At 42.3% G+C, this 60,948-nt stretch overlaps 1 protein-coding gene across 3 annotated transcripts; it reads left to right on the plus strand.

Annotated features, from left to right (window-relative positions):
* Positions 1–15,952: 15,952 nt before the first annotated feature.
* On the plus strand, positions 15,953–59,408 carry HECA (hdc homolog, cell cycle regulator). 3 transcript variants are annotated; one of them, XM_066247843.1, is made up of 5 exons: positions 15,953–16,537; positions 45,831–46,871; positions 52,871–53,025; positions 55,885–56,065; positions 56,416–59,408. In XM_066247843.1, the coding sequence occupies exons 1-4, from the start codon at positions 16,267–16,269 to the stop codon at positions 56,047–56,049; spliced, it is 1,632 nt and encodes a 543-aa protein (XP_066103940.1). In that variant the 5' UTR covers positions 15,953–16,266; the 3' UTR covers positions 56,050–56,065; positions 56,416–59,408. The 3 variants fall into 3 exon arrangements, with proteins under 3 accessions (XP_066103940.1, XP_066103941.1, XP_066103939.1); XM_066247844.1 differs by having other exon boundaries at positions 59,173–59,408; XM_066247842.1 differs by having other exon boundaries at positions 55,885–59,408.
* Positions 59,409–60,948: the final 1,540 nt, after the last annotated feature.

Below are 60,948 nucleotides of genomic sequence, written 5' to 3' on the forward strand. Positions count from 1 at the left end.
ATCTGGCATTTTGAGCAATGCTTGTTTTCATTTCTGTAGTAAGACTGTGAATCAAATCATCACCTACGGACAAGAAGGCAGAATATATTCTTATGAGAGTCAAGGATGAATAGATGGACTAAATAAAAAGTCCTTCTTTTCTACCTGTTGATGCCATGGCCATGACATTTGTGGCTTATAAACCAAGAAATGTCTAGCACATCTTATATCTCAGACTTGATCCTAAAAGTATCTGGGGAAATCTTTGAATTTAGGATTGTTAACTTAATCCAGAGTTGGTACAAAAGACATCTGGCTCACTGGGCAATGTCTTTCAATGACAAAGTGCCCCATTTCACCTAGAACTTTCATGTCTTGACTAATAGCAAATTAATTTTGTTCTTTAAAAGTAAGCAAATCAACATAGGAAATAGTGCATTCTTTTTACTCTTAAGGACTTTTCTAGAATAGATGAGATAGCTTAGTTGTGGCTATTGAAATTCATGGTAGTCATCTAAATGGAATAAGATGTTGGTGTGCCTTTCTTTAAAATCATACTTGTCTGTGGGTTTTATGATTTCTTTGCCTCAAAAACCTTTAAAATCAAAGGTTTTTGTCTTTTGGTCCGATGATTTCTTCTTTCATAACAGCTACCATATACACACATCCTTTCCTTTTGGTTCTCCTGTTAACCACTTAGTCCCAAACTCTCCTGATCTTACCCTACCAATGATAAAATCGAATTTCAGCTGGCTTCCCTGTCACCGATTTTTCTAGCAAATCAGTTCTGAATTTAACTGTCGGACTATTCTTCCAAAAATACTATTTTTATTACATCATTTAAAAAATTAGTAATGCACAATAACTTCTTATATCCACACAACTCAACTCAACTCTTGGGCAAAGCATTGCTTCTCATCATCTTCTCCCATCCTGGCTTCCCGCTGTGTACACCAGAGTGCGCTCTGTTGCAATCTTAGCATCCTGTGTGGGCTCCTGGTTTTGACTGTCCCTTTAAGGTACCCGTATTTGCATGCAACAGGAAGTAGGGTGTGGTTTGTTCATGGAGGAGATGAAAGTTGTGTCCTGAAAACAGTTTATCCTTGACCTAGAACTAGCGTTACTTTTAGAAAAAAAAATCTTGTTTACAGTTAAAAGGAGGAAAGTTAAATAGCAAGAGTGATAAACTTTATATGTCTCCAGTAGTGATAATAGGTGCTATTTATTGAGAGCTTACTATGTGTTAAGCACTATGAAAATATTACCTACCTTAACTATGAAATAAATATTACTACTATACTTATTTCACAAATATGTTGCCCAAGGTCACATAGCTAGTAAGCCAAGACTGAAACCGAGGAAGCTGGCTTCATGCAGACTCCTAACCACAAAACTATAATAAGTCTTAATAAAACCTAAATCTAGTGTCCCCTTGGAAACCTGACAAATGGCTGCTCTAGGAAATAACAAAGAATGTTTTGGACTTAGGTGCTTGAAGACATTCCCTCAATCTAGAAGGAAAAAACATGTTTTCTGAACCAAAGCATGCTCTAGCATGAACCGAAACCTGGCATAGATGGACTCCCCTCACCACCCCTGCTTTCACTTTTGCCTAGCTCCTCCAGTTATTGTTCGGTTGTTTTGTTTCACAAAGAAAACCAACAGTTCAGTGAAGGCAATGCTTTTTCTTTTTCTTTTTCTTTTTTTGTATTTTTCTGAAGCTGGAAACGGGGAGAGACAGTCAGACAGACTCCTGCATGCGCCCGACCGGGATCCACTCGGCATGCCCACCAGGGGCCATGCTCTGCCCACCAGGGGGCGATGCTCTGCCCCTCCGGGGCATCGCTCTGCTGCGACCAGAGCCACTCTAGCGCCTGGGGCAGAGGCCAAGGAGCCATCCCCAGCGCCCGGGCCATCTTTGCTCCAATGGAGCCTTGGCTGTGGGAGGGGAAGAGAGAGACAGAGAGGAAGGGGGCGGGGGTGGAGAAGCAAATGGGCGCCTCTCCTATGTGCCCTGGCCGGGAATCGAACCCGGGACTTCTGCACGCCAGGCCGACACTCTACCGCTGAGCCAACCGGCCGGCCAGGGCCTGAAGGCAATGTTTTATCCCCAGTCAGACCATTTGTCTCAGTACTAAAATTTGAGAGGGTTGTGAGTGTTGTGGGATTAGTCCAAGGGGAGTCCATGCTGTGATCCTCTGTGGGAGCCTCTTAACTAAACCCAATTTGACAATTTTAATGTTTCAAAAATAGCACAATGCAGAAAGACAGTAGCCTCAATGTCTCATTTAAAGAGAACCTTCCAACAGCAATGTGACCATATATACACAAAGTAGAGTACCCTGACTAGGCAGTCAACTGAACACAGGGAAGGCCCATGCCTAGAATTCAGACTTAAAAAGGTGCTGAACACAGGATATTGCCTCAGTTGCCTACTGCAGTGTAACCTCTACTGGCTCACAGAGCCAATTGTGCATGCTTCTTTCCAGTCTTGAGTTCAGGTCTTATGCTGGTAGCCTAAAACTGACTGTGTTAGGAGTATTTATACAATGGGCAAATGCAAACACTACAAATCAGAGTTCCCTCCCTTGCCTCTCCTCGGGGGTTTAACAATAGCAGACCATTGAATCTACTCCAAAAGATGCTTAAAATAGCAGCTATGTATTATTTCTCAGAATTCTATGGCTTGGTTGGGCTCATCTGGGCAATCTGCTCCATCTGGTGAAGCTATGGTGACTCATATGGCTGCAATCAGCTAGAAAAGGATTTCTCAACCTTGGCACTGCATTTGGTGTTGGATAATACATTGTTGTGGAGGCTGTCCTGTACATTTTATGATTTTAGCAACAGCTCTTGCCTTAATTTATTAGACGCTAGTAGTGGCAACCAAAAATGACCCCGGGGGCAAAACTGCCCAAGCTGAAAATCACTGAGCTAGGAGCCTGGCTGAGACCAGAACATCAAAGATGGCTTCTCATCTTCCAGATGTTTAGAATCCTTTGTCAAAACAATTTTATTCATGACACTTGTTAAAGATACCAAGGTAGATTTTATTTAGGAAACGATTATAATGGGGTTTGTAATAGGGGAGAGAGATCGGGTTCAACTCTAAATCAACAAGGAAAAGTGGGAATTTTGTAGTCAGGGAGCAGGGTGGGGGTCAGTGGATGAATAATTACCAAGAGAAAACATCAGGGTTTGAAAGATTTTGATTAAACTGACTTGACAGGATTTCTTGCTAAAGGCAGACAAGGGTGGTTAAGACATCAAGGGTAATCTGATACCAAAAGTGGGTATTTCTGATAAACTGACTTAGAATTCTCACTAAAATGGGATTAAGCAGGCCAAGGACAGAGCCCAAAGTGAGCGCCTCATCAGAAAGAGAACTGAGAGGAGCCTCACTCAAGTTTGATCAGAGAGAGAAACTTTGTCACCTATGGTCTCTCATCCTTCCTTAGTCTAGTTCAAGTTCCTTCACAGCATGGCAGCTGGCTTTATGGAACTAAGAGCAAAAGCAAGGATGGGAACAGGAGCAACATCACTTTTGCTGCATTTCTAATTGGTTAAAGCAAATTACAAAGCCAGGTCGGATTCAAGGGAGGGGGAAAACTCCACCTCTTGAAGTGAGGCATAACAAGTTTGTGGCCATCTCTAATCCATACTGTACCGTTTATGTATGCAAGGACTCAGGATTAATATTTTGCGGAAGGAAAGAAAACCTTGAGAGACAATTCTATTCCAGATTAACTCCAGAAGTTAACCAAAATCAACTCCAGAAAGACATAAGGTCTGTCCTTCCTAAAGGTCGTATTAAGATGGTACAATGCAATATATTTCTCAATTCCATAGTATTTATTATTTCAAAGGGTCTTAACAAGAGTTGGAAGTTGCTTCTAGTTATAATATTGGTAAAGATGTCTTCGCATTTTAAAAGAAGTTTTTCTCACTAGGTTGCTGATACTAATTTTTGTTCTTTAATGGAACAATGATAGCATAATTGATGTTTCTGAAACTGGAAGCAGTGTTGTGAATGTTCAACTGTTTTACATTATTTAGAATGAATATTTAATGCATTTATATCATTATAACAGCTGTAGCTTATAGAGTTTTAAAGATTTTTCCTAAGGCATTTTTGAAAGAACTGGTAACGGGTTGTTTACCAGAGGGATCCAGTGTCTGCCTTTTCACTTGAATATTCACCATTGCATGAACTCACTTGAATGTTAATGCTAGAAGTAGGTATTTTTTTTTTGCATGAAGGCACTGTTTCCCCCCAAAAAAGTATTTAGCAGAAATCTAGTTTCATGGAAGTTAATTTTTTTTTTTTTTTCTGAAGTTGGAAACGGGGAGGCAGTCAGACAGACTCCCGCATGCACCCGACCGGGATCCACCTGGCATGCCCACCAGGGGGCGATGCTCTGCCCATCTGGGGCATCGCTCTGTTGCAACCAGAGCCATTCTAGAGCCTGAGGCAGAGGCCACAGAGCCATCCTTAGCGCCCGGGTCAACTTTGCTCCAATGGAGCCTTGGCTGCAGGAGGGGAAGAGAGAGAAAGAGAGGAAGGAGAGGGGGAGGGGTAGAGAAGCAGATGGGCGCTTCTCCTGTGTGACCTGGCTGGGAATCAAACCCGGGACTCCTGCATGCCAGGCCTACGCTCTACCACTGAGCCAACTGGCCAGGGCTCATAGAAGTTAATTGATTTACATGTGAAGGAATTGTATAAAGTTGGAAAATTCTAAATTGAGAGTAAGCAGGTTTCTTGACTGCTGGACTTCTTGGTGTCTTTACTATACTAATGTACATTATGACTCATAACAAATACAGTGTCTTCTAGACTTCTTTAACCACAAAAATAGAGGCATGTCTTATATAACAAGTGCTCCTCAGGATACTCTTGGTAGAAATTGTTCTAAGTGGAAATAAAGGAGAAGGAGGAATCTTGAGAGAGAATTCTATTCAAGATCAATCAAAATTAACTCCAGAAACGCACAGAGCAGTACCTTCAGCACTAAAAAAACCCTTTAGCTTGAACCAGGTCTTTAGATCTGATAGTGTTCTATACTGTTGTGTTTCTTATAAATATCAATAGTGTTTTGACTAGAGAGGACTGAAACAATTTAAATAAAAATAATTTTGTAAAAATTACATTAAGCTCATAAAATGTAATTAGCCAACATCACCAAAAATTGGTCAGTTAAAACAGTAACTTAGGAAGGAAGAACCAGAATTGGTTCATACCTTTTCTCACTCTTCTTGTCTTATTGCTAAATAAAAATTGTATATATTTATAGTGTATAAAGGTGAATGTTTTGATATATGTATACATGGTGAAATGATTACCACAATCCACCCTTCTTGTCATATAAACTAAACTTGAAGCCTTTACGAATTAGAATTTGGATTGCAAGCAATACATTATAACATACTTGTGGTAGGCAGCTCCTAAGATGGTTTCAATAATTCCTATCCCCTATTATTCATGCCCTTGCATAAACCTCTCCCCTTGAGGATGGGCTGACCCTAGTGACTTGCTTCTAAGGAATAAAGCGCAGCAAAAGTGGTGGATGTTACTTCTGAGACTGTTACAAAAAAGGCTGGTTTCTGCCTTGCTTACTCCCACCCTCTCCTCTCTCAGGTGCTCACTTGGATGAAGCCAGCTGCCTCATGCAGAGGCTTACATGAAGAGGACTCAGGCCAGCAGCCCTAAGGATTTGAATCCTGCCAATAAGAGTGAGTTTAGAAATGGATCCTCCCTCAGTTGGGCTTTGACATATGACTCCAGCCTGTGAGAGATCTGGGGCCTGAGGACCCAGTTAAGTCCTGCCCGGATTCCTGACACAGAAACTGTGAGATAATATGTTTGTGGTTCTGAGCCACTAAATTGTGGAGTAATTTGTTAGGCAGCAATAGATAAGTAGTACAGTATTAAAAGAGGTATTTAGAGAAGGCTAATGCTCTATTATCTAAATCACACCTTGCAGAGAGCCAAGGGAAAGACTAAAGCATAGTGGTTAAATCGTACTTTCGAATGGCAGCATAGAAAAACACTGATTTAATTGAGAAGAAACACAGAAAATTGTAAGGATGAAGTCGAGGTGATAATAATCTTTTAATTTACAGTGTCACTCCAAGAGGAGTTATCAGAAATATAAGGTAGAAAATTGATAATTGCATGGCTACTGCAATTGCTGAAGAAGATATTGCTGTCACATGTCTCCTTGTTATAAAGAACTAGCCTAGCCTCTAACACAGCTACCCCTTTTGGTTTAAATACTATGTTAGCTACTGGGGAAGAATGTTATGTCTACCAAGAACATAGTAATGTGGTTTCAGAAGGCTTCTTTTCCTTCTGGTCCTGTTTGGATTAGTTCTTTTAGATGTTTTTCTATACCTTTTTTTATTCCAGAAATATGTATTGAACATGTACTATATATTAGGAGCTGTTTCAAAGCACTGATGATTCAACAGAGAAATCTTCATCCTTTTGAAACTTACATCCTCATAAGGAAAGACAAACACTAAACAAAGTGAATAAACAAAAAAAATCATATAATAATAAAAAATAAAAAGTACATAGTATAGTAATTCTGTACTATTGGAGAAAAGAAAGCAAGGAAGGGAGAGAGGGAGGGTGAGTCCTAGCTTCCTTACCAGTTATCAAGGTCTGGACTGTGTGTCCACTAATGCTTTGGTATCATCAATTTGACTGAACTCTACCCAACAAACACCAGAGTTCTTACGGCTTCCTCTCTCCCCTCTGCATGTTCCATACTTATTCTGGCTTTTATGCCTTTTTAAAAGACTTGTCTTCAAGGCTGTCTCATCAAGCCTTCTTTGACAGTTCAAGCCTCCACTAACTCCTCTATTTTCCGGAGATCTGAGTGGACCACTCTACCTACAAAACAACAGGTAATGAAATAAAACAAAATGCAACCTATGCATCTTTTTGTTGTTGTTTTCTTGAAAATTTCAGGTTAACAGTTGACTGATTTTAATTTGTTTCATATTTATTTGTTATTTTGTTGCCCCTCCCGCTGCCATTAGAATTTCAGGTCTTTGAGTTTGGTTTGTTTTTGCATATATGTGGAACTTGCAAGCAAAGTACTCTTGATGGTAGGTTCATTGGAAGAAATATAAAAGATGAAAGATGCTTGGCTTTGGAGAATTTAAAATATACTTGAAGAGATAAACTACTCTCCCCAAGGTGAACAGACCACAGAAATAAATTGAATACTGCATGGTATGGTATAGTGTGACTTTTTGATTTTTTAAAAATTTGCACCACAGTAAGTAATAGACCTCATGGTCTTGGCCTGTTAGCTCAGTGGATAGAGTATCGGCCTGGTGTATGGACATCCTGGGTTTGATTCCCAGTCAGGGCACACAAGAGAATCAACCATCAGCTTCTCTCTCCCTTCCTCTCCCCCTCTTGCTCTCTTCCTCTCTTGCAGCCAATGGCTCCAATGGTTTGAGTGTCAGCCACGGGCGTCAAAAATAACTTGGTTGATTTGAGCATCGGCCCCAGACAGGGTTGCTGGTTAGATCCAGGGCATATACAGGAGTCTGTCTCACTATCTCCTCTCCTCTCAGTTAAAAAAGAAAAAGAAAAAAAAAAAGAGAAAAACAGGCCTGGCCGGTTGGCTCAGCGGTAGAGCATCGGCCTAGCGTGCGGAGGACCCAGGTTCGATTCCCGGCCAGGGCACACAGGAGAAGCGCCCATTTGCTTCTCCACCCCTCCGCCGCGCTTTCCTCCCTGTCTCTCTCTTCCCCTCCCGCAGCCAAGGCTCCATTGGAGCAAAGATGGCCCGGGCGCTGGGGATGGCTCTGTGGCCTCTGCCCCAGGCGCTAGAGTGGCTCTGGTCGCAACATGGCGTCGCCCAGGATGGGCAGAGCATCGCCCCCTGGTGGGCAGAGCGTCGCCCCTGGTGGGCGTGCCGGGTGGATCCCAGTCGGGCGCATGCGGGAGTCTGTCTGACTGTCTCTCCCTGTTTCCAGCTTCAGAAAAAAAAAAAAAAAAGAAAAAAAAGAAAAGAAAAAAAAAAAAAGAGAAAAACAGAAACGGACTTCACATCATCAATCAATGTTTGTGTATGTGTGTGTGTGTATAATACAGTATATATATATATATACATTACACATGTACAGATACACATCTTATGTGTATAGATGTATATACATTTATGTGTGAGCCAAATTTTATAAAATAACATTTCACAAAACAATATTTAATTTTTATATGCAATGCATTCTGATATTTTCTATTCTGTTCTAGTTTATAAAAAATGTTAAGAGAAATCCTCTGAATTGATTTTACAACCTGCCAAGAGAATATGACCCAGAGTTTGGAAAACATTGGTGTAGCCAGGTGGTGAGCACATGAAGGTGTGAAGTAGAAGAGAGAGTATGGAGTGGAATGAATGCGGGAAATCTGTCCTTGGCAAGATTATACTTGATCCATCTCTTGAAAGGAATGTCTGGTTTAGATTATTGATGTCCATGACTGTGTTGATGCTGAGTGGGATGACAGTATTAGCAAAGAAGGCATTGAGGTCAGAGTAAGCAACAAGTTCAGGGGTCACTGAGAACAGAATTCTGATATTTTTTACATGATTACTTTTTGTAGATTATAAAAATAATGCAAAAGTCAAACTAAAGGCCTGAAATAAAGATTCTGAGGGTACATATTTGAGAAAAATACACTGCTCACAAAAATTAGGGAATCAGGGAACGTGCAGAGACTCCAGTCCTTTCAGCCTTTTGTGTAGTGCAGTGGTCCCCAACCTTTTTTGGGCCACGGACCGGTTTAATGTCAGAAAATATTTTCACGGACCGGCCTTTAGGGTGAGACGGATAAATGCACAAAATATAATTATGCGACTGGCATAAAAACTGTGGTATTTTTAAATATAATTGTTGAACTTACGAAAGAAGTGTCAAGAGTGAGTCTTAGACAGATGTAACAGAGGGAATCTGGTCATTTTAAAAAAATAAAACATTGTTCAGACTTAAATATACATAAAACAGAAATAATGTAAGTTATTTATTCTTTCTCTGTGGACTGGTACCAAATGGCCCACGGACCAGTACTGGTCCGCGGCCTGGGGGTTGGGGACCACTGGTGTAGTGCATTTTCACCAATAAAATAAAAGTTGGTTTTGCATCTTATTTGCATAATTGAACAACTTTCTTTGACTTGTCGTTTGCTTTTCTGATGTTCTTGTTTAATAAAAAAAAAGCAAATGCTTCTTCTCTTTATCACTTTATATTCATTTTGAAATATTCCTGAATTTTTGCAAGCAGTATATTAATACTGCTAATTGGGAATAGTTGAATGGCAGAGCAGATCTGTGGCATTTAATAACCCACATTATTATTATTTGCATTAGTATTCCATTTTTTGTCAAAGTTATTTATAATGACAACTATTACTATTTTTCAAAGTAACCCATGGGCATAGGAGAGGCTATTTCCAGAGGAAAAAACCGCAGCATAGAGATAACATACACTGTTCGATGTATATTTACTTGAAGTGACTTAAGCAGATCAGGCTAACTCTAGTCCAAATGACTTAGTTGACCCCCAAGAGTTCAAAAATTAGGCACAAATATGAAGCAAAAAACCAAACAGAACAAGAATACTGAAACAATGACCACTTATTCTGATCCATACCTGGAGATTAGCTTGTCCTTTTACTCAATGATATAAATGATTTACCTTTGATGACCTTTATTTGTTGCTGTGTTTTATTTAATTTTGCAAAGATCTGGGTGATGGAGTAGGAGATAAAGTTTGGGGGAAGAAAACCTTGGATAGAGGGACAATTTCTTAGAAACACATTTCAGAGCACATGAGTTGATCAGGGCAAGTATAGAAAGGCAAACCGAGTGAGGCCATGCAGAGCATACTGGCTTCCTTGGGTTCCTACAGCTCATCATATTTTTCTTCTGGAAGCATCTGGGGAGAGGGCTTTCTATCACCACTTGCCATCTTTTCTCTTTAGATAGGTTATCTCTCTCTCTCTCTTTCCTATTTTTTCCTCTTTAGAGATTGTGGGGACAAGGGAAGTATAAAAGGGTTAAAGCAGCAGTATTACTATGAAATTCCACATGTATGGAAGTAGGAAGTAGAATCCTTTAACCCCACCTAAATTTGGTTTTTAATATCTTGATTTTAATACACTATTTTTGTGACAATAAATTAGAACTTTTGACTAAGGCTAAAAACAGATTAGCAAGGTTCAGCACGGAAGAAGTGTCCCAGCTTCTCCTCTTCATTTTGTTTCTGTTTGAATGAGAAGGGGGTGGCTTACACAATGAACAAGAACAGCAACTGGCTGGCTGGCTGGGAGCTTTGAGCCAATTATGATGTTTTTGTGGGAAAGTTTCCAACTCTTTAAGTCTCCTTATGTAGAGGTGGGAGGCAGCTGGTGTGAATTTCTGCAGGGTACATGCACAATTACTCTGATCCAATATGGTATGACAGCAATGCACTTAGTCAAGAAAATAATTATCTCAATTTTCTTAACCTAAGCTTCTTTATCCTCACCACTTAAAAAAAAGACACAAATAAAACCAAAGAAGAAGGCCAAAGCCAAAGTCACCAAAGGATTTTGAGATCTCTCAGCTACCTCTAGTGAGCGACACCAGTAATGAAGTTAAGCTCTGTCTGAATGGGCCACTTCAACACATCATCTTTGTCCCCAGCTCCTACTGTCTTCCCCCCAAAGTCTCCACTTCATTAACAACCATCATCAATTCCTCCAGTTTTCAGAATTTCTTGACTTCACTCTCTCCTTCATTTATAATATTTGAGTGACCACAAAATCCAGCTGCAATTACCACCAAAGCATTGGTCATTCATTTATTCATGTATTTGTCATGAATTTATTAAATACCTACTGTGTACCATGCACTGTGCTAGGTACTAAGGATACAGACAGTTTCTGCTGTCACAGAGCTTACAGTCTAGTGGGAGCCCAGACAAGAGACAAGTAAATAGGCAATTTCAATCCTATGTGTACAAACTGGTGGGGAAGGTTCAGGGAGTACAGGGGCACCCAGGTGGCATTGGGCTGTCAGAGAAGACTTCCTAGAGAATTGATGAGTTAGCTGAGAATTTAAGGTTCAGAAAAATGTAGCCAGAAGAAAAATGCTTCAGGCATCCTCCATTAAACAAAATTTTATTGAGCACATACTGTGGGTCAGGCTTTACTCTAGACTCCTCAGTTAGTTAGAAAGATAGACACAATCGTGGTCTTCCTAGTGCTTAGAGGATATCAGGTAGGGGGAAAATAGACACGGAAATATAGGCACAACGCATATAACCAGCAATTGCTCCCATGTATTCAGCGCTCCTCCCTGCAGCTCCAGGCTCTGTTACAGACTCTGCAATGAATACGTCGAGTTCTCTATTAGAATCCCCTTCTTCTGTGAGCATGGGTACTCTTTCCAGTACTTCCCTGCCTGTCTCTATACGCCATGCAACACAGACACAGAGCCTTTACTGAAGAGCTGGGTTAATTGAAGATCATGCTGGCCTGACCTGTGGTGGTGCAGTGGATCAAGTGTTGACCTGGAATGCTGAGGTCTCCAGTTCCAAACCCTGGTCTTGCCTGGTCAAGGCACATATGGGAGTTGATGCTTCATGCTCTGCCTCTCTTTTCTCTCTGCCTCTGCCCCTTAAAAATGAATTAAAAAAAAAAAAAGATCAGGCCCTGGCCAGTTGGCTCAGTGGTAGAGCGTCGGCCTGGCGTGTAGGAGTCCCGGGTTCGATTCCCAACCAGGGCACACAGGAGAAGCGCCCATCTGCTTCTCCACTCCTCTCCCTCTCCTTCCTCTCTGTCTCTCTCTTCCCCTCCCACAGCCAATGCTCCATTGGAGCAAAGTTTGCCCGGGCGCTGAGGATGGCTCTGTTGCCTCTGCCTCAGGTGCTAGAATGGCTCTGATTGCGGCAGAGCTATGCCCATATGGGCAGAGCATCGTCCCCTGGTGGGCATGCTGGGTGGATCCCAGTTGGGTGCATGCGGGAGTCTGTCTGACTGCCTCCCCGTTTCCAGCTTTGGAAAAATACAAAAAAAAAAAAAGTCTAACAAAAAAAAAGATCATACTATAAGGCAGGGGTCGGGAACCTTTTGGGCTGAGAGAGCCATGAACACCACATATTTTAAAATGTAATTCTGTGACAGCCAAACAATATGTTTTACACTAAATACAAGTAAATGTGTGCATTTTATGTAAGACCAACACTTTTAAAGTACAATAGTCTCTAAATTCTTTTTAATAACGTTGTTATGCTGTTGCTAACCAATGATGAATAAAGTGCTTCTTATCATTAATGCGACTTCTGGTGCTGCATGGTTTTGCTGATGGCTTTGGAGTCTGGTTGATACGTGGTGAGGTTAAGCTTCATGCAGGCATTGAGACTTCCATCTGTTAAATGTGATTGTAGGTTGGTCTTAATATTCTTTAGATATGAGAAAGACTGCTCAGATGCATACGTAGAGTCAAACATTGTCAGTACAGCAATACTCACACGCAATCAGTTGGTCCGCGGGTTGAAGTTTTTTCATTTCTCCCCACTTGTGTTTGCTCGCCAACTCTGCTTGCTGTCGTGCAAGTCTTTCCAAATCTTCATTCAGTGACTTGAACTTATTCACCCACATGTCTGAGGCCTTCAGGTCAGCAGCTTGTAGCTCAAAATCTCTGATGGAGACACCGGGATGTAACTCAGGTCGGCGCTGTCCACTTCACACTTGTGTGGATAGGTGATGAACTTAAAATGACGAGTGTGCTCACGAAATTCTCCAAAGCACGCTTTGAATGACTGCTAGCTGATGGAGGTCAAGATGTTGAGCAGGGTCACTTGCTGTGCATGCATCTTTAAACTCTCCCAGTTTTTCAAAGTGTAGTAAATGACCTGTTTCAATGTCCGAGATAAAGAGTTCCAGCTTGTTTTCAAATGCAAACACTGCTTGTTGAAGGGATAAGACTGTATTTCCAAAGCCTTGCATTTTCACATTGAGCTGGTTCAGATGTTTAGTCATGTCCACGAGATAGTAGAACTTCAGGAGCCACTCAGTGTTAGCTAACTCAGGATGCTCGACATTTTTCATTTAAAGAGGCCCTGGCCGGTTGGCTCAGCGGTAGAGCGTCGGCCTAGCGTGCGGAGGACCCAGGTTCGATTCCCGGCCAGGGCACACAGGAGAAGTGCCTATTTGCTTCTCCACCCCTCCGCCGCGCCTTCCTCTCTGTCTCTCTCTTCCCCTCCCGCAGCCAAGGCTCCATTGGAGCAAAGATGGCCCGGGCGCTGGGGATGGCTCCTTGGCCTCTGCCCCAGGCGCTAGAGTGGCTCAGGTCGCAACATGGCGATGCCCAGGATGGGCAGAGCATCGCCCCCTGGTGGGCAGAGCTTCGCCCCTGGTGGGCGTGCCGGGAGGATCCTGGTCGGGCGCATGCGGGAGTCTGTCTGTCTCTCCCTGTTTCCAGCTTCAGAAAAATAAATAAATAAATAAAAATAAAAATAAATAAAGAAAGAAAAGTCCAGATTTCACTCAGACAAGCTGTGAAATGGCTGAACACCTTCCCTCTTCACAACCAACGCACATTGTTGTGCAGAAGCAGACCAGGATAATTATTCCCAACTTCATTCAGTAGTGTTTTAAACTGGTGATCATTTAAAGCTCGGGCAACAATAAAGTTCACCACTCAAATGACCAGCGACATCACCTCATCAAGCTGCTCGCCACACATCTGAGCATTAAACGCCTCCTGAGGTGGGATGCAGTGAAAACTTAGGATGGGTCTCTTTTCATGTTCACGAAGAAGCACTATGAATCCTCTGTTTTTCCCTACCATGCATGGGGCACCATCAGTACACACCGAAATAAGTTTATTCATTGGTAGATTTTTTTCTTTAGCGAACTCAGTGAAAGACTTGAATAAATCCTCCCCTCGTGTTGTCTCTTTCATAAGCAAAACAACAAGACTTTCCTCACATAGTGTGTCATCAACAGCAAACCTTGCAATCACGCTGAACTGGGATAAATGGCTTACGTCTGTTGACTCATCCAAAGCGAGAGAAAAGAATGGTGCTGCATTTATGTCCTTCACTTGTGTTGCCTCAATTTGATTTGCTATCATGATGGTACGATCGTGAACAGTTCTTGCTGACAGAGGCATGTCTTTTATTCGTTTGATTATCTTGTCTTTATCCAAAAAGTTGTCAAAAAGTTCATTAGCAACATTAAGCATGAATGTTTTGGCATACTCCCTATCTGTGAATGGCTTTCTATTTCTCACAATTGCTGAAGCACCAGCAAAGCTAGCCGACTTCCAGTCAACTTGTTGGGTCCAAACACAAAGTTGCTGCTGACTAGCTTGCACTCTGCACAGTAGCTCTTGACATATTTCTTCCTGCTGTCTCCCGCTGGATATTTCGATGCAAATGTAGTATGGCATGTGTCGAAATGCTGCTTTATATTTGACCGTTTCATCGATGCAATTTTATCATTGCATATTAGACACACTGCAGAACCTGTTCTCTCCACAAAGGCAAATTCCTCTGTCCATTCCTGCTGAAAAGTACGATACTTCTCAACTTTTTTTTCTTTTAGTCATCTTCGTCAAAAAGGTTTCTGCAATTAGCTAGCTGACTACTTGATTAAAAGGAGGGAAGTTTAATTCCTGCCCTCACAATGACCCATGTACGTTACACATTATCCAATAAAAATTTGGTGTTGTCCCGGAGGACAGCTGTGGCTCTAGCCACCTACAACCATGAACATGAGCGGTAGGAAATGAATGGATTGTAATACATGAGAATGTTTTATATTTTTAATGTTATTTTTTTTTATCAAAGATTTGTCTGAGAGCCAGATGCAGCCGTCAAAAGAGACACATCTGGCTTGCGAGCCATAGGTTCCCGACCCCTGCTATAAGAGGAGAAAAATGTAAACTGTCAGCAAACATAGGTTTTCCTCCATGGTTCATGGGAAAAGAAGTTAACTTATACATTCAACAAATACATGCTAGCTGTTCCTTGATGTGCCCAAGACAGAAAAAAATCTACCCTATGGAGCTTTCATTTGAGTGAGAAGGAGATATAAAATAAGATATATATTGACAAAATAATTAGCGATAGATGAGGGAAATAAACAAGGTGACACTTTTGATAGCTCTTCCCAGAAGGTGACTCAGTCATTCTGAAGGAAGTGAGGTGCTGAGCTGGGACCTGGGGATGTCAAGGAGTTGACATGCCAAAAGGCAGAAGAAAGTTGTAGAAAAAGCTCATGTGTAACTCTTCCCAGGAGTTCCCTGCCCTCAGGTTACTGCCTCTTATAACAGGTGTCATCTTCAAATCTCCTCCTGCTTACTAACTACATGGCCACCTATCTTTCAGGACAACTCAGTTCTATCCACAAGGATGGCTGGATTTCCCCCCAGGTTGAGGCCTTCTTCTAGGTCACCAGCAACACTTAGTTACATCCCTGGATAGTGAGTTCTGTTTGAGTGAACCCTTTCAACCACTAGATTGCAGTTCACTCTCATTGTCTAGAACGCAACCCCATTTGTGCAATTATTGAGTGTTCCTGAACGGCAATTCTCTTCAGTGGATTATAAATTCGAAATCCGAAATGCTTTGTTTTCCATTCCTGTTCTATTGACCTGCCTATTTTTCTGGACCATAGTGTGCTAAACCTCAATTACATGAAGATCAGGAGGCCACCAAACAACTTCAGATGCCATCCGCTGGGCTGGAGTTCTGGGCCATTTCAGGAAGGGCGGTTCCCAGATGCCCCCGAGCTAGGAGGCCCACGTTAGGGCGCCAGGATGACGTCATTCTAAGGTGGCCGACCCAGCGCGGGGCGTGACGTCACGTGGCGGGCCAGTCTGCCGTGAGGTCACCTGGTGGGCGCGGCCAGGCCGAATCCCCAGTGTCGTCACGGCGAGGGCGGGGCCAGAGCGTGTCAGCGAAGCCGAATCAAAACAAGCCCGGGACCCGCCTTTTCCCTCCTGCCCGAGAGCGTCTTGCTCGCGCTCCGAGCCCGCGGCGCCCGCGCGGCTGCGAGCCTCGGTGGCCGCGCGCCGGCTCCAAGAAGCCGGGCAGGGCGCGGCGGCGGGGATGGCGCGGCGCGGGCCGCGCGGCTAGACGGGCGCCGGAGCAGCCGCCGGCCCGCGCCCTCCATTCTCTGCGTCCCGGAGCCGGCAGCGCGCGGGGTCCCGAACGGCCGTGCCGCGCCGCGCCGCGGGAGCCGCCTTCGCTGACGCCGGGCACCTGGACGCTCCCGAGATGCCCAACCCCAAAAATAGTAAAGGCGGCCGCAAAAACAAGCGCGCCAACAGCAGCGGGGACGAGCAGGAAAATGGAGCCGGGGCCCTGGCAGCGGCGGGCGCGGCGGGCGCGGCGGCCGGGGGGGCCCTGGCGGCGGCAGCGGGCTGCGGAGCGGCGGCGGCGGGCGCGCCGGGCACCGGGGGAGCGGCGGGCACCGGAGGCGCGGGGACGGGCGCCGCCAACACCGCGGCTGCCGCGGGGGCTGCCGCCGCGGGCGACGCCAAGAACGGTAAGACGGGGCTGACGGGGCGAGCGCCGACTTCCTCCCCGACGGGGACGACGCGGTGGCAGGGCCCGGGGTGGCGCGGGCGATGCGTGGACAATGCGAGAGTCAGGAAGTGCTCACCCCGCCCCTCCGCCCCGCCGCGGCTGCCCTTTCCTGGTCCCCACGCCTGACGGCGACAGTTGATCTGCGGCCCCTGCCCTGGGTCCGCGCCGCCACTGGCCGCGCGCCCTGGGCCGCCTGCGCCCCGCACTGCGAGGGGCGCCCGGGTGCCCGTTTGCGGCCGCGCTACCCTGGGGCCCTGCCCGTGGTGCCCGGGCTGGCAAAGCCGAGTGTGTGCGCAGGGCCCGGAGGGAGGGAAGGAGGAAGGAAAGAGCTGCCCAAGTTGAGAAGAATGATTCGATTGAAAACTTAGGCACCAGTTCATTCTTCCCTGTGCACCCCTCACCCACCAGCCTCCCTCCCCCCAGCCCCCCTCGAGTGAAGAGCCTTAAATCCCAGCAAATCCGGGCTGGCTGTGTCGATTGCCACAGGTGAAGAGCCTCAGAGACATTTTTTCTTTCTCTTTCTTTCTTTCTTTCTTTCTTTCTTTCTTTCTTTCTTCTTTATTTTATGTTTTACTGTAGGGCGTGTATGAATATGTGTGGGTGTGGTGGGGGTGCTCTTTAATTCTGTTGCTCGCTTGAGGAAGGAAGAGAATCTGAACTTGACTTCCGTTCTCAGCCTGGTTTTTAAAAAAAATCTTCTGTTTAATTCTGCTTCACATTTTTTTAGAGTTGAAGCCTAATAATCTTAGGTAGTGCCTGAATGCACCTTTTGAGGAGCACTTAACCAAATAGTGAAGATGTGGTAGGATTGCTGATGTCACTAGAGAGACAAGATTTTTCTTGGAAGGTGCAAGCACTTTACTTACTTGGACAGTTCCTTTGAATTCCTCTGGTCAGCCAGTTTTTCAGGAAAGGGAATATAGATAGTTTATAATGGAAGGAGATTAAGATCTTTATTTCTGGCTTTTAACTTGTAGCTTTCAGCTTTTGAATCCATTCTTTATGGAGATCAGTCACTTTTTAAAAACAGGGCACCTGCACTTAGAGGAACCCCATGGTGAAGTGTTGCCTGTTAGAAACAGAACAGGAGGCCCCATTGGTTGTGTCTCTGCAATATGGAAATGGGAAGTTTCCCAGATTTATCACATATGTGAACATTTGACACTACAACATTTAGCCAGACTACCTTCTTCATGTTCTTTTGTTTTCCTAACCTTAAATTTCATTTTGGTTTTGATGTGACAGAGGGGAAGGAAGACAGACTTTGGCTCAGCCATTTAGAATTTTGTCATAAGTGATGAACAATGATAACAATCAAGCATTCATTCAAAAAATATTAAGCACTTGCAGTGTAACAAGTACCATGGTAAGTATCAAGAATACAGTGATGGTTGAGAGTGCACGTGTCTTGGTCCTCATGGAGCGTTTTTACATTCCTGTCTGGGGCGATAGAGGCCTACCCTGCTATTTTGGCCTGTCTGGAAGCTTCAAATTGGCTGTTTCCTTTTCTTCTTTGTCCAGAAGATTAGAACACTTTAGTGTAGTGTGAGGAAATTTTTTTCTTAGGCTGATGGCATCTCCTCGTTTGTAAACATTGATCTGGTTGTGGTGTCCCTAGTCGAACTCGCCTCTGAAGTGATGGACTCAGGTATAGTTAGCAGTTCTGTCTGTGTCTATGTGAAGTTGTGTATTTTTGATTTGGAGCTTGTTTTATTAACTGAGTAGGGGGAAAAGGGAAGAAATGGGCCAAAGATTGCCATAATCAGGATTAGAGAAGTTACAAATCTTAGAGCAGTGAGCTGAAGTTTACAAATTCTTGATGCTGATGTGGTGTGAAGTCGCAGTGAGTGAACCACCTTAATTAATTCGAAGAACTCTTACTGCAGTTGATAACTTGGATGCTGAAGCCTCTGGTGTGTCAAATGGATAAATAAGGAAATTGTAAATGCTTTTTGTTTTACCGTTTAAAGCTGCGAGTTACAGTGTAGAGGTGGGAGAAGGGGCAGACGTGAATTTTTTAAGGAAGGGGCAACAGATATGTGCTATCTCTCAGAATCAAATGATAAGGCCCAAATATTTAGTATTTTAAAATGACAGTAATGGGATTTCTAAGTATATTTCAATTTAACTGTGATACTAGATTTTGTGATTATGAATATTACAAGTAAAATAATTCTTCCAAGGATGTAGTAGCACTACATGCTCTTAAACTTCAGAAGGTTCATTCTCACTGTTTGAGTCAGTTGTGATCTATATTGCAAGCATACTCGCTTAATGCCTTCACTTAAAGTTAATAGTGTGTATTTGTAGTTTGATGGTTACAGAATGATTTTATGTCTTGTAAGGTCTTGGGCAGTGTGGCCAAGGTAATATTAGTACTTAGTTCACTTTTTGTCAGTAGGTATAAATAACTACTTATTCTATAAAAGCAGATTACTAGCTAGGGAAAGATTGGGGAAGGTTGGTCTGGTATAGTTGAAGAAGTTGAACCATTTGCAGTTGTGCATCTTGGGTAAGTTGAATATTAACGGTAAGGACTTTGTACCCTAATAAGAAATTTATTAGTACATTTTTAGATAACATTTATGTATGTTTCTGAAGTTTTTAGCAGTGATTGAAGGAAAAGATTTGAAAGCATTATCCTTCTACATGGTAAACATCTGTCTGCACATATTGTAGCATTTTGATTATAGGTGGACAAATTTGCCAATCATTACTTTTAGGATGTAGTAATCATGCAGTTGATTATAACTGTGTTGTTTCATTCTGGAATTCTAGTTCCATTAGATCTCCAATTTTTTTTTCCTTTTTTGCTTCAGGCTTTAAAATATATGAACCCTTGATTTTAGTATCTGGTTTTCAATGAGCCTAGATCCCAAATCCTTTTATAAATTCCCATTTTCTGGATGACCATGGTTTATCACTCCATTCCTGACTGCCACCGGAACCCCTGGGCTGCTGAGTCTGCCTTAACTCATTCAACAACTCCTCCTAGGACCTAGGAGATGGAGCTAGTTTACACAGTGATTGGCTTTGCATTGGGTAGACCTAGATTCACACCCTGGCTCCTCAAATTACTTATCATATGATCTAATACAAGTCACTTGATTTCTCTGACCCTCAATTTCTGCCATTTAAACTGGGATTATAGTACCTACCATACATATATAGTAAGATATCTATCTCTACTTACCTATTATGTAGTAGCATATATAACATACATATTACATATGTGTATATATATAGTGTGTCCATAAAGTCATGGTGCACTTTTGATCGGTCACAGGAAAGCAACAAAAGACTATAGAAATGTGAAATCTGCACCAAATAAAAGGAAAACCCTCCCAGTTTCTGTAGGATGATGTGGCAGCATGTGCGCATGCGCAGATGATGACGTAACACCGTGTATACAGTGGAGCAGCCCACAGCCATGCCATTCGAGATGTGGACGGTACAGAGGAAAGTTCAGTGTGTTCTGTGGCTCGCTAAATTTGAATCCGTGACTAAAGTGCAACATGAATATTGGTGCGTTTATAACGAAGCGCCACCACATAGGAATAACATTACTTGGTGGGATAAGCAGTTGAAGGAAACTAGCAGTTTGGTGGAGAAACCCCGTTCTGGTAGGCCATCAGTCAGTGATGAGTCTGTAGAGGCTATATGGGATAGCTACCTAAGGAGCCCTAAAAAATCTGTGCGTGAGCCCACATCAAACTGCACTGAATAGGTATGAAACTGGGAGAGTTTTCCTTTTATTTGGTGCAGATTTCACATTTCTTTCGTCTTTTGTTGCTTTCCTGTGACCGGTCAAAAGTGCACCATGACTTTACGGACACACTGTGTATATCTAGCTAAGTATGTATTTGTGTATGTTTGTGTGTGTGTGTAGGACTTACACACACATATAAACAGTTCCGGAGTTAGAAAATGAGCTTACTCAGTGTTAGCGTTTGTCTTAGATTCTGGAAATAGTCTCTGAGATGGCGATTTATGTGCAGGAGGTTTACTGGGGCTGCTTTTAGCATCATTACTGGTGGTGGAGTGAGGGAAGCAGGCTTGGGCAGGGGGAGGAGTTGAACTTGATGCATTTATAATGGAGCTCTGGAGATGGTATGGCCCTGCAAAGTTCTCTAACCTGGAGACATGGGGCAGGGCCTTTAAACCTTCCCTCCCCTACTGCCTGGTTATTTGTACCTGGGCTGCCCCTGGAGAGAGGGTATGAGCTGGAGAGGTCTCTTAGCTGGGGAGCCTCTGTGGAAAAGGACTGAGTGGAGAGCCTTTGGTTCCTAGTGAAGGAGAGCTTCTCTTACTCTCCTAGATTTTTTATGGGTTTCTTCAGACCACTTGTGCCGTTCACCTGAAATACAGGGGTCGGACAGTTCTCACTAAATAGGCTTAACGGACCAGGCTGGGAGTTAATCACTACCATAACATAGTTTTGATGAAAATTTATATTCTGAGTTCCATACATCTGTTACAAATAGATATTTGGAGCCACCCCCTGTTCCGTACAAACAAGATCTATATTTTTGGCATACTTAGGACACCAAATATACCTTTCATAACCCTAGGTTTATAGTATATTTTAAGTTTTCTCATTTTAGGTGTTTATTTGAATTCTTACTACATTTAAATTACCTATATTGATTGAAAGGAAAATGAAGAGTGTTTGCCTGCTGTTTATTTTATTTATTTATTTATTTATTTATTATTATTATTATTATTTTTTTAAGTGAGAGTTGGGGAAACAGAGACAGACTTCTGCATGCACCTCATGAATCCACCCAGCAAGCCCCCTACAGGAGATGCTTTGCCCATCTAAGGCTGTTGCTTGGCAACCAAGCTATTTTAAGCTCCTGAAGGGAGGCATCACCCAGCCATCCTCAGCACCTGGGCCAACTCGCTGGTACTAATGGAGCCATGGCTGTGGGAGGGGAGGATAGGACAGAGAGAGGAGACAGAGAGAGCGAGAGAGGGAGAGAGAGAAATGGCTCAGGAGGTGGGATGGAGAAGCAGATGGTCATTTCCCCTGTGTGCCCTGACTGGGAATCAAACCCAGGACATCCACTCACTGGCAGATGTTCTACCACTGAACTAACCGGCCAAGGCCTGTTTATTTTCTAATCAAGGAATATTTGAGGGTCTAAGGTAGACATTTTTTTGCCTTTATCTAGAGATTACTTTTGCCAGGTCTTTAAAAATATTTGCTACTTTTGGATCTTGTCTTTTGAGATGGGCATTGATAGAAAATGTTACCTCATCCTTCAAAGATTCATCTTGTGTACTTCGTTTAAGACTTATTCTGTGCTCTGCTAATGGTGGTTTAGGCACAGCCCTTAACTCTTTCTCTCTTTACTTGTTGTGGGACCTGAGCTTAAATTCTGAAACTAAACCTTCGATGTTTGCTTCCTTCAGGTCCGAGAATATAGCATTCTGTAAAAATTAAAAACGAGATAAAACTGGGAACTCTCTGTGCCTTAATCCTCCTGTGAACAATTTAAAGAACTTGAAGGTATCAAAAGGAATACTTTAGGGGAAAAAAAAGTCCTGATTCATTTTGATCATCAGCTTTTTGTTTGGTATTTTTAAGAGATTGATTTAATTAAAACTATTTTGTCATTTCATTATTTTACCAGTCATAAAATGGGTATTATGGAATAAAATAAAGAAAACAAAGAAGATAGGCAAAATTCTTTTTGACTTTCTAGTCAAACACATAATCCCAGCGTTGTTAACATTTTGATGTATATTTTTGTAGACTTTAAATTTTTTTTCTTACAGTTTTTGAAAGAAAAGGATCATATATTTTACAATCTACTTTCTACATGTACAATAGTTTGTGGGCATTTTAGCAGAGCAGTAAATTTACACATGCATCACCACTTTTAATGAGTGTATAATATGCCATGATATGTCTGCATCATGGATAATTTGATCACTCTGCTATTGTTTGATCATTAGGTTCTTATTCTTACATCTCTGGGCATTATCTAATTACATCCTTAGGATAAATTCTTACCTGTAGACTTGTTATGTCAAAGGATATACACATTATTATGACTTTTAATACGTGCTGATACATTGCCCTATAGAAAGGTTGTACCAGTTTGACCCTGCTGTGGTCAAACTGTTCATTCTTTGTGACCCCAGTAAACCTTGGTTCTTATGGTTTTAAAGGCAGCAGGAGAATTGCTTACACCCCAAAATGTGTCAGAAATAGGAGGGCCTTATTTGGATCAATAGCTTGGAGCAGATGTTGCTACACTTAAGGGGACTTTCCAGGGCTGCATTTATTTCTGCTTGGGACTTCTGTGCTCTTTAGTGGTTTGGTGGCTAATAGATTCAACAAAATATCTAATGTGAATGATATTTTATCAGTTACTAATAGTGAAGATAAAAGCATAGGCTTTTGAAATTGTTTGTATCATTATTCTAATCTTCAGAAGTAAGACCTAATATTTTTCAAGTTGTAGTCAAAGAGCATGCGGCTTGAGCTGACCTGGTATAAACCTAGGTGCCACAACTTCCTAGCAAAGTGACCTTGGGGCAAGTTATTTAACCTATTTGTTAATACTGTTATGCTGTTGAGAATGAGGCACTGAGAGATAATAAGGTGGTCGTGAAGGGTCTGTGAAAATTATTATAGAAAATGACTGGTATATACAAGTTTTGATTCAAGCACTGATTTAACTATAATGATCTTTATTCTTTCCTTATTATCTCTCTCTGATCATAGTTACCCTGGAAAAATCAGTTGATTAGTTAAAAAAAAAAAAGTAAAAAGCAAAGTGTGAAAATGGTTATATTTTCATTTCTTCATTCATTCATACCTATCTCGTGTATATTGTGTCTGCTGTTTGTCAGGTACTATGTTAGGCTCTGGGGTCACAAGGGCAAAAGAATTGTGTTCAGAGGTTTTTGGTCTAGGTGGGAGCCTTTATAGAAACAAGTGCAAGTAGGTAATTATATGTACTATGGAACGGCAGCTACTTAATAAAGCGCAGGCTCTCCTGAGGTGGTAAAATACTGGATTAAGTATGGGGATTGAATTTGAAGATGCAGAGAAGTGAAATGAGATTGTGGAGTTGAAAAGGAGCTGAAAGGAGTTGAGCCCAGTGTGTCCTTTAGGGATCAGCCAGGACTTAATATGGCTGAGAATTAAACAAATACCCTCCTCTCCAGGCAACAATTAGAAAACTCGTTCATTAGTTCACTTGTTCATTTGTTTACTAATCCATTGTTTTTTTTTCATCTGTGTACCCATCCATTTACTAAACATTTATTGTGTGCTTGCTATCATCAGTGACTGGAAGTATAATGTTGAATTGAACTTGTAGGTCAGGGGTCGGGAACCTATGGCTCGTGAGCCAGATGTGGCTCTTTTGATGGCTGCATCTGGCTCGCAGACAAATCTTTAATAAAAAAAATAATAACAAAAATATAAAACATCCTCATGTATTACAATCCATTCATTTCCTACTGCTCATGTTCATGGTTGTGGGTGGCTGGAGCCAATCATAGCTGTCCTCTGGGACAACACCAAATTTTTATTGGATAATGCATAGCATTCACGGGTTACTGTATGGCTCTTACGGAATTACATTTTAAAATATGTGGCATTCAGGGCTCTCTCAGCCAAAAAGGTTCCCGACCCCTGTTGTAGGTATAAGAATCCACACCCCTGTGGGCACATGGTGAAGCTGGGGTAGAGGCGCCGATGTAAACACCAGGAGCTATGATAATGTGCTGTGGGTGCTCAGTGGAAAAAACAACTCGTCTCCTGGAGGAGGGACAGTTGAGCCAAGTCTTGCAGGAAGACAAGCAGTTAGCTCTGAAAACAGAGGAAGGATGTTTCAAACATAGAGAGGTGGGAAAGAGCCTTGAGTTCTGGTTGCTGCCAAGAGTTTGCGGCTGGCTTGAGGTGCAGCAGTAGGATGGGAGGCTGGAAAGGGTGGGGGCAGGCAGTCAAATCTAGATGCTCTGTAGCCAGTGCAGAGCTATCCCTGAGGTTTGTCAGCAGGGACAAGGTCAGCTGAACCTGCAGAAGGGAATAAACACAGGTTGTTGACAATCTTGTGAAGTTACTGTGCATTTTAACAGACTCCCTATCTTGGCAGTTTTTCTTTTGATACAGCCAGCCAAGGATTGGCAGTTCAGCCTGCCAGGGACCCTTGACTGTGATTTTTCAGTAAACCAGTAAGCAGACTGCACACCCTGCTGTCTCTGCACAGCGAGATGGTGGTGTCGCAGCTCCCAACGCTGCTGTGTCTTAATTGTGGGCACCAGCATCCCTGTGCTTCTTAGCCATGGGAGGTTAGCTAATTGAGGTTAACTTCAGAACCACATGCCAAGGGAGGGGTTGGGGCCGTCTGAGCAGAAAGGCCAGGCTTTTCTCTGGGGGAATGGGGTGGGGAGGTATGTCCCTGTGGTTTGTTTTTCATACTTTGGCACAAAGTGTATATCTCTGTGCCAGGTTGGACTAATTATCTTGGTTTGCCATTTTATTTTTATCATCATCAAATCAGTTTTAAAACAATAATTTGGTGAGGGGGATATCATTGTTTTGTGCAGAGTGACTGCATGTGTGGTTTAATTCTGTGTGTTTGAGAGAGCTCCCAGTTCGCAATGGTTGGTGAAATAGTACCTTGCTTTATTTAATCAACACGGCGTTTTGATTGCTTGTACTGAGAGGTTTTTATAAACTGGCAAAAAGCGAGAAGTATTTCTAATACTCAGCAATTATGTGTTCTGGTTTATCAGTGGTAGAAAGGGAAAACGAATGATTTGTGCTAAGTTATACTTTAAGTGTGATACTTAAAAACAGTTACAGAAATTAAAGTTAGGAACAAGAAATATTAAGAGGAAGTTTAAAGAAAAGTGAGGAAAGAGGAAGACTATAAAAGAGGAAGTGTTAAAGGTTAATTATATAATTTAGACTAATTAATAATGAATTTAGTTTGGTTCTTTATATATTCATAATACAATATACTTTGTATTTCATAGATTTAAATTGTTAGCAGAAAAACTTTTCCTCTTAGGTTTAGTATTTGGGGGCCTGCAAATTAAACTGACAAAAGATAGAATAGAGACAGAAAACTCAGATTTAGTGGCAGAAACAATGTGAGTCAGAGGAAGTAGGGGTTAGAATCTGTGGCTTATATACCATCTTAATGGAAGGGGAGGGGAGAACGGCACTTGCAGGAAAACAAATGGCTTCGTAATTGAAGGGGAGGGAAAGAAAGGACACCTATAGGAAAACAAATAACTTTTTGGAAAGATAAACGGGTTCTTAGAGAATAGATGGGTAGTTTTGTGACAGTGTCTGTTTCAGGGTGGTATCTCTGGTGATAAGAGTCAGTCTTCCCTGGCTGCTTCTAGGGAGGGGACTTAGGACAATTGAATTCTTTTGAGAGGCTCTGCTTTTTAGGCTGATAGGAGATTTGAGGAACTCAGATGCCTTCCCTCAAAATCACTTTTAGGCTGTAGTGGCATATTCTGGACCCCTTCAAAATAGATTGCTGCTCAAATCACAGGACCCCTTAATAGCAATCAGAGAGAGAGAGAGCAAAAACAGTATCATAGTTCAGAATTTTTATTTTTCCTTTTATTGGAGATTTATTAGAAATAGACAGCCTTAAGGCAATTGACTTTATAAAGCTGATAAAGAGGATGAATTTAGGCAAAAGTTGCAGGATATCAGAGTGCTCAGATAAGTAAGGGAGATATTGGCTGAATTTAAAATGTATATTTACCCCTAAGGGTAAGCCTAAATTTGTTGATGCTTTAGATCATGTCTCTTCAAGTTAAAACACTCAGGATAATCTTTCGACATTAATGTTGAAACTGAATCACAAACTACTTTAGGTTTCTAAGTCAGCACTCCTGAATGTGATGATTATTTCGGTATAATATTTAGTAGAACTCTGTTATAATACAATTTCTTTAAGTTAAAGTGACACCCTCCTTGTTATGCCTGACAAAACTCAGTGTCTGGGCAGAAATGGAAACTGGGGAATGTGCAGAAGCAAATTCTGGCTATTTTTGATTGGCAGCAGGTGCAGTCTGTAATCTGAGAGACTGAGTCTGGGGTGGTTGGTGAGGGCTGTCAGGGAGCAGACACAGAACTGCCAGAAACCGGGAAAACGGCCTGATGTTGAGAATGGGAAGTGTCCTCCAGTGGTAGAGGCAGAACCATGCTCATGTAACAAGAGGCAACTCAGAATTCTTGCAAATGGTTTCCAGCTCCTCAGATCTCTTCTTTACTGGGCAGTACTTTTCTGCAGTAACATTAGCCCTGTAGTGATGTGGTCGGACTCTATTAGGTCTTCATTTAGAGGCTCAGATGATGTTTTGCAGTACGAAAGCAAAAGGTTAGCTCCCTGAGTGGTATGTGTTTGTGCTGCAAAACCCATAGAATCAAAAGAAAGGAGAAGTGCCTGTTCCCAGCGATAGCAATGACTGCCACTGCCCTTGATTGATAATTTACTAAGCCCAGGTGCGACACCCAGCAATCCACAGTCTTACTTTTGAGGACAAGAACGCTAAGCTCAAGAGAGGGACTCTTCTTTTGCAGGAAAGGCATGCATGGATCAGGGAGGGGGCCCAACCCGATGCCACAGGTGGATCCTATTTGGTGTTGGATTCATCTGGGCTGACACACATATGTGCATAAAGTGTGAACATCAAAGAAACAATAGAGCCATTTAAATTACTTTTAAGAGGCCTTCTGCTTGTCATTCTGGCACTTGAACTGAAATTAAATTAGTAAAACAAGAAAACACTTGAGCAAGGAAGTACTTTGCCTACACCTTGTACACTCATGTTGATCTGATTCCTTCTCATGATAGGACTTCCTGCTCTTGTAATTGTGGAGATAGTGAACATTTGAACTAACACTTTCTGTTCTGAATGGGTCACAGTTCATAACTAAGACCTAATTATTTTGGTAAAATCGTCAGTCACAAAGCTTGTGGTTGTTCAGGTTGTTTTTTTGTTTTTTGTTTGTTTTTATGAGACTGGCGGACTGCCTGCTGTGCTGAGGACGGCTTGTTTTGTTTTAGTGGGAGACAGAGAAACAGACAGACAGGGACAGACAGGGAGGGAGAGAGATGAGAAGCATCATTTCTTCGTTGTGGCATCTTAGTTGTTCATTGATTGCTTTCTCATATGTGCCTTGACCAGGGGACCCCAGCAGAGCGAGTGACCCCTTGCTCAAGCCAGCAACCTTGGGCTTCAGGCCAGCGACCATGGGGTCATGTCTATGATCCCATGCTCAAGCTGGGAACCCCACGCACAAGCTGGTGAGCCCGTACTCAGGACATTGACCTTGGAGTTTTGAACCTGGGTCCTCAGCATCCCAGGCCGATGCTCTCTGCACTTCACCACTGCCTGGTCAGGCAATTGTTCAGGTTTACACGCATGTTGCCAAACCATTCTCCAGAAGGGCCTACCTGACCCTGTGTGCCCACACTGGCCCTGCACAGAGTGCTCCTTTCATTACACTCCTCAATGGAGATTTTTTTTTTTTGTATTTTTCCGAAGCCAGAAACAGGGAGGCAGTCAGACAGACTCCCGCATGTGCCCGACTGGGATCCACCCGGCACGCCCACCAGGGGGTGATGCTCTGCCCATCCGGGGCATTGCTCTGTTGCGACCAGAGCCACTCTAGGGCCTGAGGCAGAGGCCACAGAGCCATCCTCAGCACCCGGGCCAACTTTGCTCCAATGGAGCCTCGGCTGCGGGAGGGGAGGAGAGAGACAGAGAGGAAGGAGAGGGGGAGGGGTGGAGAAGCAGATGGGTGCTTCTCCTGTGTGCCCTGGCCGGGAATCGAACCCGGGACTCCTGCACACCAGGCTGACGCTCTGCCACTGAGCCAACCGGCCAGGGCCTCTCAATGTGGATTTTGATAACCATTTTCAGATAGGCGAAAGAAATCCACATCCCATTGTTATTTTTATTTGCATTTGTTGGATTATATGTATACTGCTCATTTGCATTTTTCCTATTGAGCTTTTTGTCCATTTTACTAATAGGGTATTTGGGTTTTTATTGATTTGTACAAAGGCTATATATTCAGGATACTTTTTGATGTATATTTCCCCCTGGTTTATGCTTTGTCTTCTTGTTGGTTAGGATGTCCTCGTTAGTTAGAAATATTCCAGTTCTGTGTGATCACAGAACATTCATACAGAGGTGACCCTCAGGAGGCAGTTAGGGAAGAGGGAGGCAGCTGCTTGTGGAATTGGCTGTAGGAGAAGTGGGTGAGCATGTCAGTGACTGGCTCCATTTGGCTATCAGTGCACAGGAGTGCTGCTACACTTGTGAGGTTCTGTTTCTTTTTCCTATTTAATTTTAGGTGCTTTTGCACGAAGTGGGTTCCAGCTCTTGCCACCCTGCCTGCCCTCCCAGACCCTCAGCCTCCCCGAGCACTGTCCTCCGTGGAGAGGCGAGCTGCAGTGCTCAGCCCCTGTCACGTTTTGTACATTTCTAAAATCCCTTGCAGTTTTTATCCCAGTCACTTCCAAGGACTTGAAACTTGTAGATAAAGGCCCATTATTTTCTTATCGCCTCTTCTCAAGAACCTAGCTGCAGAAGGAGGCCTCTTGTAGGCTAAATTGTCCACAACCTCCTTGTGATAGCAAACTTAAATGCTGAGTCATAAGAAAGTTCTCATTTTTCACATTTTGGCACTTGGGTTGAAATTACATTTGTATGTTAATAAAATGAGAACATAGCACTCAATTGAAACAGAGTTTATTTGCACCCCATATATCATGCTGATTCAGTCAGCCCTGGTGCCTTCTCAAATGTCTGTGATTTGGAAAAGGTGCCCAACTGATTGCTTGTTCTGAGGCCTGTGAAATTTGAGATTTGGTTATAGCTTGAGTTCTGCCATTTTGCAAGGTCAACGAACCTTTTTGCGCATAAATGTTCTTTTTTCCCCTTTTCTTATTTATTTATTTATTTATAAGAACGAGCAAGGAGCTGACATTTTTTCCCCTTAGTTGGCAGAGAATAAAAATGTTAACAATTGTGAGTAAATGCATTGGGAATAGCAGCACCCTCAATTTTAAAGTTTTTAAAGTTGAATTTATTGGGGTGACATTGGTTCATAAAACCATTCGGATTTCAAGAATACATCTCAACAAAGCATCATCTGCACACTGCATTGTGCATCCATCGCCCAAAGCAAAGTCTCTTTCTGCCCCCATTTGTCCCCTTTGCCTACCCCCACCAGTCCCTGCCCCCTTTCCCTGTGTCTGTGTCTGTGTGTCGTAAGTATCTTATCTTTAGAAAGTGAGGATAGCTTGATTGTGTTAGTGACTAAATCTTTGGAAACTGTAGAGCTGTTTGAAAAGCAAATAGTTGTGTCAAGATTTGGGGTCTTAGTGTTTTCCCGTTGGGTGTTTGGGTTGTGGTTTGTCCTGTGGTAGTGTGGCGCTTCCCAGCTAGGGGTGGCATGCACACTCCTCCCGTTAGTTGGGAAGAACCCAAGCAGACCGTTGTTTTCCCAGTGGAGCTCGCAGGAATGCTTTCCTAAGATCCTTCTTCTGCCTCCTTGGGGAGCCTTGAGTATCTCTTTAAGTTCAGATCTAGGAGCTCTTGCTGTGTAGGCTTTCCCAGAGTCTCTGCGGCGCTTGCCTGCTGATCTCAGGGCAAGCTCAGTTCCTTGAGTGGGTTGGATTCGGAGCTTCTGCAGAAGACCTCTCTGCTCCTAGAGTAGGGAGGGACGGTGGCAGCTGAAGCTTTGGGGAGGGTTCTTTTACCAGGGTAAGTTTAGCTGACTTGGGGATTGTTTTGTTTTGATCTGAATCATCCTGTCCCCAGGTTTCGTTGTAACAGCAGATTTCTCTGCGATTTTAACCATTTGATCAACAGAGCCTTGTTTTTAGACTATTGTACAGTGGAATTTATGACTAGGTGCCTGTATTTGTAATTATGCCTCTCACATAGTTTGTATCTTGATCCACTTCAGACCTTTCTGCTCTCCGCCCTTTACCTGCCTCTAGGGTCCTATGGAGTGAGAATGTAAGTGTTGAAAAAGCATTGAAATGCTTACATATGACTTTTATTTCCTTACCTCCCTTTCAGATTTTGCATTTTAAATTAGGTTAAAGAAAAACAAAAAACCAAATAAAGAAGAAATAAAACAAAACAAAAAACTGATAGAGGCCCACAACAGATTGGTGGTTACCAGAGAAGAAGGGGGGAGGGAGAACAACATGAGTAACAGGGTCAGTTGTACGGTGACGGATGGACACTGGACTTGGTGGTGAGCATGGTGCAGTACATGTGGGTGTGATTATAATGCTACACGCCAGAAACGTGTGAAATGTTGTAAACCAATGCTTACCTTAAAGAAATGAAAAGAATTGTGAATATACCAAACTGTCTTGTTGAGTTTTACAAAGTAATTTCTGTAGGCATATGGTACTTGGTATGCATGTGTATTAGTGTATATATGTAAATGTATCAATATTTATATTGAATTGTTGTTTTTCTTGCCATTTGGTTGATTAAAAAAAATTTGTAAGCTTCATCTTTGAAATATTCAAATTTGAAAATTTTGACTTTGGAATAAATCAGTTTTTCTTATAACTTAATTTTTAACATTCTATGAGATACGTAATCTAAAGATTACTTGGAAGAATTTTTAAAGAATTAATTTGAAATTTTTTCTTGACAGATTTGGAAACACTATTTATAATTCACTTAATATAATCATATACATTTGTATATATTTACATGTTTTGATAGAATTTTATATGACAAATTCTCTGTGGAAAAATTTCTAAATATTTTTTGGTAACTTTTATAAATGAAATATTATTTTTTCTTTAATTTACATATGAAGAATTTTAAGTCTTTGAGAATGGTCATACAGTAAAATTGTATCTGTGTTCCACAAGAGTTAGTAATTGGCAAAGGAATGAATGTCAAATTAAAATGACATCACTGACGTAATAATAGATCAGTGGGGTCTAAATTTTGAGTTGATTTTGCAATAGGAATATTAGGAGATACTCTCCTGAAAACAAGTCACAGTATAAAGCTGTGTTGATGTACTTAGGTGGGGCACTGCGGGGCGAGGACATGGATGTGACTGGCTCTTGAGTCTCATTTTCACTTTTACTGAGGTATGTATAAGACTTCGACACACCTTCTCCTCGGACAAGTCTTTCCTTGTTGCAACAGATTCTCTAACTTGCTTGTTGGTTACTGATGCACAGGCCAGCAGTGTGGCCCTCCGGCAAAAGCTTTGTTTTTCCACTTAGATCGCATCAGAATTCCTATAAAGCATTTTCCCAGATTTATTTTGAAAGGTAGGCAGGGGACCAGAAAGTGTATTTTTCAGGGAGTTCAGCAGGGCAGAAAAGGTACATGGAAAACAAGATAGGGAAATGAATTTAGCCACTTTGTACTGGGGTTTTACTGATTTAGGTAGAGTAGTCTTAAAATCATCCTGGGAGTTAGTTGGTATGCTGACCCAGTCCGTTGACCCAAACAGGGTCCAAGAAATGCAGGCTCAGCTTCTCTTTTTCCATGCCAGTGCTTTTTCTGCTGCCCAGCTTGATAGTCTCTGTACTGATAGAATGTTTTCTCTCTACATTCTTTCCAAGAAAAATTGCTTTATTCTCATTGGTTAACAAGTAGACCTTTGCTCATGACGTTTTTTTTTTAGGTTCACTAGAGTAGATTGACCTCATTGTCTGTCTTTGTTTGTTATTAAGGTGTGCAAAGATTGGGGCCCAGAAACCTTTATATTGTAGTTGGTTTTAAGAACTTGCTTCTTTATTTTGGTTTTCCTTATACCTAGTTTTTAAGTAATTCTGAGAATTCATATGGGTATTTAACATTTTGAATAAACACTTGTATAACCAAATAATAGTACTTGTATAAAACTATTCCAAATTATAGAACTACTTATGATCTGGTTATACAAAGCTGTTGGTCACTGCCTCTCGCTCTGTGCTCTTCATTGATCTGTGTGTAGTAAGGGTGAGCATGGAAAGGAGGAAGCCACTTACTAGCCAAGTGACCGTGGGCAGCTCACTAAAGGATCACCTGGATGTGGGCTCAGCAGGTATTTGTAGAATCTGAACCATGGGATTGCCTTATTTCTGTTTGTGGAACTTTGGTATTTTTAAAAAACCATCAGGAAAATCTGAAACCATTATCTTCATCCTAATAGCTTAAACCAGGCTTATTTTGGGTCCGTATTCTTTTGGGTCCTGACACAACCTCTGTTAGACAAGGAAAATATGAATTTCTACTTTGTAGTCAATATTAATATATCAATCAGTATTGATACATTGTTATCAGAGTGTTGAGGCCAGAATGGGAATAAAAAATAGATAGACTAGAAACTTATTGACTTCTGTTTAGTTTGAATTTGAGGCTGAGGAGAATAAACTAAATATATTGAGAGAATGTTAAAAATTCAACTTAAGTATAGTTGAAAGGCTCACTTTTTTTTCTTTTGAATGGGAAGCTCCCATGTTTATTTGGATAGAGTGGTTTGAGCGAAAGCCTTGTGTCTAAACCCTACTCTAAGCATAAAAACATGTTTAACCAAATGTAATCGCCATGTACTCAACTTGCACCATTTTGGAGCAGTCTCACCCACTAAAACAACAGAAAGGAGGCTACCCTAAATCAGAGGTTAAGATGGGTCTGCTTAAGTGAGCTTACTGTGGCTCCTATGCTCATGGAAACAAGCTAACAAAATATTTTTGTTTTAACTCTCCTTTGTATGTCAGACTTAGTGTCTTTAAATTGTTTAAAATTTTATTTTTGTAGGAAAAAAGGTCTCAAAATATTTGAGAAAATTTATTTAAAAACCACTTTAGTGGTTGCCTAAGTAATACACATTTTACGGGATTAGTCCAGTAAAGTTACTATAACAGCAGCACCAGGTGCATCAGTAGAAGGAACTGATTTTCCAAGTTGCCACCTTATGTATTTAAAGTGTCCAGTTTTCAACAAAAAGTATAGGATACTCAGAGAAATGGGAACATATGGCTTATGGTCTTATTCACCATTTGTACCCCCTGTGCTATAAACTCTGCACTGGGCACAAATGAGTGTCCAAAAACACTGTTTCAATTGACTTACATTGATTAGTAACTGGTTGTAATTAGCTGATTTTCAAACTCCACATAATTTCTTCTGTAGTAAATGTTTAACCTTAAGACAAACCCTGGTGTTTTTATTTTGTCTCCTAGAGCAGGGTTCTTATTAAATGGTAGCTATAAAATGACAGCCATACATTTGCCCAAATAAATGTTTATTAATATCTTAGAAAATTCGAAGGCTTTTATTTTAGGCAATAAGATACAATGATTCCTGCTAAGAAAACTGACTTATTCATAGCCCAGGTCACTTTGAATGTTTTCTGAGTGAAATTTATCTTTATAGTTTTAAGTTTTTAAAGTATTTTGAGACTATAACTAGTATACTTTTTTTGTAGCTGTCCAGATCTCTAGTGACCTACAGTCAAGACCTCACATTATCCTGTATATGACTTTTTTATTGTAATGATCTTGTTGTCTTATATCTAGTTAATTGGTGTTAATTCTGTTTATCAGCACATTCTGACTGAAACAGTCTGGCTCAAATCTATAATATTTACAAACAGACTCTTGCCATTTTTATGATCAGTTGTGATGATGGAAGAAATTCAGGGTTGTAGTGTACTGTATTGATGTCTCCTGATTCAGTCCAGGAGCAGAGAAGAGGAAACGGGGGATCCTGATGTGATCACATCTGTGCACAGAGTGTTATCAGTATTTTCTGTTTCCAAATACTCATTTGTGTGTTATTTTCTATATATATTTTTTATCATTCTGTTTATTCTCCCATGTCTGAAAAAAGATGAAATAAACCTGCTTGACAGGCAAGCTTCAGAATCCTGTGTCACGGCCAGGGGAGGATGCACCGAGTTTGCGCGGATGCCGAGCAGCGAGGCAGGGCTGATGAGTGTCCTCGAGAATGCGGTCAGAATTCCAGGTGGCGGTGCAGGGCGTGACACTGAACTGGCCAGTGTTCAAGGAGTGGTAGGAGAAGGGTCAGCCCATAAAATAAACAGTTGTTTACTGGCAATTGTAACAAGGCCAAAAACAACTGGGGTTCACAATGGGTCACAAAGTTAGAATTTGTTAAAGAATCTGGTTAGCGAAACCATAACTCACTTTTGAGGACTAGTATGTGTTTATAATAAATTGAAGGCCCTTGTCTTTTCTATTTTATGTTTCATAGTTTTCTGTTTGCAAAAAGTGTAAGAAAATAATCAATTTTCCTATGAAGGAGCATATTGGATTTCTTGTATTAGAGCAGGGGTCCCCAAACTTTTTAGACAGGGGGCCAGTTCACTGTCCCTCAGACCATTGGAGGGCCAGACTATAAAAAAAACTATGAACAAATCCCTATGCACACTGCACATATCTTATTTTAAAGTAAAAAAACAAAAGAGAACAAATACAATATTTAAAATAAAGAACAAGTAAATTTAAATCAACAAACTGACCAGTATTTCAATGAGAACTATGCTCCTCTCACTGACCACCAATGAAAGAGGTGCCCCTTCCGGAAGTGCAGCGGGGGGTCGGATAAATGGCCTCAGGGGGCCGCATGTGGCCCACGGGCCGTAGTTTGGGGGCCCCTGTATTAGAGCAAATGAAAGTAAAATGCAAAGATTTCTTTGTTGTTCACTGTAGAAATTGTATTGCATCTAGAGTAGATGTGTGCATCTTAACATGTATGCATGTACATGTGTATAAAATTGCATGGATAGGGTTATAGCTAGTTGTTCATAGGTAATCTTGTATACCTATGTGAATGGGTGTGTCTTCTTTCAATTGGCATCTGTTATAAACTTATTTTTTCTTATAATTCTTATATGTATATGTAATTTTTTTATAGTTCTTATATTTAAGGATTATATTGTTTTCTTGTAATTCTTATATATGACTACATTATAGGATTTCTGGTACCCGCCTGGCACTATACATAATTATTACAATATTATTGACTATATTCCTATGCTGTACTTTACATTCCCGTGACTGATTTATAACAACCAATTTATACTTCTTAATACCTTAACCTTTTTCACCCCAGTCCTCTGTTCCCCTCCTCTGATAGCTGTTAGTCTGTTTTTTCTATCGTGAGTCTGTCTCTATTTTGTTAGTTCATTTGTTCACTAGATTCCACGTATGAGTGAAATCATATGGTATTTGTCTTTCTCTGTCTTATTTATTTCACTTAGCATAATACTCTGTAGGTCCATCCATGCTGTAGCAAATGGTAAGATTTCATTTTTTATGGCTGAGTAATATTCCATTGCCTGTATGTACCACAGCTTTTTAAGCTACTTGTCTTTTGATTGGTAGCTGGGCTGCTTTCATATCTTGGCTATTGTAAACAATGCTGCAGTGAACATAGGGGGTGTATATATTCTTTTGAATTAGTGTTTTGGATTTCTTTGGATATATTCTCAGAAGTAGAATTGCTGGGTCTTAAGGCAGTTCCATTTTTTACTTTTCTATTTTCCACAGTGGCTGCACCAGTCTTCATTCCCACCAACAGAGCATGAGGGTTCCTTTGTCTCCACATCCTCACTGACATTTGTTGTTTGTTGATTTATTGATGATAGCCATTCTGACAGGTATGAGGTGATACCTCATTTCTAAGTTGTTATGTTGACGTTTTTTAAGTAGCCATCCTCAGAAGAGGGAATCTGTTGGACTCTCTCATCAGTAGTGATGTATCCAGCTGCAGGTTCAGATTATGTGGTCACATCTTTATCACTTATCATTGCTTGGTTCGTTGCTTTTTCCTCTGCTTCTCCCCGTAGATATAATTTTTCAGGTAAATATGGGACTCTTTTCATATTTGGCAAAATGGATTTCCAGGTTTGATAGGTGAGGGAAGAGGAGGGCAGAAAAGGAAGTAGAGGATGCTGTTGAGACCTAAGTGGTGACAAGGGTGGGCCCACCAAGGATGACGGTGCCCTGAGGAGTCTAGGCTTTGTGAGTTCGAGCCAAGGAGAGGGGACCCCTTGGAAAAAGACCAGTGGGGTAGATTTGGCAGGAATCCAAGCCCATTTCACTCCTCTTAGTTTCACCAATGAGGCCAGAAACAGGGTAGGGGGTTCAGGGGAACCTGCATGGACCTGGGTGGCAAGAAGGAGTGAGGGGGCTCAGTTGGCTGGCAGAGCACTGAGAGACAGGAGGCACCCTCAGCGGTGTCTGAGAGCAGAGGGAGAGACGGGAACAGGTCCAGGCCCAGGAGTGAACAGCAGAGTCTGGCGCTGAGGCAGCGGAGCCGAGGGAAATGGAGGAGGCGTGGGATGGATGAGTGACCGCCTCTAGGGCCGAGAGCACGTGTGCTGGGGCCACGGGGCGCTTCTCTGAGGAGCCAGCACAGGGCATGGCAGAGAGGGTAGCCTTCAGGAAAGGGGCTGTGTTGTGGGCTTTGGGACCCATGGGGCAGCACTGGCCCGCCCTCTCACTTCTCACCCTTTTCTGGCAGACTTTGGAAGGTGAAGAGGGAGGGAGAACCTTGGCACCTGTCATGTACAGATGTTAATACATAGTAGGAAAAACTGATTTGAAAATTATGAGAAGTGGCGAATGGGTTTTTGTTTTGCTCATTTGTTCCCTCCTTCTTCCAAAAATAAAGTGGCATTCAAAAATACATGTAATACAGTAAGATAAGTCATAAATACGAGAATATTAGTAATAGAGCAATACTATTAGGAAAAATAATTGATGTCTTGAGTCGTTACAAGAGGCTTTCAGATTTCTAGCACACAGAGGAAAGAGCCAAACAGAAGCAGTGGTATGCTTTACAGTGTCCATTAGATCAAAAAACTAGCCACTTAGCCGTTTATAAGACACTGTAAAATACTGAACAATATCCATGACAATACCCTCTCATAAATAAAACAGATTTATTAGCTCTGCTCCCATCATTAAAATCAGTCTGTCCAGGGAATGAAACAGTGTGGTCCTGGTAACAAGCTCTGTGACACCTGGCTTAGCTGAGGGATAGATTTTAATCTAGCACAGGAGTCACGTACCGAAACACCTCTAGGATCCTGGAACATAAACATAGATGGGACTGGGGTAGAGTCCTGATGTCCAGAGAGTACGTGATGTACCTAAAAGGCATTGGATTTACATTTCTTAAGAGAAAACCTCGCACTGACTTAATAAGACACTGCAGACACCCCGCTGGGATTCGGACTTGGAGGAATGTGTGGACATCATCTAGGAAATCTTTCCTAAAAATAGCTTCTCTCAGTGGAGCTTTGGGAAGGTACTGAACATCAGTGAGTAATGGGTTGTGTTCTCTGACAGGTAGCTGGTCTGCAGGTGACCCATTCTGCCAGTTAGCCACGCAGCCATATGTTTTATCTGTTGGACAGACTAGGTAGGGAGTAAAACCACTCGTCTCTTCAGCCGAGGCCATTGGGAGTCAGAGGTGAGTGGAGGGCCAGCTCCACTGTGGCTTTGGGCCCCAGGTACCGGTTTTGGTCCCACCAAGAGAGAAGAAAGCAGGCCAGTACTTTGGGGGTGCCGTGCTGTGACTTAGGTGGTACGTGGGGGTCATGTAGAAAAAAATAGGAGTTTTGATGATGGCCACATTTTGAATATTTGTGCTGGCAAAGGGGAGGACGTTGACAAGGGTAGTGAATCAAGTTCTGTAGCGACTCAGGAGAAACAAGGACAATGCTTTACAGTTGGAATATAGTACTGAGGGATGGCAAGAGTCTTTCCTGGAGTCTTTAAAGTTTGGGTGTATCTGGATTTCTTTTTCCAGCTAAGAGATTGTGATTTGGTTCTGAAAGCTCCTTGAACAACCTTTCCTTCAGGGTGCGTGCATGTAGTACATGTAATGCTGGGGGCAGTGTAGTTGAGTTCTTCATCATCCAGATCCTCAAGATCAGACGTGGGCAAGAGAAAATGCAGCCTGCTAAGTTATTTTCTCTTACAGTGTGAGCCCATTATATGCAAGTTAAATTATGCAGATTTCAACTAATAAATATTTATAGAAACCTCGTATTATGTGCAAAATTTTAGTTGACATATTTTCTAAAATTATGTGTGTTAAGACATCTCATATTTTTAAACCTGCCTGGTCAAGTGAATTATAAAAATGCTTTGTTATCTGAATGCCATCATCTTTTCTTTTTTAAAAAATTTAAGTGAGAGGAGGGGAGATAGACTCCTGCATGGGCGCCGACCAGAATCCACACAGTGTGACCCCCATCTGGGGCTGATGCTCTTCCCATCTGGGGCCCATGTTTGCAACTGAGCCATTTTTAGCACCTAAGGCAGAGGCTCCATGCAGCCATCCTCAGTGCCCAGGGCCAATACACTTGAATCAATGGAGCTATGGCTCCAGGAGGGGAAGAGAAAGTGAGAGAGAGAAGAGGAGGGGGAGCGGAGGAGAAGCAGACGGTCACTTCTCCTGTGTGCCTTGACTGGGAGTGGAACCTGGGACTTCCACAAGCTGGGTTAATGCTTTACCACTGAGCCAACCGGCCAGGGCCATCACCTTTTCTTATAAAGAGAAAAACCTACTAACCTTTAGCAATATTATGTGAACTTTTTTTTTTTAGAACTTCAAGGATTTTGGTAGAATTTATATTATCAATTTTAAATTAACTTATTATTTAATAGCTTTCATTATTATAGCTTTCAAAATATCCAAATTATGGTAATACTGGTGCTGAAAAACATTCTGAAAATCAGTTACTTTGGAACACAAATGTGATCAAACACAGTATGATATACCATGCTATCAATTTGTGAGATGCAACTGAAAAATATTAGAGATAATGCTTATAATAGCAGCATCAGTAAAGAACAATATAAAACAAGGACTGCAGTTTATGTGTTCTGATGATGCCTTCCCCACACGCTACCCCCAGACTGTGGGATAGTCAGTCTTGAATTATGTAAGTTCTTTGAAAACATGTTACATGGATCAAATGAAACCATACTTTATGAATTTCTGCTCTCTAGGCTTGGAAAAAGTTGAAACATACATATAACAACACACTTGTTTGTTTGACACTGAGTAGAATCTCTCTAAGGGGTTAGAAGAAGAGAATTTTGCTTCTTTTTCTCTAAAACAAGTGAATTATTTTGTGCATGGTGTTGTCAGAAATCTATTTCTTGCACCTATTTATGTATGGTAAAGGACGATCACTTCCTGGTTGCAGCTTTGCTCTAAACGCATTCAAAGTCCTTTGGTTTTGCATCAAGTGATAGGGCTTTTAATAATTGCTTATATTTAACTGGTGCTCATTATATACAAGGCACCATTTGAATGACCCTAACTTCTTTAATCCTTATGACAACCCTTTGAGGTAGGTACTTTTCTTTCTGCCATTTTGCAGGTAAGACAACAGAAGCACAGGAATGTTAAGTGACTTGCCAAAGTCTGAAAACTAGTAAGTTGCGGTGCTGAGACTCAGATTCAGGCTGGCTGGCCCCAGAGTCTGTATCCCCAGTCAGCATGCTCGGTGGGCTCTCAGGAAGCTGGAGGGGAAGGTCCTCTTGTCGCAAGGGGAACCGGCCCAGCAAACAAGGGGATGTCTTCCCATGGGAGAAGAATTATGGTATGGAAAAGATCTGTGTAATGAAATAGTTGTTCAGAACCCCTAGTATTTGCATTTGGTAACTGGATTCCAAAGGAGGATGGAATAGATCATGGAAGGCTTGAGGAGGTGAGGGTGAGGGCCAGGCTCTGCCCCGAAGAGAAGTCCAGGCTGAGTCCCGAATATCGTGGAGGGCTCCTCTGGAATGGAGCCGTGGGCTGTGCTCTGCAGGGGCTCGCCTTCGTTCCTCCCCATCCTCCGGCATTTGGTCACCTGGAGCACTGAATCCGAATGGGCCATTCTTTCCTTCAGCAGGACGTTTATTAAACACTAATACGATTTTCACAGTAGTGGGTTTACAAGGATGAATAGGTCCAAGTCCCTGCCTCAGCCCTCCTCCCTGTCAAACCCCACCTGCTTGTGAGGCTTACGGCTATTTGAAGAGGGGTGAAAACATTTCATTTCACAGGTGAAAAGCTGAAGATGGCAGTGCCGGGTTGATGGGGCACCTGTTAGTGTGGGTGGGTCTGTTAGGGGCTTGGGTTTGTTGGGCAGCCAGTGTAAATCATTGTCAGATGCTCCCTTTTAAAAGGTGGAGCGTGGAGACCGAGTTGGGGGAGAGATACAGGCTGTGAAAGTTGGGATAGTGACCGACTTTGCCCAAGTGGCCTCAGCCTAGTTATCCTGTTGTCCAGATGTAAACTATTTGACATCGTTGCCCAGAATGAGGGGAACCCTGACTTGTCCCCTTGGGCAAAAGAAATAGAAGCTGAGTCGTGCATATTTGATCATGAAGCTGTGAAAACAGGCACTGGGGGGCTTAGATACATTTTTTAAAACAGTGCTGACTGTGCATGAAGGAACATTTTTCCATATTGCTTGTTAGGCCGTCACGGCTTAGACTAATGTCCCAAGGGACATGTGTGACACAGCCCTTGGTGAATGTGGTATTCCGTTCTCCCTTCTGCCCCTCCCCCTGCAGAGGGTTAGTTGTATCATATCAACCTGTATTATTTTGTTTATACCATTGTAGGACAGCTATTAAGAGCCAGGGGTTTTATGAATTTCAAGACACCTTTCTGGAAGCAATCAAATGTTTCTACTTTCTTACAAGAATGCCACCAGTGCTGTTTCTTAGAGTTACAAAATCTTTTCCTTGTATATTTTGCTTAATTGTAAGACTTAAGAAATTTAAAAACAGGCATGATGGTATTAATTTACTCACTTTCTGAACACCTATTGTGTGTCTAAAACAATAGATGGAAAAAGTAAGAAATCTATTAGAGCAGTTGGCATTTAGTTGTGAAGCCAGGTAAGGTATAAAGTTATGGTAAGATAGCACAGAAATGTTTCTGTGCAACCTGACAGTTTACAATGTGCTTCCACACATGCAAGGGTAGGCAAAAGTAGGTTTACAGTTGCGAGTACGTGAACAGTTGTTTCTTGTATTGTTATTATTACTGTATTGTATATATCACAACTGTAAGCCTACTTTTGCCCACCCTTGTATTTGAGGTGTGTGCGGGCAAGCCTTTTCATGGTCACCTCACAGGTGAGGAAACTGCCCCGTGTCAAACAGCTAGGCCGCAGAACTGTCCCCTTCTAGATGCCTTTCCTGTGTGGATGGTGGGGGACAGGTGGGGGCGAGCGGAACCGGGCAGGGAGATAAGTTTGAACCAGGCCTTGAGGGAAGTCGTGTCTGAGTGTAGAGGCCAGCCTGGACTGGAAGCCTCGTCTGAAGTCCTCCACTGTTCCCAGGTGGCACCCTGCTAGCACCTGTTCCTGGGTGCCGTGCCCTCAGGCTGTGTCATAGAAGGAGGTGTCTGTTGCACATAGTATTTGGTATTAAACAAGCCCTTGACTTGTATTTGTTTTTGAGGCCTAGCCACAAAGCCACATCAAAGTGGCTGAGATGTAAACAAGCAGGCCTGGCAGGCTGGAGGGTGGAAGCAGGAGAGAATGGCTGTGGTGATCATAGACTCAGGGACGGGGACTTGGTGCTGCACCTCCTCTGACCCAGGCAAGCACCTGTGTCAGAGCTCTGAGCAGGATTGGCGTCCTTCCAGCTCTGCTATGCAGGGAGGGCTCGGGATTGGTTTAGTGATACATTTGCAGTGTTTTGGGAAAGATTGAAATAGGATTCTTTCCATATTACTCAACCTTTTTTTAATGTGAAAATACTTTTCAAAGAAATATCAAGTTAATATCGCTTTTAAATTTTGAAGTTTTGGAAATTGTAAATGCAAAGTATAGTTAGGACATTCTTTAATTTGATTTTATTAGTCCTGGATTAATATCACTTTGGTTACTCTGCCATTATTTCAGAGACATCCCTTCAAGCTCTTTCTCTGAAAGACTGAAGATAAAAGCAACTGAACTTTGTTAATTGATTAATTAACATTGTAAATGACACTAAAGGTCACAGACCAGGTGACTGCAGTTAATTTGCTCAGTTTAGAAACCACTCTCTTCTACCTCTTTTCAGTACGTTCAGATCTCTTCTCTTTGGGAGTACAGATCTCTCTCCCTTATGCGTTGCTAGTCACGTGTGGCCTTCATGTGCCCACGTCATTTTATTGCACCTGTGTTTAGCACTGGTTGTGTGCAAGGCCTGCGCGCAGTGGTGCCAGGAACACAGAGGTAACCAGGAGGCGTCCTCTTCTGAGCCATCACCTGGTGGGGACCAGAATGGGAGCTCAAGTGAGGCTCAGGCGGGCTGTTCTGGAGCAGGTCCCCGTGCAGGGTGGAGGGGAGTCTGGTGAGGCCGGTGTCTAGAGGCGGGCCTTAAAAGACGGAGGGCGGGGCAGGAGGCTTACTATGCGACAGCCGTGTTAGGTACATTAAGTTATCAGCATTTTTACACAGAACACTGACATGGAGAGCTTACGTAACTTGTCTAAGGCACACAGCCCGTCAGTGGTGCTGCTGGGATCCCACTCAGGCATTCTGGTTGCAGAGTCCATGCTGTGACTTGTTACACGAGGGGGGTAGGGTTTGGACAAATGAAAATTGAGGGTTGTGGATTCCCTGGAGGTAGATGTGGGGGCCATAGTGATCAAAGGCATGGAGGGGGACAAGTTGGTTAGGACCATTTTGCTGAGGTCCTGGAATCCCACACCAAAGGGGATGATTGATGGAATAGTATTTATAATTCAGTGGGCAGTGGTGAGGTAGTGAAGGTTTTTGAGTAGCTTTTTCCCTTTCCAGCATCTTCAAGCTGTCCTGAGTTTTTGGCATCCATTCCCCCAGTTGCTGAACATGGTTAGTCTTAGCCTTTGGGTCCTCTGTCCATTCCCCTCCCTCCCTCCCTCCCTCCCTCCGTCTCTCCTCCCTACCTCCTCCTCCTTCTCCTCCTCCTCCTCCTCCTTCTTCTTCTTTTTTTCAAATGAGAGGAGGGGAGATAGTGTGACAGATTCCTCCCCTTGCCCCAACTGGGATCCACCCGCAACCTCCATCTGGGGCTGATGCTTGAATCAACCAAGCTATTTTTAATGCCTGAAGTGGATGCACTCAGACCAACCTATTAGCCTCAGCACCAGGGGCCATTGCTCTAACCAGTTTAGCCACTGGCTGTGGGAGAGGAAGAGGGAGAAAAGAGAGAGAGAAAGGGGAAGAGAAGCAGATGGTTACTTCTCTTATGTGCCCTGACTGGGAATTGAGCCCAGAATGTTCGTACACCAGGCCAACACTCTGTCCACTGACTCAACTGGCCAGGGCCTTTTCTTCCTTCTACAGTTATACTTTTGGTCAAGGGTTTCTGGAGGGTCATCTCTACTGCTTCTACTTTTTTACCTCACTGTTCACTTTGCACCCTGCCTCCCCACCCCACTGGACCCGTCCTTCCTAAGATGTCTGTCTCACTGCCCATTCTGGTAAGGACTTCTCAGTCTTTATCTTATCCAGCAGTTTCCAGGCAGGGGTGATTCTGCCTCCAGGGGATATCTGTCAATGACTGGAGACCTTTTAGGGTATCACAGTTGAGGGGGTGGTGTTAGCGGCCTCTAGCAGGAGTGCTGCTAAATATTAGCAGTGTATAGAACACTCCCTCAACAAGGAATTACCCGGCCCAAAAGTCCGAGGTTGAGAGCACTAATCTTACCTGGCATTCTGGTGCATTTCAGGTCCTCTGTTTTTATAACTTTTCTGACTGCCTTAATAGAATTCTCTCCTGACTCATCTTGCAGCAAATTCTCTGTTCATTTCTTACCAAACTCTGTGGGGGACTCTTCTCCAGGTTTTTAATGTCACTCCCAGGATTCTTTTCCACTCTTCACATTCCTCTTGGGCTGGCTCATCAGTCCAGGGATTTAACCTTCACATGTGGGTACATGGCTCCACACCTGTGTTCACAGCACCAGCTCTCTTGAGCTCTAGTGATGTCTTTCTCCACCTCAGTGGTACACAGGCACTTCCAATTCAGCAGGTCCGAACGAGGGCCAGCCCAGAGTCCTCTTCCTAACCTGTCCCTCACAGTTCTTCAGCGTCTGGCCTCTGCAGTGCGGAGCGTCATCTTCTGCTGCTCCGGTAGCCTAGACACTTCTCACTTCTCACCTGGATCACTGTGGTTCCTTCCTCTGGCCTCCCTGCTTCAGCCTCATGTCCCACACACGGCCACCAGGGTGAGATTTCTAAAACAACTCTTTCTGAGGGGCTCAGTGGCTTAGTCCTCATTGAGCTTCTTAGCTGCAGCATATAAAGTCTACATGGAGCACGGCATGTGGACTTCTTGTGATCCAGCCCAGTGGTTCCCAGGTGGGAGGAGTATAGCCTCCAAAGGGGCCCTTGGAAAACGTGATGGATGTTGAAGTATCAGAAACCTAGGGAAATTCCAGTCTCCATAAATACTATTAACTTCTTAGGCAGTGAGCTCTCCTTTGTGTCACCAAGTTTCCCCTCCTTTCTGGGAGGCTGCTTGACCTTTTGGACACCCTGTATGGCACGTGGTTAAACGGGATAGAAAAATGGTGGTGTTCCCGCTTTCTGTCTTGATAGCTTTGGAGAATTCTGTTTTTCCTTCTTGACCTAGCAGCGTAATTTGATTAGAGAAGTAATTAGTTTGACCAAACATTCCTGCCATTAGGTGTCAGGCCATTCTAGAGACAGGGGTGGGGGGTGGAGGGTGAGGCCAGTCTGTTTTCTAGCTCCTTCGTGGTATTCAGGATAACCTACACCCCGTGATTAGGGCTTAGGGCTCTTTCGGAGCTACCATGTGAACTGGTTGGTTAAGTGGCTTCATCATAGTATTTCCTAGTTCACTGGAGTGATTCATCTTTAAAAGAACCCTGGATCTGCCTGTCATTACACCCACATCTTAGGAAACCTTATACTACACTGTTGCTGGTATGATATAGCTAACTGCATTGTGAAAGATTTGGACTTTCTGAAGCTTATTGGTGTTTTTCAGTAGATAACAAATATCAGAAAATAAATTCCCTTGGCATAACGTCATACTGGGAGAAAATAGTAAATGTTTTCTAATTTTCCCGGGTGTTACTCCAGTGGTGGGAATCGTGACACTGGAAAAATTGTACATTTGGCGTGAATGGGCTGATGTGGGATGGTAGCTTTGATCTCGGACGTGGTGTCAGCTGGAATCCCACATCCTGCGTGCTGAATTTCTCCCTTCTGTGTGTCTCCCCAGAAGCCCCTTGTGCCACGCCCCTGATCTGCAGCTTCGGGCGGCCGGTTGACCTGGAGAAGGACGACTACCAGAAGGTGGTGTGCAACAACGAGCACTGCCCCTACAGCACCTGGATGCACCTGCAGTGCTTCTACGCCTGGGAGAGCAGCATCCTGGTCCAGTTCAACTGCATCGGCCGGGCCCGCAGCTGGAACGAGAAGCAGTGCCGCCAGAACATGTGGACCAAGAAAGGCTATGACCTGGCCTTCCGCTTCTGCTCCTGCCGTTGCGGACAGGGCCACTTAAAGAAGGACACGGACTGGTACCAGGTGAAGCGGATGCAGGATGAGAAGAAGAAGAAGTCAGGGTCGGAGAAGAACACAGGGAGGCCTCCCGGCGAGGCAGCGGAGGAGACAAAAAAGTGCAGGCCCCCGATCAAGCCCCAGAAAGGCCTGAACCATGACCTGCCCCGCCGGCATTCCATGGACCGGCAGAACTCCCAGGAGAAGGCCGTCAGTGCCGGGGCCTACGGGGGCCGCTCCCCCTGTGGCTCCCCTGGCCAGTCCCCGCCCACCGGCTACTCCATCCTCTCCCCTGCCCACTTCAGTGGCCCCCGCTCCTCCAGATACCTTGGGGAATTCTTAAAGAATGCCATCCATCTTGAGCCTCACAAAAAGGCCATGGCGGGGGGCCATGTGTTCCGTAACACCCACTTTGATTACAGTCCGGCTGGGTTATCAATTCACAGGGGCGGCCACTTTGACACGCCCGTCCAGTTCCTGCGGCGGCTGGACCTCTCTGAGCTCCTCACTCACATCCCCAGGCATAAGTTGAACACTTTCCACGTGCGGATGGAAGACGATGCCCAAATGGGCCAGGGCGAGGATCTGCGCAAGTTCATTCTTGCGGCCCTCAGTGCCAGCCACAGAAATGTTGTAAACTGTGCCCTGTGCCATCGGGCGCTCCCGGTGTTCGAACAGTTCCCACTGGTGGACGGAACTCTGTTCTTAAGCCCATCGAGACATGATGAGATCGAGTACGATGTTCCTTGTCACCTTCAAGGTACAGGTGTTAATTCACCTTGCCTGCTTTCTGTGTATTAAGAGCTGGAGCAAACAAGATAGGACTCCTCTGTTCTGGCTCTGTTTAAACTGGTGCTGCTTTTTTGTTCTAGTCAGGTGCCAGGCAGCATTCGAATACACCGGTGCCCGGTGAGGGGGAGGTGGTGGAGGTGGTGGTCTGTTTTTCTCTGATGGCACTGTACTGATAGTACAGTTGTCCTGTTGGGTAATTTTATGTTTTTGTTCTACTGTAATTTGTTATACTTATGTATAGTTTTTCATAACTGGGAGGAAATTTAGACAAGGACTCGCATAAAAATGTCTCTCACTGTAAAATATTTGCCTTTGAAACCGGTGTTAATGAGCCCAGCAAGCTATGTATTCTCTTCGATCCTTATAAGAATACAAAAGTAGGGGTTTGAGAGGGTCAGGTTGTTTTTAGATTATTTGAATTAATCTTATATTTATGAAAGATGAGATTCACTTGATAGCAACAAGAGGAAAATGGAGGATTATTAAAAACTCAGATATTACCTTGGTGATGAGGGTGGGAACTTATTAATGGTATGGATGACATACAAGGATGTAGTGACTTTTCACCCATACTTTGAATGACAGAGGGTGCCTATAACTCTTGAACTTAAGTAAAGATGGGATGCGGGTCATGTATCTCTAACTGTAAAAGTGTGCTAAGAAAAGCCTGGTGTGAAAACAGTACATCCCCGCCAATCCTTGTCCCACCAACCCCTGCATTTTCAGTTCCCAGAGACAAACACCTTTACGTCTTATGAGATTCTTCAGGTTTTCACCATCATAATTTTAAAAAATGTTATTTTCATTCTCTAATTTTAGATAGTACCTATCGATTTACTTTTAAGGTGAATGACTATGCTTTCACGCAAATTCCCCTCTCAGTATAATGTATCACGATTCTTGAATGACATTAAATTTCCTTTTTTTTTAACTATTAGTATGGAAATATTTAGTGTTGAGCCAAGAAGTATAGGTACATCCAGTTCCTGTACAGAGTAGAGTGTGTTTATTCTAGGACACCTTCTGTTTTTACTGAGGTTAGTAATTGCTTCACGTTTCGTTTTCTTAGCTTTTTGAGTCTTCAGCTGATCGTTCTCCCTCTCCAGCAGAATACAAACCACCTTTCAAAACCATGTCCATGTACCTATGACATTTTATGAAATTTTCCCTAGAAATTACCATCATGGAAGCTTTCGTCTTCCTGCTCCTGGTGCAATCAATACTGCTCTACTGCATAGTTGCCCTTCTAGGAGTTTCTTTAGTTCTTTCCTTTTTTTTATCTTCTGTTTCCTAGATCCCACATTCTCTTTTTCCTTGGTTTATTCCCTCAATTTGTTAAACATACCCTAGGAGCTTTCTGAGAAAGGGGACTTGAAAATAGATATTTTAAGACTTAGAAAGTCTTACAGTATTTTTAGTTTGTGTTCACACTTGATTGCTGTTTGGGTATAGTCTTCCAAGTTACAATTATTTTCCCCTTAGAATTGTGAAAGCATTTCTTCACTGTCTTCTATCTTCCAGTATTGCTATTGAGAAGTCTATTATTATTCCTGTCCCTTTATTTCCCCTATCCCCAAGGGTTTTTAAGATTTTCTCCATAGTATTCTGAAATTTCACCATGAAATGTTATTAGTTTAGGTTTTCCCATTATTTATTGTACAGAGTGCTTTCTTTGCTTCTTCACTTTGCAAACGTATGGTCTTAAGTTTGGGGGAATTACTTTTGGTTTACCTTGATTATATATATTTTGGCCCTGTTGCTCCTCTCTTCTTTCTGGAAGATTTCCTTGACTCTGTGTACCAGTATTTTTACTGAGTTTAATGGTTTTGTTATCATATTTATAATTTGTAAAGGCTCCTTTTTAATAGTGTTATGTTCTTGTTTTATGGATGCAGTTTCTTTTTTCTCAACAGCGAAAGAGAGCTAAAGTTGCAGGGAGTGATCTCATTCATTTTTTAGAGTTTCACCTAATCCCCTGTGTCATTTAGCCTTTGTTATAAGGCGTACCACTCTAAAACGTAGTGGTTTGAAACAGTGATGATTTAAAATTTCTCACAGTTCTGTGGATTGTATGGTTAGGGTGCCCCTCTCACATCTAGCAGTTGGCAGGCTAGTGGCCTCAGAGCCTCCACTAGAATTGCTCATCCCTGTTCTGCATAGCCTTCCATCTCCCCGAGTCTAGCCTGGGCATTCCCATGGCGTTCTGAGGACGCCATTCAAGAGTGAGTGTGGGAGCCAAAGGTCTCTCCCTCTAGAACTTAAGCTTGGACTTGAGTAACATCACTTATGTCACATTTTATTCCTCAAAATAAGTTTGAAGACTAGCCGCGATTCAGGCAATGATTAAGTAGACTCTCCCTCTGGATGGAAAGAGTTGCATAGATTGTGAGGTTATTTGTATACTCTACTGTTTTCCCCTCCTCACCTCCTCCTACTCTCCCCTGTGCTTGCTGTCCAGTTTGAGAGGAAACAATTTATCATTTCTTCACCAAATTTTGGACCTCATGTTCTTTTTTTTTTTTTGTGGCAGAGACAGAGAGTCAGAGAGAGGGACAGATAGGGACAGACAGACAGGAATGGAGAGAGATGAGAAACATCAATTCTTTGTTGCGACTTCTTAGTTGTTCATTGATTGACTTCTCATATGAGCCTTGACCGGGGGGCTACAGCAGACTGAGAGACCCCTTGCTCGAGTCAGCAACCTTGGGTTCAAGCTGGTGAGCCTTGCTTGAACTGGTGACCTTGGGGTCTCGAACCTGGGTCCTCCACATCCCAGTCCGATGCTGTGTCCACTGCGCCACCGCCTGGTCAGGCTGACTTCATATTCTTGTTCAGATTTGAGGTGCCTCATAATTTCGTGGAAGATGGAGTTTGTGTTTTTGTTCTTTATACTGTTTGGGGATAATTTTAGAGGGTAGTAAGTTGAAATACCTTTAGTTCACCATTTTTAGACTGGAACTACTCTTATTGAAGATGAATGAGGTATAAGAATAGAGGGTATAGAGAGTGACGGTATTCTCTTTCTATTCATGATGGACAAATTCTTTTCATTTAATCCATTCATCAACCAATCAAACTTACGAAGTTTCATGTGTGGGGTACTATCAGTCCTTGCCTTTCATCTGCTTATAATCTTAGGATGTGTGTTGCTTTTACAAAAATATAAATAACTATCAGGCCTATGGCCCTAGCACGTCCATGGGACCTAGTGACAGCTGCATATTATGTACATTATGCGTCCTAGAATTTCCAAGGAAAAAGGGGCCACTTTGACCTGGGTAGTCAGACAATGTGAAGGCGTAAATCAAAAGGCAGGCTGGTTTTAGGTAGAGGTTCTAGCCATACCAGGAGTTTGTCGACAAGAAGAAGGAGCAGTGTGCCGAGGAATAGCGGTTCAAGTTAGGAGAGCACACTCGAGGGAGAGTGGGGAGAACCGTTGGCTGAGCAGAGGTTCTGGAGTGGAGGATGAATGAGCAGGGCAGATGGAGAGCAGGCGGAGGTGCACTTCCAGGCCGTAGTAAAGAGGCTTGTCCTGCTTTTTGTGGGCCCTTCCCAGTGCCAGTGTTTCTACTGTCACATCTTGCAGTCCACACAGTCTTTTTTATAGCAAGCTAGTGTAAATCATTTCTTCCTCACAGAGCCCCCGCCCTGTATTCCTTAAAGCATTTTCAACTCTAGTAGAAGCTCTATGTCCCGGGCCACGGATTCCAGACGGCAGTTGATTATATGCTGCTGAAATAACTCACTGTTTCCAGTGCTGGCCCGTGTGGATTGTCACTACCTACCCGGCCTCCAGCCCCAGCCTCTGCTGTCTGACTCTCTGATAGGATGTTTTTATTTCATTTTAATAATGTGTTAAGATCGATCTAATTAGGAAGTTTTTATTGTACTTCTTTCCTACTTAGAACCACAGGTGACTGTTCTCTCAGGAATCTGCTGCTTGTTTGATCTCGCACCACTAGTGTTCAGAAATGTAAACTTCTCTGTATTTTGGACACGGTAACTGAAACAACTCTAGAGACTACGATCCCACCAGGAGTTCCCATGAGTTTGTCTGGAGGTTAAGATCGAGGCAGATATGATTGAAATCTGGACTTTGCTATTCATTACTTTTATGAACTTGGGCAAGCTACTCAAGTTTTCTCAGTTTCCCTGTCTCCTATCTAAAGTGGGAGCAACACGCGTTGCTGTGAGGGTTAATCACGTAGCCTCATAGCACAGTGCCAGACCCTTAGTAAACCCTCAGGAAAGTTCTCTCTCAACTTCACTATGGTCATTGCTAACACCTGACCTCCGTAGACAGCCGCCCTCCTAGCAGCTGCCTGGGTGTCTGGATAGTGAGAATTGCAGGGAGGCAGTCCAGGAGGGAGAACGGAAAGGAATTGTTTTCTGGTGTCTTCTGGGTACTTGAATTGGCATCCTGAAATGTCCCCGGGCCATTCTGAGTGGGGATAGCAGGCAGGATGTTTTGTTTTTAGTGTCCTAGAGCAGAGATGGACGTACTGCAAGCTCTTGTTACTCTTCTTATTTTGACATAGAGGCCCCAAGGTTATCACGCCTCTGGCTATTAACATGCCCCTTCCATTCACCCAGAATACAATTATGGAGCACTTTCCACATTTTAGACACTTTGATAGACTCTGAGCCTACAAGAATGAGTAAGACTTAGTACTGAAAGGGGGACAGAAAATGCTGTAAAAGGTATCTCTTGAGTACTGTGTACCCTTCTCCAATGTAAGGGTCAGACGGATCCTTAGTCCCAAACAGTGAAGGGCCCTTGTCTGGCTGACAGCAGTGGGCAGCAGCACATTTTGAAGAAGAAGCCACTTAGGAGCGTGTATTCTCCTGACAGTCGTTTTTAGCACAGAGGAGCTTCCTGGTTCCCACACAGAGAACAGCACTGTTGCTGTTGGACATTGCCCAGGCAGATTCTGAACTTTCTCTTTCCCAATAATCTGAACCCTAACGCTTCCGTATAAACTAGGTGGCATTTTTCTTAAGTGTTAATAAATAATGGAGGAATGGGATGTGATTTTGTAAGAGCCCAGTGAATAACAAGAGGCTGAACTCCTTTTAAAATACCACTTACAAATAAGATACAATTCTAGTTCCTAAATTAGATGTGGTGATGGCTGAGCAATTTTGGGGCAAGAACAGTTAACATAGTAATTTTGTCTCTGATGTAATTTAGGGCTACCAGTGCCAGGACGGGCTTTTGACTTTATCATGGAATTTTGTTAATGGAGGAGGGAGCCCATGAGTACAGACCAGTGTTGCTGGTTTAGTCTCTGTATGTCACCTGTAGACTTGCGAGCAGGAAGTCCTGCGTGGTCACAGGCTGGTTTTGAGCACCTGAGGTTTGATCGTTTGAGTTTAGCTGTCTGTATTGTAAACCTGGCAGAACTTTTTGGAAAAGTGAATTCAAGCAATATTTATAAGATTGAACTTAAAGTACATGTTTCATTGACAGTGGTTATAATTTATCATTGTTCTAAAAGAATAACTCAGGGATGTGTGATATAATCTATTTTGCTTTTTTTATTTATCTAAATCAGTGGTCCCCAACCCCCGGGCTGCGGACTGGTACCGGTCCATGGGCCATTTGGTACCAGTTCGCAGAGAAAGAATAAATAACTTTCATTATTTCTGTTTTATTTATATTTAAGTCTGAATGATGTTTTATTTTTAAAAAATGACCAGATTCCTTCTGTTACTTTTATCTAAGACTCACTCTTGATGCTTGTCTCGGTCACGTGATACATTTATCCGTCCCACCCTAAAGGCCTGTCCATGAAAATATTTTCTGACATTAAACTGGTCCATGGCCCAAAAAAGGTTGGGACCACTGATCTAAATGACAAAATGTTTGCTTATAATTGATGAATGAGCCATTTATTTTTATCCCCTTTGGAGACAAAAGGGGATTTCCTTGATGGCTGCTCTCAGCATCGTGTCTTCTGTGCACAGGGAGACTCATGCACCTGTACGCGGTGTGCGTGGACTGCCTGGAAGGGGTTCACAAGATCATCTGCATCAAGTGTAAGTCGCGGTGGGACGGCAGCTGGCACCAGCTGGGCACCATGTACACCTACGACATCCTGGCCGCCTCTCCGTGCTGTCAGGTTGGTATTGGCCCCACAGAAGGAGCAGTGGGTGATACCAGGCTTCTGTCCCCAAGCGAACATAGAGGAGTTCGAGTCAGCATTGCGGTTATGGTGGGGAAGGCAGAGGGCTTGGGGAAGTGAGCGTTCATGAAAGTCCCCCGAAGTCCAGCAGGTGACTCACTACGGTGCGGTGCAGCTGTTACTGGACTACTGTGTACACTTATGTGGGGAATATTTTCAGTACTTTAAGTAAAAAATATGATTATGAATGGCATATAAGTGGATTATAAAGGCTTCCATTTGTCGAAGAGGGATCTGCTTACCAGCTATCAGATGGTTTCTGGATGTGGGATGCTGAGTGATTCTTTAGTTTCTTTCTTTGTCTCTCTCTCTCTCTCTCTCTCTCTCTTTCTGCATCTCACGTTTTTATAATGTTTTATATGGTTAACATATGCTAAGTTTCCAATGAACAAAAGTTATTATTTAAAAGGAGGAAGAAAGCTTCATTTTCTGTAATAGATGAGATTTCCTTTTGGTTTCCTTTCTGTGAGACAGTACAATCACCCAGGACTGCCTGCCTTGTGAGGTGTTTGAGGTTGACGTGAAAGATTTGTAACCCTTAAATCTCTGCTAAGAGAGCATCTGAAATTTAGCTGTCATCAGAAAAAGAGGGAAATATTAATATGCAAAAACATTAAATAAGTCCATAAAACACAGGAGACAAGACAAAATCCTTGGAAATATCTTGGTTTATTTCTAAGTGCTTGGAAAATGCAAGCCCTTGTTCTATAATTCCTTGATTCTCATGGGTAAGAGAGAGGTTTTCCTTTGCTTTTCAGTGCCCAAGCCTGGCTTTTAATAAATTAACAAACACATTATTAGTGTACTACACAGTTTTGCATCTTTAGCATTATGGTTTGATTTTTGTAAAGAGAATATTTTTACTATTTGTGGTTTATTCAGAAGATACCGTGTAACAGTTGAATTAAAATGTTGGCAGAGTTGGTATTTTAGCTGTGTTTTGTCTATGCTAATGATCTTGAAAGTGAAATATAGCCGTGAGAGGCCTAAATGGCCATCCGTAGCCTGTCATTTGATTCCAGATAGGATTGACTACTTTCACGCTATTCTAATACATGGGCCACATTTCCATTTTAAAACTTGGCCTTGGAAATGAGCTATCACAGTTGTTTAGTTACTCCCTGTAGCGTTCTGTCATGCATTGCCCTAACGCCAGCACTGAGGTGAGAGAAACAAAAGGAGGTGGGTCCTCTCTTCACACTCACACCAGAGAGGGTTATCTCTCAGAGACACGGGAAGGAAAAGAGTGTGGGCCTGTAACTCGCAGAACGCTAGCATTTGGAAGGAGCTGGGAGATCTAGTTCAGCCTCCTCGTTTCCCACGTACAGTGGAGGCCTAGGAAATGACAATGTTTGACACCAGTGTGTCACAGCCATGACTGAACTCCGTCACTCGCACGCTGGTGTTCTTTCTCTCTAGTACACCACGGGGCAGGGGGGTTCTCACCTTAGGAAGAAAAGCAGCACAGCCTCCGGCCATGCCCACCTGCCGGTCCTTATTATTATATCTTTATCTTTCTTACTTAAAACACGCAGGGCCCAGACTCTTCCTTTCTGCCCCCTTCCCTACTGAAATGGAAAACATGTTTGATTACTTTTTGGCCTTTAAAAAAAAAAATCAGTTAACTATATTCACTGTGAGTGTACAAGTGTCAGACATGACTAAGCAATCAAGGACCGACCGTCTTCCAATAAGACTTTGAGCCCAAAATAAGCATGACTGGTTATTAGAAAGGAAGACAAGATAAAGAGGGATGGTTGCCCAGAATCTCACCATGTTGTTAAGGAGATTAATCCATTTTAAAAGGGAGGTGTCTCAGGTTGCAGAAAGGTGGTGTAGGTAATGGCTAGGGGCGTGGGCGCTGGAGTTGGTTCAGAGCTCAGCCTTCCTGCGGGGTTGGGTAGCTCTGTTGGCTGGACCATCGTTCCTAAATGTAAAGGTTGCCAGTTCCATCACTGGTTGAGCACATACAGAAACAGACCTGTGTTCCTCTCTGAAGTCAATAAATAAAAAAGATTTTTAAAAAAAAATCAGCCTTTCTACTTCCTAACTATGTTACTTCATGCCTGTTGCATCCCTTTCAGCATCTAAAAAGTAACATAATAGTACCCACATCACCAGGAGAGTTTTGTGGAAAAAATGGAATTAAACTGTCCGTTTACATTTTTTAAATGAATCTAAATTGACAGTCTGCTGTGCTTCTCGTTTCTGGCTTTTCAGTAAGGCCTGTGGAAAGTAGCGGTACTGCGCCGGTAGGGGGTCCGGGCAGGGGTGAAGATGCCCGCTGCTGGGTCCCAGAAGCCGCGGGATCCTCAGCACTGCTTCCCGGGGTGCTGCTCTTCCTGGAGCATCGTAGGGAAACTATTCTTACACAAAGGAAACAAAAGACTGAGGAAGAGAGTGGAAAATGTATATGAATGTTTAAAATAAACTTAGAATCTTCAAAGAAGTTCGTACAGGTTTGGGTGGGGGAAGTCAGCGTTAGTCCCTCGTTGAAAAGGGGAAGGCACGTGCTGTGAGGGGGACTCGGTGGAGAAATAGAGGCAGGACAGGTTTACATTTTATCACGAGGAGTAGAAACTAGTAGTGGTGCTACATATTAGGAGAGAAATTAGGACTTAATCTTTCAGACTAACCAGTTACTTGAATGCATATCATCTGCTTTTCCTACCCTGTTTTTGGTAATGGAAGTACATATATCCTTTACTAGACGGGATTAGGTTCCGGCTGTAACCGTCTTGCATTGTGTTCGGAGGACGGGCAGTGGTGCGCGCTCACGGTGCTGTGTTTCCGCAGGCCCGGCTGAACTGTAAGCACTGCGGGAAGCCCGTGATCGACGTGCGCGTCGGGATGCAGTACTTCTCCGAGTACAGCAACGTCCAGCAGTGTCCGCACTGTGGGAACCTGGACTACCATTTTGTGAAGCCATTTTCCTCCTTTAAAGTTCTCGAAGCTTATTGATGAAAGCTTTGCTTTGGTAATAGCTATTTTATTGATATTATTACTTTATTACCGATCTTTTCTAGGGAAACGTTCTGTGATGTTCATTTCTTTTCTAATTTAAAGGAGAGTTCCTTTGTGTATTTGTGCCACTAAAATGGGGCTTCCCCTTGCCCTCTGCTGACTCCCGAAGTGTTAGTCTGTGGTCATGACCAGAGCTGGTGGCTAATCCTGGGCGTTTGGGTTGTTGGTTCACTATCACAAAGAGTCTCTCTTGCAGGTTTTAAGGTAGTGGGGAGAATGGGGCGAATTTAGGACAGGGATTATAAACTGAGAGCATGGTCAGAGTGGGGAGCATACTCTTACTAAACATTAACTGTTTTAAAGACTGCCTTTTAGATCTTCTTTGGGCCTTGGGGACACCTGTGACAAGTGAATGTAAGCCTGTGCCTGGCGAGCTGATGGTGTGTGAACCCGTCTTGGTTTAGCGCACAGTGATGTGCAGTCTACACTCCTGACAGATTATTTGAAAGTGGACACAAGTGCTGTTTCCGTCACTGTTGTAATTTACTAATCAGTTTTCATACTGAAAATAATATCCAAAATGTAAGACAAGAAAGCTATTGGTATTGCAAAATTTTTAGGTAAGCTGACCTATAACAGAGAGAATATACTAAATGAACTTGGAAATGATGTACACTAATTCAAGAGGGCAAAAAGGGCAGAAAATTGGGATTTGAATTTGGGCACATTAGCTCCTAAGGAGAATCCATGAATTACCTAATTTGGGTGACACCAATTTGTATAGGTTGCACTGTCAAAGTGCAAGGTCACATCCTTCTCACAGGCAGTCTCAGCCACCGACCTCACTGGTGAGTTTAAGAATCAGCCCTGGCCCCACTCAGCTTCCCCAGAACTGCTTACAGTGATGTTGTGCCCATGTAATATGGAGTGTCCAGAATCAAAGGTTTGACCCTAGCAAGAAAGGAAATAAATTATTTGTGGGGAGGAGGAAAAGAATAATTTGAATATTTCTGTTTTAAGTGTATTTCATTTTGGAAACATCACTGATTGTAAGATATAATATGTTTGAAAATAGTCTGAAGATCTTCGTGATATCTTACCATTGGTGAAAAAAGATGATAATTTATATACCTAATTCGTCAGAGCATTGGGCGTTCCAAATTACAGCTTTCTGTTCATTAGATTTTGGTGATTTAAATAGACACACACCCTATACCCTTATAGAATTGGAATTGGAAGATCATTTCTCAAAAGTGAATTTGATCATTTCAAATATGATACACATATATGTGGATAAATGCTTAAAATATAATAATTATTTTAGGAGTAGCCAAATTTGAGGTTATGTGAGCATTTATATTATTCAGTTGGTTTATACCATTTTTTTCCCCTCAGAAAAAGTTGTTCTTTTCTCTCAGACGCGTTTGGGCATTATTACAAGTGAGCTTCAGTTCTACATGAAATAGCGATATTTCTACATGAAATAGTGATATTTTGTTGGAAACAACACAGACTTAAAAAGAATCTATATTAATTTTCATCCTTCAGTTTGGATGATTGTAATTTGGTTTACCACATTCAGTTTCGTGTTTGATGATCTGAAAAATATTTCACAGTGGGAAAATGGTCAATGCCAGTAAGAAGCAGAAAATCATTATTGGTCTGACAGTAATTGATGCAATTGAAATTTGTCTTTAATACACAAAGCAGTAATTGCGAGTTAACTGTTTCTCTGTTGATTCTCATTGACCCAAACACAAAAGTTTCTCTTGTCTTTGGATCACCATTTGGCTTTTACTTCTGAATTTAAAATGAATAGTAAAATGTTTGTAATGCTGTTCTTTAACCCACCTAAATTTTGTAAGAGAAACCTGCTTATATTGTTGTTCTCAAGCTGGAAGTTTATGTATAGGTTGCATTTGGCAAGCTCCTCAGTGTAAAACTGCTGTGAACGTAGTGTCTGATGCAGTCGGGGTTTTCTCCTTGCATTGTTTTCGACTCCCTACAAGATCAGTATGATGAGGTTTTACAGCAATTAGGTAAAATTTGCTTTTGGCCTTTATTTTGATGATAAAGTTAGGATTCAATGGATACTGCAGTTATGTAAAAGAAGAGGCATAGGTTTCATATCTGAGAATATCTTTTGCCTTCAAGGCATTGCATTCTTCTAGAATGGAAAATTTGGTTAATTTGAGAATAAAATATAATTGATTATGCAATAATGTAAAGAATAGAACTTGTTTTGGAAATCTGCTGACCTTAATATTTTCCCCATGCTTTCTCAACGTACTTTGTTCTGAGTATCTTGATGGAAATTGGAATGTCAAAAAGATTATCTTTGTTGTGATTTGTATATTAAAAGATATTAGCCAAGAGATCCATTTTCGGTTTTTCTGATTAATAGTGTTCAATAATATGAACCACTCATAAGTGACTTAACAATTTCAAAGTGATATTTCATTTAGTCTAAATTTTTTATCATTTATTTTTAAGTTATACCTTGAACAAATGGAATTATTATCTACTTTTATTTAGTGAGAAGACTCTTTCTGATGGTCTCATCATTTTTCTTCAGGCTAGCTCAGTTCTTCACTTTCTTCTGGTTGCATCTGAAGCAGTTAATATACTGGGTTTATACCTTAAAAGATAGACATTGACCACAAAATTGGGGAGTGGGATCAGTTATCCTATTCTAATTAAGAAAGAGCTTTTGCCCATCTTTATTTTGTAGTTTTTGTAAAAGTTCATTTTCAGAGTAAAATGTATTTTCGTATCTGTTTGGGGCAAATTAACTTATCAGCAAAGAATATTATTAGGTCTTTAAACCCTAAAAACTAACAGATGTACTGATACATAACTTATTAGACCATCAAAACCTGATGAAATCTTTCATTTTGCCCTACAAGACCAGTGCTTGACATACAGTCTGTTCTCCTGTGCCAGGTCAGTAACTGTAGTTTGCTTTCCTCTTTAGTCTCATGGTAGCAGCTGTCGAGTAATTTTAGTTGGAGGTTCGGGAAGCAGGGAGGAAGAAGCGCTTTTGTTTAGTATTTTGGTTCCTGTAACCGGATGTTGCCTGACTCAGCTCATCTCCATGTTCTGTTGATTTTATTATTCCAGGTAACTGAAAGAAAATATGATGGATGGGCACCTTTAAAACCAGCTCAAAAATATATTCTTGTCAGTAAAGATTTCTTGTCAAGATGTCTTGGATTGCACTTTTGTGGAGGGAAGACAGTGTAAATAGTTCAAGAATGTTGATAAAATTGAAACATTTGGTTATGGAATTGTGTGGTGTTAGAAGGTTTCTGTTTGTGAAATGTATGTAATAAAAATAATAAAATTTCAAAAACTAATATTGTACTGTCTCTTCAGTGTATTACATTAACTTTTGAGATTGGAATTGTTGAAAGCAAAGATCATAGAGAAGACTTACTGATGCTTTATTTACTATTCAGGTAACCTTTTCAAAGTCACCACCACAGTTAATAAAATCTATGAACTTTTTATGCTGTTTGAAAGTGGTTTATCACAAATAAACTCCCTTTCCACCAAAATAAGCATTCTGTATAACAGTTGATTCCCTATGAATAATCTAAAATTATTGTTCTGGTTATAGGTAATTCTATCAGATAAATGGATAATTCTATTCTACAAATGTTTTCTTTGGTTTCTAGGCTTGTAACATTTTTCGTAATGAAAAGATTTGATCATTTGTTTCTTCATTATAAGAAACGGGAAACTGAGTTGAAATTAAACTCCTTGCTGACTTTGTGTACTTTGATCAAGTGTATAGTTTATCTTTCAAATATCCTTGTTTCCTTCATTTCTGTTTTTGAACACTAATCAGTTACTGAAACATTCAATAACATTCAGCATGTATATTTTAAAGCCTAGATATATGCTCAAAAGTTTTTGTTTGTTTTCCTTTCAATCATCCCCTTAACACTATCTCCTTTAGCAAACATCAGCCTATTATCTATATCTGTGGATCTGTTGTTTGTTTTTTGGGGGGTTTTTTGTATGCAAATGTGCAAATGTGAGAGAGAGAGACAGGAAGAGAGAGAGATGAGAAGCATAAATTCGTAGTTGCATCACTTTAGTTGTTTACTGATGATTATCATACGTGCCTTGACTGGAGGGCTCAAGCAGAGCCAGTGACCCCTTGCTCAAGCCAGCAACCCATGCTCAAGCTGGCAAGCCACATGAGCCTGTTCTCAAGCCAGTGACCTCAGGGTTTTTAATCTAGGTCCTCAGTGTTCCAGGTTGACACTCCATCCATTATACTACCACTGCTAATCAAGCATCTGCTTTGTTTTGTTCTTTTTTTTTTTTTTAGATTCCACATATAAGTGAAACCGTACATTAATTGTATTTTTATGTCTGACTAATTTCACTTCTACCATACCAACTAGGTTCATCCATGTTATTGCCCTTCATTTCAAATATTCTCAGCCAGTGGATTGAAATTCATACAATTACTGGAACCTAGGATGAGAGGTGGAGACAGGTGAGGAAAGACTCCAGTCTGCCAGTGGAATTAAAGCCTGTCTCACCACTTATTCACTACAGACATCTGAGGCATACATTTTATTATGTTCAAAAGCTCAAGGACTTGGGAAATTTTGATTTCTACTAGTGTCATTTATGTTAACAAAATTCCTTTGCAATTGTAAGGAAATTACACTTCTTACAGTAGTAGAGAGAAAATAACAGTTAAACAATGATTGTTAAGAATTAAATTTAGCCTACAACTAAGACACAGCAAAAGCAGTCCTAAGAGGAAAATTCATAGCATCACAAGCCTAGCTTAATAAATAAAAACCTCAAATAATCTAACTTTACACTTAAAGGAAATTTAAAAAAAATTAACAAAGCCTGAAGTGAGTAGAAGAA

This window comes from Saccopteryx bilineata, chromosome 12 (genome assembly GCF_036850765.1).
Source record: "Saccopteryx bilineata isolate mSacBil1 chromosome 12, mSacBil1_pri_phased_curated, whole genome shotgun sequence".
NCBI lineage: Eukaryota > Metazoa > Chordata > Mammalia > Chiroptera > Emballonuridae > Saccopteryx > Saccopteryx bilineata.

Bases quoted from the DNA above. Each gene is read 5' to 3' on its own strand.
- HECA (XM_066247842.1), top strand. From the start codon at position 16,267: ATGCCCAACCCCAAAAATAGTAAAGGCGGCCGCAAAAACAAGCGCGCC. The intron at 16,538-45,830 runs GTAAGACGGGGC...GTGTCTCCCCAG, and splicing joins CGCGGGCGACGCCAAGAACG to AAGCCCCTTGTGCCACGCCC. The intron at 53,026-55,884 runs GTTGGTATTGGC...GTGTTTCCGCAG, and splicing joins CCGCCTCTCCGTGCTGTCAG to GCCCGGCTGAACTGTAAGCA.